This window comes from Staurois parvus, unplaced genomic scaffold (genome assembly GCF_062004578.1).
Source record: "Staurois parvus isolate SC_StPar_1 unplaced genomic scaffold, SC_StPar_1.0 ptg001234l, whole genome shotgun sequence".
In the NCBI taxonomy this organism is placed as follows: domain Eukaryota; kingdom Metazoa; phylum Chordata; class Amphibia; order Anura; family Ranidae; genus Staurois; species Staurois parvus.
Genome location: NW_028319030.1, coordinates 199,496 through 267,313, shown reverse-complemented (window position 1 = coordinate 267,313; position 67,818 = coordinate 199,496). Strand labels below are relative to the sequence as shown.

Genomic DNA, 67,818 nt, shown 5'->3' with positions numbered 1-67,818 from the left:
TAGGAGGGAGGGGATAGTGGTACAGGAGGAAGTGGCTGTGGGGGATGGAGTGGTAGGAGGACTGGAGGAGATCGGCAGTTAGGTGAGGGTGGGGTAGGCTTCCCTGAAGAGATGGGTTTTCAGGGTGCGCCTAAAGGTGAGGAGGGTAGGTGACAGTCTGATGGATTGGGATAGTGAGTTCCAGAGGAAGGGGGAAGTCCTGGAGAAGTCCTGCAGGCGGGCGTGGGAGGAGGAGACCAGGGAGCTAGAAAGTAGGAGGTCTTGTGAGCAGCGAAGATTACGGGTAGGGTAGTATTTGGGTATCAGGTCGGTGAGGTAGTTTGGGGCAGCGTTATGGATGGCTTTGTATGTCAGTGTTAGTAGTTTGAATTTTATGCGTTGGGCAATCGGGAGCCAGTGGAGGGAATGACAGAGGGGGGTGGCAGAAGCGGAGCGGTTGGTAAGGTGGATGAGTCTGGCCGCTGAGTTCAGGATAGACTGAAGCGGGGATAGACTGCGATGAGGTCGGCCAGTGACGAGGGAGTTGCAGTAGTCCAGACGGGAGATAATAAGGGAGTGAACGAGTTGTTTAGTAGTGTCTGACTAGTTGACCTTTGCGCTCCTTTTACCGATTTATATAATCTTGGTCCTTCTTTTTACACAATTGAAAACTTTTTGGTGGAGGGAAGCAAGTTTTTTTTTCCAGCAGGTACTTGTCTTCATTCACCTAGGCTAGGGTGGTGGTGTTCACCCCCTCCTTCTACCAGCAGCCTCCTGAGATCACATTGTATCACACATCCCAGGCAGCTTCTGGAGAGTCTCATCCAGTTGGTGCATCTCATACATGCACAGTCAGGGGTTGGTAGTGGCTGATCAGATAGTTACAGCCAGCTCCTGAATCCAGAATGGCAACACAAGAACAAAGACAGCAGTGAAGACTTTTGGGCAGATTTACTACAACTGGAGAGTGCAACATCTGGTGCTGCGGTGCATAGTAACCAATCAGCTTCTAACTTCAGCTTGTTCAATTAAGCTTTGGCAATAAAACCTGGAATCTGATAGTTTTCTGTGCAAAGCTGCGCCAGATTTTGCACTCTCCGGTTTAAATAAATAACCACCTTTGAACTGAAGAAAGCTTGTGCTTGATTTTTTGGGCTGGAAAATTGTTTTTTAAAAGTCAGCATTAAAATTCATCTTTATAGTGGACCTAGCATTAAAATAATCATGCTTATTGCAGCATGCCGACTAACGTGTCTACATAACCCTTCCAGGTATTTATTAACTTTCACAGAAATCACAGTACCCACCCCTGATCATGGCTTCATCTGCTTTTCTCTCCAGAAGGAGAGCACCAACATTCCCCAGGCATCATTCAGGGTCACCTTCTGGATTCAGATGGGTAAATTCTGGTGCCTGTGCAGTTCTTGGTCTACCACCTTCATAACCTATTAAAGTGGACATTAAATTAGAATGCATGCTAAGTCTGTCAGTGTAACACTTCCAGGAGTTTTATATGTTTGCGTTATTTATCCGTGTTGTTACAAACATGCAGTGTCACAGAAGGGGGTTGTCATACTTGTGCATACAAGAGCCAGGCACAGGCTCTCACTGTATTAAGAAGTCTTCATGTATCCCCTCATTCCCCCTCCTTCAGGAATGCGATCAGCGTGTGATATATATATATATTGGTTACATCTTCTTTCTGTAAATATTTTTACTGCACCCTTTCGACCTTTTGGTAATAAATTTTACTTTCTACACGTGTTGAACTATTTCTATAGCTCCTGAATGTAACTTACGAATCCCTGCCGCTGAAGAGTGCTACTATGAGTATTTAACCCTCTGTGTAACCGGTTTGTAGAGATAGCGGGATACTGACGGTTAACCAATCATCCAAGTGTATTGCTGAGTTTCCTCTCTTTCTCTGTATAAAAAGGAGGTGGTGTCAGTGTGAAGGGTTAATTTCGTAATTAACCTGACCCAGTAACAATTGCATTCAAGCTGCCGGTACGTCGATTGTGGTCCAATTAGCTGGAAAATCGGTGTGCAGGGTGCAGCTGGGTGTGGCATTGTTACATACATGACATCGCGGTTTTAGATCGGCTAGTCCTTTGGTCACGAGTTTGGTGAGAAGGGCTGGGTCTGACGCCGCGCCCGTCACAGGGGTCTTCTTCTAAAGTGCTGCATATATGCATACTGGCATTTGGGCTCAAAGTATGCTCCCATCATGGAGAGCAAGCCATTACTAACAGCTCCTGATCTTGTATGAACATCTGGGTGCAAGGAGACTCTGCTACCGATCACATGATCACTGTGATAGTCTGTGATTGGCTGTCACAGTGACCAATCAAAAAACATCTGTTGGTTATTAGAGAAGGCATAATTCATTCAAAATGCTCTTGGTAGAATGTTTTCTACCAACATCCCTTACTGAACACTGAGAAACTACCAAAGGCCTAACCACAGAACTCAGGTTTTTTAAGGTACCAATCATATCATATAAATATGTCTACTGCAATTAAAATTGCATAATAACTATATTGTATTCCTAAAAATTATAAAAAACGTACAGAATCATTAAAATAGCAGTTAGTGCCAGTCATAGTTTCAACAAAGATTGGATACCACACACCTTTCCCAGAGTATCCCCTATAGAGAGCTGATAGTTTACATTATTATTTTTGCTTTGTCATGTTAAAGAGGTAAGTATCTTAACCTGGTATAGATGAATCAGAGTGACTTGCGAGCCACAGCTGTGATAATTACTAGAGGATTGCAAACATGAAACACATAACTACAACTGTGTTGGAAATATCTACAAATATATGTTGCGCTCCTAAATACTTCTCAATAAATAATAATTAAATTATTACCATTAAATTAATTCAAATTATGATACAAATAACTAATAAAAGTGTATAAATACCAAAAAAATATTTAAATAGATAGTTTCAACTAGAGATGAGCGAATTATTCAAAAATTTGGTTCGGCTGATTCGCCGAATTCGCCGATTAAATTCGCTTCGTGCCGAATATATTCGCTGCGAATTTAACTTATAAAAAGGGTTTCTAGGCTTCAGAGAGCCTTTATATTAGTGCAGAACACTGTACCTTTAATTTAAATGCCCTTGGAGTCTGCTGGGGAAGAGAAATAATACTGTCAGTCAGTATGACATGCAGATGAGTGCCGTCGATCTTAGAATCACCGCACACTTCACTCATTTGGGCAGTCACGGGGCCAAAACCAGAGTGTGGAGCCACAGTGTGGCGGTGGAGGCAGCAGCAATGGGAGGCCATACAGCACCCTATGACAAAATTGAACCCACCAGCAGTGTGAGGAGACCTGAAAGTGGCACATGGCAGAGTGTGGCGATGGAGACAGCAGCAATGGGAGGCCGTACAGGGACCCATGACACACTCTGGACCTGGCAGCAGCATGAGGAGGCGGTACAGGGGACCATGACAGATTACGGGCCTGACCGCAGCATGAGGAGTCGGTACGGGGGCCCATGGCAGATTACGGGCCTGGCAGCAGCATGAGGAGGCGGTACAGGGGCCCATGGCAGAGTGGCGGAGCGTAAGCAGCTAAAATTGAAGGCCATACAGAGGCCTATGTTAAAAAGTCCCCCCAGCAGCAGCGTGGGGAGGCGACTATCAAGAGTCCAATGGCAGAGTGGCGGAGCAGAAGCAGCTTCAATTGAAGGCCATACACAGGCCTAGGTTTAAAAGTCCCTCACAGTTAATTCCAATAACGAACTCTACTCCTCCGTGCAATCTAGTTACGAGACCCTGGGCAGGTCTGGGTCCAATTTGTGGTAGAGACTGGTTTTGTTCAGCCATGCTGGGACACGAAGGAAGCTCTCTGGCCTGCCCTGATGCTTGAATTCGTTGTATGAGGGGAGTTATTGGAGTGTTACTTACTGACTGGAGGAGGATCAAGGTCGGTGGAGGCAGTGGAGGAGATTAATATCTGGCAGAGATATATATATAAAAAGCTCTGTGACCCACAAGGGTCGAATGTGGAAGGCCTTATTGCTGAGTCCCCAAGGTGATCTCCTGATACGAAAGCACACCACCCCTGGCGAAAGACGATATAAGGCAAATTCGTGTAACTGTAAGGAGACGTACTCCCCCTGGTGGTAGGAGACGGCATGATTGATGCAAAGGTGTTCCTGAGGTCCCTTCGCTGATGATCTTTGGGCTGTGACCGGGAGTAGGTCATTATACTCCAATGCGCTTTTTCCTGCGCTATCTGGTTAGTGCGTTTTGCAGCTATTCTCCTATCACGGAAGTCACGAATTTGATTGATACACGGATGTACTTCTAATGACTCTAACATCCCTATCACTATATGCACTTTGTTTTGGTCGGATGAATCATTAATACTTACCCGTCCATTGTTTGCATTAATTTGTGCGTTTAAGTTGGTGCATGTTATACCTTTAATGTATTTCTTCTAATCCGGATGTGCATACGCTAATTTCTTCTTACTACATGCTCAAGCGCTGCATTTTTGGTTTTTATTTGTCTATGAGGAGGTTATACGAGGTTTACCTTCATGCTAGCAGCTTGAATCTTTCAGACCAAGCGCTCGTCTTTTATCCCATTTTACTATCAAGAGTCCAATGGCTGAGTGGCGATCCGGGAAGTCAGCGTTGTGATTGCAGATGCAATGCAGAAATTTTATGAGGTAATGCCGTGGGTGCGAAGAAGATCATATACCGTTGTACTTCCATCCATAAGACGGAACAACCTGTGAACCGGGAGCTTTATTGCCCTGACCCGCTGAGCAGCTTCTGGGATACCCAAGAGATTGGCTTCTGTGGGGAATATGGTTGAAAACTGAAACTTAAAGGCATGTTGACAGAAGGGCACCAGTGTCAGTGCTCCGGAGGGAATATAGCTTCAAAGCTGACACTTAAAGGTATATTGACAGTCAGAGACCACAGGAAGTGGAGCTTGCGTCTTAAATCGACTGAATGTGGCAGACGTGAAACGTCTACGGGCCGTATATGAAACGGGTTGTTCCTCTTTCTGGAATAAGTGTTGGAAATGCCCACTCTTTTTGGTGTGGCGTTTTGTCTATTTAATTCAGATAACGGACTCTACTCCTCCGTGCAATCTACTTACGAGACCCTGGGCAGGTCTGGGTCCAATTTGTGGTAGAGACTGGTTTTGTTCAGCCATGCTTGAGCGAGTAATAACAGGTCTGTGCTGCCCTTTGGTGTCTGGCTTAATGCGCACAACACTGAATGTCCCAGCATTTGTCAACGATTTGCCGTTAAGTGATGCAAACCCGCTGAACCACGTTCATGAGGAGCCGGTACAGGGGGCCATGAATCAGTATGGACCTGGCAGCAGTGTGAGGAGACCCGAAAGTGGTACATGGCGCAGGGTGGCGGTGGAGGCAGCAGTATTCGGAACACATACACAGGACTAGTTTAAAAAGCGGAAGCCGTCAGCAGCGTGAGCAGATGACAGAGGCACATGGCGCAGGGTGGCGGTGGAGGCAGCAGTATTCGGAAGCCATACACAGGCCTAGGTTAAAAAGCGGAAGCCGTCAGCAGCGTGAGCAGACGACAAAGACGCACATGGCAGAGGATGGATCTGGCAGCAGTATGAGAAGGCGGTACAGGGGCCCGTGGCACAGTGTGGTGATGGGGGCTACAGCAACTGGATGCCAGAAAGTGGCCGATAGGGCTATATACTGCATGGAATTATAAAGTTGTAAAGACAGCGGCCTATAAGGCTATACACAGCATGAATATCATGACTTATTCTGAGAGTGGTTTGGAAGGCTATATACAAAAAGTAATTCATGAGCTGTCCGGACAGCGGACAATAAGTACATATATACAAATCAATTCATCAGCTGTCCAGCCAGCGGCCTCAAAGGCGACACATATAGAAAGCAATTCCTGAGCTGTTCAGACAGCGGCCTCTAAGGCGACAGATATACAAAGCAATTCCCGAGGTGTTCAGGGAGCGGCCTGAACGGCTAGGTTATTACTAAATATATTTTTGTGGCCAAACATCGGCCTATAAATAGATGTCTACACAGTGACAAAAAATTATGTCGCCAGACAGCGGCCCCTAAGGCGACAGATATACAAAGCAATTCCCGAGGTGTTCAGTGAGCGGCTTGAACGGCTAGGTTATTACTAAATATATCTTTCTGGCCAAACATCGGCCTATAAATAGATGTCTACACAGTGACAAAAAAGTAGGTCGCCTTACAGCGGCGTATCCTACAAATTGACATTATAAGAAATGGTTTAGACCCAAAAAAAAAAAAAAAACTTTGATGCGATGCTATACCTTAGTAGATTGTGGAAAGTCGACAAGTCAAGCGTAACTGTGTACATTACAGAAAATCTTAACAAGACAACCAAACATGTGGCCAAACCGTGACCGATACAACAAGTTAACAATGTAAGAAACAAGAGGGGGCCAAACCGTGGCCAATAAATAAACAGTCCACCTCATTGATGAGATGGACAACACGTGTTAAATAAATATTTAAAAAAATTGCTATTCCATCGGTCTGGAACTGGTCGACTATAAATAATTAAAAAGTTTAAATTCATGTGACAGTCGTCCAGCGACGTATAAATAATTTAAAAACACCAATTCATGAGGGGCCCGACCAGCAGAGTATAAGTCATTAAAAAGGTTCAATTCATGTGACGGTCGTCCAGCGAAGTATAAATAATTTAAAAACCCCAATTCATGAGGGGCCCGACCTGCAGAGTATAAGTCATTAAAAATGTGCAAAACATGAGTCGGCCGACCAGCAGCCTCTCAATAAAATATATATACAAATGTACGGATCAGGTGGAGGTCTTCCATTTGTCCCTAATAACATGTTTGGGGCATGATTCATGGCGGATTTAGTCAGTTGTGTCAGGAACTGGTGGTTTGAAATCCAGACTAATCCATGCCTGATTCATTTTCACAAAGGTGAGTCTCTCCACACTTTGGGTGGACAGTCGTGTCCTCCGCGGAGTTACAATACCTCCTGCCGCACTAAACACGCGCTCCGATGCCACGCTACTGGCCGGGCATGACAGCCTTTCAAGGGCAAATTCAGCTAGTTGGGGCCAAAGGTCAAGTTTCGTTGCCCAGTAGTCAAGGGGATTGTCTACCTCGGTTGGCAGGGTGCTGTCCAAGTAGGCCCAAGCCTGTTGTTTGAGGTCCTGCTCCAGGTCCACCTGATGCTGCTGCTGCTGCGGCTGGTTAGTAGTTTCCTCACTGCGCTGGTGAAGAAAGCTACTCATCATCGACTGAGGCAGCCGCTGCTGGTGGAGCTGCCACTGCTCCTACCACCCCACCCCTCCCCTGCTGCCATGGCAGCGGAACACGAGCGCACAGGGCCCACAGTGTCTGAGGATGGACGTTGGCGCAGAAAGGCAGAGACCAACTGACTACATAGGTGGTTTTTATAGTACTTTATTTTGGCCTCCCTCTCAGCAGGTGTGAAAAAGGCCACCATTTTTGAACGGTAGCGAGGGTCCAACAAGGTGGACAGCCAAAAGTCATCCCTCTGTCTGATGGTTATTATTCGGCTGTCGCTACGCAAGCAAGCGAGCATGCTATGGGCCATTTGTGCCAAGGAATGCGAGGGACTCCCTGCCTCCATCTCCACAGCATACTGCCACGGTGCGTCTGGGTCCTCTGTCTCCTCCTCCTCCTCTACCAGATGCTCCTGCTCCTCCACTCCTGTCTGCTGAGTGGAAAAACCACCCATTTCACTCAATAATTCCTGAGCACCAATGTCCTCCTCTACCTCCTCCTCTTCTTCCTGTCCTGCCCCCACAGGGGTCATGTGGCGTTGAGATCTGTGCGCCACGTCTACCGCACCCTGACCAGCCATTGTTAACAGCATTTGTTCCAGGACGTGCAACAGAGGAATGATGTCGTTCATCCCATAGTCCTGCCGACTCACGAATAGCGTGGCCTCCTCAAAGGGCCTGAGCAAGCGGCAGGTGTCACGCATGAGCTGCCAATGGCTGACATCTAAGTTACACAGGGGAGTACCTTTATCCGCTTGTAACATCAGGAAATCGGTGATGGCCTTTCGCTGTTCGTAAAGGCGGTCTAACATATGTAGGGTTGAATTCCACCTTGTTGCAACGTCGCAGATCAGGCGATGCTGTGGAATTCCGTTCTGCCGCTGCAGCTCAAGGAGGGTGTGCTTTGCGGTGTAGGAATGGCTGAAATGCATGCAAAGTTTACGTGACATTTTAAGGATGTCTTGCAGTGGGATGGTGGATTTTAGGAACCGCTTGACAACCAGATTGAACACGTGAGCCATGCATGGCGCATGGCACAACCTTCCTTGACGCAGAGCAGACACCATGTTCTTTCTGTTGTCGGTCAACATGGTTCCGATTTTCAGTTTGCGCGGAGACAGCCATCTGTTGATTTCTCTGTTCATTACACGCAGAAGTTCCTCCCCTGTGTGACTACGTTCGCCAAGGCATACCAGGTGCAGCACAGCGTGACACCGTTGCGCCCTGCACATGTGATATGCCGGTCGGGTAATGGGACTTGGCACGGGGGTGGCGGCTGAGGACACGGCGGAAGAAGAGGTGGTAGAGGCGGACATCTTTGCTGGACCAAGGACGTGCAAACGTGGAGGCAAAAGCGGCGTGACCTGTCCAAGTTGCTGGTGCGGCTGTGCCGGCACCACGTTCACCCAGTGGGCCGTAAATGACATGTACTGTCCCTGACCGTAGTTACAGCTCCACACGTCGGCGCTGCCGTGCACTTTGGCAGAGACCGACATGCTCAAAGACTGGCCCACCATCTCTTCTACATGTGAATGCAGGGCTGGCACTGCCTTTTTGGCGAAGAAATGCCGGCTTGGCACTCTCCACCGCGGCTCGGCACAAGCCATCATTTCTCGGAAAGGTGCTGAGTCCACCACTTGGAAAGGGAGGGACTGCAGCACCAGCAACTTGGACAGGAGGACGTTCAGCTTCTGCACCGTCGGGTGCGTGCTCGCAAACTGTTGTCTCTTGGAAACGGATTGCAAGAAAGACTGCTGACGGAATCCGTGAAGAGGAGTAGCAGGAGAAGGAGCATCTGAACGAGCGGAAGATGCCAACGAGCGACAACTCCCCTCAGCAGAGGTGTTGGAGCCTTCACTGGCTGATAGAGGGCGATTGACGTCGGGTGACGGAGCAAGTAACGGAGCGGGTGATGGAGCGGGGGCTGGGGCAGGCAGAACCGCCGTATCTTTATCACGGTTTTCCCAGGCCACCGAATGGCGACGCTGCATATGCTGACGCAACGCTGTAGTCCCAACATTGGCCCCCTGGCCACGCTTGAGTTTCTGGCCACATAGTCGACATACGGTTACGTTTACTTCCTCGGACGTCTTGACGAAAAATTGCCACACCGCCGAGTAGGAAACTTTGCCCCCGCTACTCCTCACTGGCTGACTGCTACTTCCTCCGTGCACACCGGCACCACTACTGGCCGTGGTGGTAGGCTGCAGTGGAGCTGGTGCTCTACTCCGTGGCCGTTTGGCTCCACTGACACTGCTGCGACCCTGCTGCCTCCTGGGCAACCCACCGACTGTTTTGCTCGCTGGCAAGCTGGCACCCTCTTCTCCTGATGATGCGGAAGCAATAGCCTGATGACGACGAGGCTGCCAAGTGCGATCAGCCTCATCATCATCAATTAGGGTCTCCGCGTCACTACTAGCCCCCTCGGCTGCGTGTGGGTCAGGAGACAGACCTGTGTCTAGACCGGATACCGAGCCACTCTCCTCGCCAGTACTTCTTCGCCTGGCTGCTGAAGAGGCGGATGTCTCCCCCCGTTCCTGACCGCCCTCTGTTAGCTCTTCCTCACTGTACAGTGGGGCTGAGCCCACAGCATGCGATACTTCGCTTGGTGAGGGAACACCAAAGGACAGGGGCAGGTCGAGGACACATAATTTCAGTGGGCTTGCTCCCGGGCCATGCCAACTAACGGTTGTGTCTGACGTACCCACCGACCGTTGGCTGTAGGTGTCAGAGGTGACCTGGGAAGAGGAAGACGACCGAGTCAACCAATCGATGACGGCAGGGTTGTCGGTGGAGACACGACCGCTGGATGACACCGGGAGCACTGGCCTCTGGCTGCGACTAGTGCTGCCTCGACCCCTTCCTCTGCTGCCACGTCTGCTCGCTCCTGAAACATTGCCTCCTCTGCCACTCCTCTGCGTGTTGTCTGACATACTATTTAATTCAATAAGCACCCCAAAAATAAAACCGGATTTAACTCTTTGAACGTACAATAGTGGTTGTGAAGCAGAAAGTCAGTTTATTGTACACAATCGGTCAATTGCAGCTTGCCGTTGGCTGGAAACTGTACGTTTGTGTCACTGGAATGCACTAATCACCCAAAAAATATTACCGCCAGCCGGCGTGTAAATGGATTTAACTCTTTGAACGTACAATAGTGGTTGTGAAGCAGAAAGTCAGTTTATTTTGCACAATCGGCAAACTGCAGCACCAACTGTGCACGACAGCCACCAAAAAAAAAAAGGGTGTATGTCACTTTAAATTTTCGATTCTTTGATAGCTGTGGCCCTAAGTAACGATTCTGTGTCCCTGAGTAACAATTCTGTGGCCCTAAAGTCTCTGTGTCCCTAACTCTGTCCCTTAATACACACAGGTCTGTCTCTCTTGAATGACCGGAGGCTAATGGAGAATTCTAAGATGGCCGCGATTTATAGCTCCACCATTACACAGTGCTGGCTGGCTGCTGATTGGCTAATGCGATCACATGTCATGATTCATGACTCATGAATGCATTATGGGTCAGCGCGCCTTGTCTGCGTGCCTTCCCAGAGATCCCCGCCCCATCTTCTCTGTCCATTTTCTCCGTCGCCACACATGTCGCCGCCATTTTTGGGAAAATTCGATTCGTGCATCCGAAGTTTGCTAATCTTCGGATTCGTTGCGAATCGAATTTTTCCAAATCTTCGGAACGAATTCCACTTTGTCATGTTCGATTCGCTCATCTCTAGTTTCAACTAATCAATCTCCTCCAAATAAATATCAAAATAATTCCACATAAAATACTCCTCTAAAAAAATATTTTACCAAGTGCTCATAAATCATCTATTAGTGACATGATGTACTTACTAATATCCTCAATTTCATTAATATTCATAATACTCTCATTTAATATAATAAAAATAATAAACCAACTAATAACACTCAACTAAAATGCATTTAAATGATCCCCCATAAATAAAGATAACCAAATGCTCATAATTAGTAGTGATTAGTATGAATCCAAATATCATCAAAATAATAGTCCCATTGAATAAACAATTGTTTATATATAGTGACTTGGTGCTTGTTGTTCTTCAATTTGTGACTTTTGTGAATCCTTTAAATAGTGAAGATGTGCGCTCACCTCCTTTGATGCCTGCAATTAGGCTATACACACTTTCCGTTCACTTTCCCTGGAATCTGCTGGACATATACTTTTGCTGGTAAAATAGGGAGATCCTTTCTTTAGGAGTAATGGATGTATCCTCTGGTGGCTGATTATCCCCTCAGGGATTACACACTCCTTTTGTTATCTCAGACCTCCTAATTATCCTCTCCTTGTGTTGCTCCGCATGCAGGAAGAAATAGAGGACATAGTGCTTTACCTTTTAAAACTTTTTATTCCCACCATCCAAGTATTAAACTCACATTACACAGGTTTAAATAACACAATATCCCATTGGAAATCCTCTGCTGGCCTCTGAGTCATACACCTACCTTCTATCGTGTTGTGCGGCTCCTCTCCGAGTGATGACGTAGCCCCTCCCCTACGCGTTACGCCTCCAATCACGTGGCTTCATCAGGGGGTTGTGATAGCAAACCACGTGATTGGAGGCATAACGCGTAGGGGAGGGGCTACGTCATCACTCGGAGAGGCGGCAGGTGTATGACTCAGAGGCCAGCAGAGGATTTCCAATGGGATAATGCGTTATTTAAACCTGTCTAATGTGAGTTTAATACTTGGATGGTGGGAATAAAAAATTTTAAAAGGTAAAGCACTATGTCCTCTATTTCTTCCTGCATGCGGAGTAACACAAGGAGAGGAAATTAGGAGGTCTGAGATAACATAAGGAGTGTGTAATCCCTGAGGGGATAATCAGCCACCAGAGGATACATCCATTACTCCTAAAGGAAGGATCTCCCTATTTTACCAGCAAAAGTATTTGTCCAGCAGGTTCCAGGGAAAGTGAACGGAAAGCGTGTATAGCCTAATTGCAGGCATCAAAGGAGGGGAGCGCACATCTTCACTATTTGAAGGATTCACAAAAGTCACAAATTGAAGAACAACAAGCACCAAGTCACTATATACAAACAATTGTTTATTCAATGGGACTATTATTTTGATGATATTTGGATTCATACTAATCACTACTAATTATTTATGAGCATTTGGTTATCTTTATATATAGGGGATCATTTAAATGCGTTTTAGTTGAGGGTTATTAGTTGGTTTACTATTTTTATTATATTAAATGGGGGTATTATGAATATAAATGAAATTGAGAGTATTAGTAAGTACATCATGTCACTAATAGATGATTTATGAGCACTTGGTAAAATATTTTTTTTAGAGGAGTATTTCATGTGGAATTATTTTGATATTTATTTGGAGGAGATTGATTCGTTGAAACTATCTATTTAAATATTTTTTTGGTATTTATACACTTTTATTAGTTATTTGTATCATAATTTGAATTAATTTAATGGTAATAATTTAATTATTATTTATTGAGAAGTATTTAGGAGCGCAACATATATTTGTAAGTATCTTAACCTGTCTCCACCAGCCGTATGCATATATGCAGCATCAGGCCGGGGTGGGGTTTAATGCCATGTGGCTGCATATATGCATCCATGGGGAACAGCTTATCTTTGCTGAGCACATGCTCACTGCACACTCCCAGCACAGTAACTAAGATGTCACGGGCAGCTTCCGATGTATACTTGCGATTAGGAGCTTACGATTATGTGACCATTGCGACAGCCAATTACCGCAGTCATTGTGAATAGATGCCCACCTCCTCCTACTACCCTCATTTAGGTTCTCGTATAGTGCAGTGGGCGATGGTGGTAAGGGGTTAGTTGAATAGCAAAAGTTAACAATGTAGAAAATTAGCTTACAGCAAGATGGCATCTCAAGCGACAATTACGGTCCTATCATCGTGTTACCTTAGAGCAGGGATCTCTAAAGTTTCTAATCAAAGGACCAGTTTACTGTCCTTCAGATTTTATAGGGGCTGCACTGTGGCCAGTGGGAGTAGAAAATCTCCCAGCATCAGTGGGAGTAAGCAATGCCCCATCATTGGTTTAAGTGGAAGTAATTGTGCCCCTTTGTTGGTATCAGTGGGAATAATAGTGCCCCATTGTGGAGGTCAGTGAGAGGAATAGCACCGAATCATTGTGGTCTGTGGCAGGAATAGTGGCCCAGCACTGGTGTTAGTGGGAGTAATGGTGCCCCATCATTGGTGTCAGTTGTAGATGGAATAGTGCCCCAAGAGCCAGACAGAGGCAAACAAAGGGCCACATCGGTCCCTAGGGCCACAGTTTGGAGACCACTGCCATAGAGGATGAGAAAGACCAGGGGAGAGTGAGGGTGGGAGCCTTCATGAAGCATGCAGACTCCTTGTTAGGCCATGTGTGCCAATAAAGATGTCTGTCCAGCATATACCTTTGTTACTGAAATAACTAAAATTAAATGGGAAGCAGCTTGCATCAGATATCCTCATATAAGATATATATACATTGTATAAAAATGCATCACTATTTTTTAAATCAGTGGTCTCCAAACTGTGGCCCGGGGTCCAGATGTGGCCCCTCGCTTGCTTTTATCTGGCCCTTGGGTTATAATTACCCCCACTCTCTGGGTGGTATATGGTGGTGCATATTCCTGCCATTGACACTGACAGTGGGGTACTAGTCCTCCCACTGACACAAACAATGGGACACTATTATTCATTGATACCAATGATAAGGCACTATTTCTCCAACTGACATCAATGATGGGGCATTATTCCTCCCATTTAATGTTCTCCACGGTTTCTCCAAACCCTTTCACGTCTGTCACATGTGCTCAGGGTGAACCTGCTCTCATCTGTGAAAAGCACAGGGCGCCAGTGGTGGACCTGCCAATTCTGGGGTTCAATGGCAAATGCCAATCCAGCTCTATGGTGCCGGGCAGTGAGCACAGGGCCCATTAGAGGACGTCGGGCCCTCAGGCCACCCTCATGAAGTCTGTTTCTGATTGTTTGCTCAGAGACATTTACACCAGTGGCCTGCTGGAGGTCATTTTGTAGGGCTTTGGCAGTACTCACCTTGTTCTTCCTTACACAAAGAAGCAGATACCGCTGATGGGTTAAGGACCTTCTACGGCCCTGTCCAGCTCTCCGAGAGTAACTGCCTGTCTCCCAGAATCTCCTCCATGCTCTTGAGACTGTTTTGGGAGACACAACAAACCTTCTGGCAATGGTACGTATTGATGTGCCGTCCTGGAGGAGTTGGACTGCCTGTGCAACCTCTGTAGGGTCCAGGTATGGCCTCATGCTACCAGTAGTGACACTGACCCTAGACTAATGCAAAACTAGTGAAAAACAGTCAGAAAAGATGAGTAGGGAAAAAAATGTCAGTGGCCTCAACCTGTAAATCCTTTCCTGTTTGGGGGGCCGTCTCATTGTTGCCCATCTAGTGCACCTGTTGTTAATTTCATTAACACCAAAGCAGCTGAAACTCATGTGACTTACCTGACCAGATCAATATCCCAGGAGTTTCACTGACTTGATGCTAGACTTGGATTACAAAGTCTTCCTTTAATTTTTTTGAGCCGTGTAAATAAAGCAGAAAAATGGATCACACCCATGTGGGATTGGCTATTGTAAGGGAAAATGGAGCAGTCATTTTAGGTATAATAAAATACATTGTTAATATGAAATACATTGGTAATCAAGCAGATGGCCTGACATCCTGTATTTCCGCTGTTCTGTATGAGAAAACCAGTTCCACACCTGTTGACCTCCCTTTCATTTGCAAGATTGTTGTCACAGCCTTTGGAAACCTGTCAAACTCGATGGACATTGGAAGTAACATTAACATGTGGACAAATAATTGCATCTCCAGGAGTTTTCTCCAAAAACACAGAAGGCTTTTGACAGAAAGATCAGATAGCTAGGTGCCACCCACTGTAGAGCGTATAAATTGTATTAGAAGGCCTTAGTTGGGTAGAGCATTGCTTTTGAATCCAACACCATGTATTGTTCTGCTCTCCCTGCATGGAGGTCTAGCTACATGCTTGTATAATAAACATCTACTTTTCAGTCTGGCTTCAGAAGTCAAAATGTTACTGAAACCCATGAGTTTTGGGTTTCTCCGTCAGCTATCTATGCTTTCTAAATAAAAGGCAACAACAGAAGCTGATTAGAGGGACTCTAAGAGGACTTAACACCAAGAAAGATCTCTGCAGAAGAAGTTTTTCACCCGATCTTCTGCAATTGCTGTAGAGTAAGCCTGGGTCCTAGCATTGCCTATGGAGATTGAGAACCTACTCTAACCTGAGTTAAGTAACCTTTTCATCGTATTACTATTGTATACAGAACATGGATTCACTAGGAGGTAGGTAGCATTTGTGCTTGTTATAGGTATACAGTATCGGTCAGTCTTGTGTTGTATTCCTAGAATTGTTTCTATGTACAGCACTTTCATTTAGTAAAAGCACATAATACACTACGGAGGTCTAAACTTCCTTGCTTATAACGCAAAGTAACCTTTATAAAACAGCAAGAAAAATACGCCTCATCACTGAAAATAATCTTTGATAGCCGGTTATCATCATTTTCATTAGCACCATGTTGGATCTCACTGCCCTCTGCTGGTAGGAGGTGTGCACAGAGATTATGCAGGAGAAAAAAGACATTTTTGAGTTACTGTATCTGCAGTCAACATATTTGTCAATCTACTCCAATAACGTTTGATTTTATTACTATTCAAAGTATTTTTGTGCTCACCCTACATATTTACTTCTGTTACAGTTTATCAGTATGGATTCTTAGGTGTAGGACAAAATCTGTTGCATTCTGACTACAAAGAAACGCACTCTGCTTGTATTTTAGTAGGCAGCACGCACAGTACACATTATGTAACTATCACAGTTATATTCTATTGCCTCGTTCAAAGAAAGCACGTGACTCACTGTAAACCGCTGGATTAGTTTCATTTTCTGGAAAGGAGTGAGGATCCAACCCGTCTCTGGGCACCTTCAGGAGCGTTACAGGCAGGTAATGGGCATTTGGTGGGATCAAAATACAGATACTATGGGGGGAAGGAATGTTTTCTAAGATCACCCTATAGACTTTTAGAATAGACTTTTAGATAGAGTAACTATGAACAGCACTAGACAAGAAAACCACATCCTGGTTTACACACCTCATATGAACATCGACTTTCCTGACTGACAAACCAGCAATTATTTTTTAACATCAGGCCAAGTTTTCAGGCAAATAAAAAAAGCTGGAATATTAATCTCATTTTCATTAAAACAAACAAGGGCACAAGTGGCAGTTGCCCATTGGGAGAATTACCCCCACCTCTTGTTCTGGTGACAACTGTAAAAGTTTGGATAACCCATTATTTTCTGTTTTGGTGACAATGGTCCCCAAGACAATTAGTGGAAAGAAAAGAAAGAAAAGGAAAAAAAGAAAAGGAAGAAAGAAATGAAAATAAAGAAAATAAAGATGTTTTGGGGGCTTCGCTGACATCACCAGGTCTTCTTATGGGATCTTGGGAAGTTAAGAATACCAAATCTTCTTAAAAAAACTTGAACAATTTATTCCCTTGCTCAGGAGACAGTAATCTTCCCTGGATATTCAACTATATCTTTCCAAAGTCACTGTGATCTGACAGCAATCATTGAGATTTAGAAAAACATTTTACTATTGGCTGGATTATGTATATTCTCAAGGACACAAAAACCTAAATGTTGGGTGACTAAAATATTGACTTCTGACCTCAGCAGTTGATTTAGTATCTGCTCCCCCTCCTTCCATCTCTGTCCTTATAATTTTCCTCCAAATCTACTCCCCATCTCACTATCTCAGTTCCCCTCCCCCCTTTTGTATCTCTTACTTTCCCCCTTGACCAGGATATATATTTAAAAAATGTATCTGATTGTCCATTCTGAGCATTAAACAGACACTTCTTTATTTGGAAAGCAGTTGCAGGTTATCTATGTTGTTGTGTATGTAAGTTTATATAATCGATGTATCATATCTGGACATTGTTAGAATACCTAAATGTCAATTGCAAATCGCCTTTTTATGCAATGTGAAGGTAATCCAGAAAAATAAAAATTTATAAAAAAAAGCACTTTAGACAAGTGATGGTCAATGTACAAGGTGTCGGGTCAACAGCTGTGGCCTTGGACATCATCAGAAGGCTGCCTATATGTTCAGTATATACAGAATAATGCTGCAAAGGGCTGTCAGAGGACTCCTAAATTTTAGAGTTAGGACCAAAGGTATACTCGGGGTGCCGTGATGTGGCTCTGTGGCTTACGTATGTATTTGCAAATGTGTGCTAATGAAATCCCTGTTTTTAAACGCAAGTTTTTAGACGGGTTTATTTGTTTTTTGATAGTTGGCTGACTGGCTGGCAGTTTGAACTGGCTTTCTTATCCCCCTCTTTTGATAAGTTATACCTATCCATGTTCCTTGCTGACATTAGCCGTTATTAGACTGGGAAAGGCTGGCAAGTTGAACAGGGTAGCCTGTTTTGTACTTCATTGCAATGCCCGACCGTGTTCACTGCTTAATAAGCCAGTCATAGACTTGGGCTGGTGACCATTTCTTTTGTTTTTTTAAAGGGCTGTCAGAACCTACAGGCGATGGACAGGGAATACATACAATTGAAACACCCTAAAGGGCCTACAAAACCCTTTTTTCATTTGTTTATTTAATATATTCCAGAGTCCTCATGGGCTCAAAATTATATAGACCAAAACCAAAAAATATCAAACCACTGGTGAGTAAGAGCTGCTGATACGATTTCCCATGAAGCAAATCTATTGAGTTATAAATATGGGCTCAGTACAGTGTTTAAAGGCCTCCATTTCAGAATGAGGAGCCATGCATTTTGCTGGATTTTTAATGCAGTCAAGCATTTTTTAAAACAATCAGTACATGAAAAGCAACAAAGCAACAGCAAGTGAGAGTATATGCTTGGTGTATCATTGACCATAAAGGCCATTGGTAAAGGTTGTTCTAGTTGGGGGCTAAGAATATGCATGGATCATACATACTGGGGGAGGGAGGTGGTACAACTGGGGGAATCAATGGTGGAGAAGGATCTGGGAGTTCTGGCAGATTACGAGCTTAATAATGGCAGCAATGCCAAGCAGCGGGTTCTAAAGCGAGGAAAATCCTCTCTTGTATTAGGAGAGGTATAGACTCCAGAGAGAGAGATATCATCCCCCCCCCCCCCAGGAACAAATCATTACTAACACCACATCTGGAATATGCAGTTCAGTTTGGGGAACCAATTCACAAAAAGAACATTGGGGAACTGGAGAAAGTACAGAGAAGGGCAACCAAACTGATACAAGGCATGGAGGAGATCAGCTATGAGGAAAGATTACAGGAACTGAATTTATTCTCTACTGAGAAGAGGAGATTAAGGGGGGGGGATATGATCTCCATGTATAATACATAAGGGGGGGGGATATGATCTCCATGTATAATACATAAGGGGGGGGGGATATGATCTCCATGTATAATACATAAGGGGGGGGGATATGATCTCCATGTATAATACATAAGGGGGGGATATGATCTCCATGTATAATACATAAGGGGGATATGCTCTCCATGTATAATACATAAGGGGGGATATGATCTCCATGTATAATACATAAGGAGGGATATGATCTCCATGTATAATACATAAGGGGGGGTATGATCTCCATGTATAATACATAAGGGGGGGTATGATCTCCATGTATAATACATAAGGGGGGATATGATCACCATGTATAATACATAAGGGGGAATATGATCTCCATGTATAATACATAAGGGGGGATATGATCTTCATGTATAATACATAAGGGGGGATATGATCACCATGTATAATACATAAGGGGGGATATGATCTCCATGTATAATACATAAGGGGGGATATGATCTCCATGTATAATACATAAGGGGGGATATGATCTCCATGTATAATACATAAGGGGGGATATGATCTCCATGTATAATACATAAGGGGGGATATGATCTCCATGTATAATATATAAGGGGGATGTGATCTCCATGTATAATACATAAAGGGGGATATGATCTCCATGTATAATACATAAGGGGGGATATGATCTTCATGTATAATACATAAGGGGGATATGATCTCCATGTATAATACATAAGGGGGATATGATCACCATGTATAATACATAAGGGGGGATATGATCTCCATGTATAACACATAAGGGGGATGTGATCTCCATGTATAATACATAAGGGGGGATATGATCTCCATGTATAATACATAAGGGGGGGGATATGATCTCCATGTATAATACATAAGGGGGATATGATCTCCATGTATAATACATAAGGGGGATATGATCTCCATATATAATACATAAGAGGGGATATGATCTCCATGTATAATACATAAGGGGGGATATGATCTCCATGTATAATACATAAGGGGGGATATGATCTCCATGTATAATCCATAAGGGGGATATGATCTCCATGTACAATACATAAAGGGGGATATGATCTCCATGTATAATACATAAGGGGGGGGGGATATGATCTCCATGTATAATACATAAGGGGGATATGATCTCCACATATAATACATAAGGGGGATATGATCTCCATGTATAATACATAAGGGGGGATATGATCTCCATGTATAATACATAAGGGGGATATGATCTCCATGTATAATACATAAGGGGGATATGATCTCCATGTATAATACATAAGGGGGGGTATGATCTCCATGTATAACACATAAGGGGGATGTGATCTCCATGTATAATACATAAGGGGGGATATGATCTCCATGTATAATACATAAGGGGGATATGATCTCCACATATAATACATAAGGGGGATATGATCTCCATGTATAATACATAAGGGGGGATATGATCTCCATGTATAATACATAAGGGGGATATGATCTCCATGTATAATACATAAGGGGGGATATGATCTCCACGTATAATACATAAGGGGGGATATGATCTCCACATATAATACATAAGGGGGATATGATCTCCATGTATAATACATAAGGGGGATGTGATCTCCATGTATAATACATAAGGGGGGATATGATCTCCATGTATAATACATAAGGGGGATATGATCTCCACATATAATACATAAGGGGGATATGATCTCCATGTATAATACATAAGGGGGGATATGATCTCCATGTATAATACATAAGGGGGATATGATCTCCATGTATAATACATAAGGGGGGATATGATCTCCACGTATAATACATAAGGGGGGATATGATCTCCACATATAATACATAAGGGGGATATGATCTCCATGTATAATACATAAGGGGGGATATGATCTCCATGTATAATACATAAGGGGGGGATATGATTTCCATGTATAATACATAAGGGGGGATATGATCTCCATGTATAACACATAAGGGGGATGTGATCTCCATGTATAATACATAAGGGGGGATATGATCTCCATGTATAATACATAAGGGGGGGGGATGTGATCTCCATGTATAATACATAAGGGGGGATATGATCTCCATGTATAATACATAAGGGGGGGGATATGATCTCCATGTATAATACATAAGGGGGATATGATCTCCATATATAATACATAAGGGGGATATGATCTCCATATATAATACATAAGAGGGGATATGATCTCCATGTATAATACATAAGGGGGGATATGATCTCCATGTATAATACATAAGGGGGGATATGATCTCCATGTATAATACATAAGGGGGGGATATGATTTCCATGTATAATACATAAGGGGGGATATGATCTCCATGTATAACACATAAGGGGGATATGATTTCCATGTATAATACATAAGGGGGGGGTATGATCTCCATGTAGAATACATAAGGGGGGGTATGATCTCCATGTATAATACATAAGGGGGATATGATCTCCATGTATAATACATAAGGGGGATATGATCTCCATGTATAATACATAAGGGGGATATGATCACCATGTATAATACATAAGGGGGATATGATCTCCATGTATAATACATAAGGGGGGATATGATATCCATGTATAATACATAAGGGGGGATATGATCTCCATGTATAATACATAAGGGGGATATGATCTCCATATATAATACATAAGGGGGATATGATCTCCATGTATAATACATAAGGGGGGGGGGATATGATCACCATGTATAATACATAAGGGGGATATAATCTCCATGTTTGGTTGCCCCTCTGTGTACTTTCTCCAGTTCCCCAATGTTCTTTTTGTGAATTGGTGCCCAAAACTGAACTGCATATTCCAGAAGAGGTCTTACTAGTGATTTGTACCCGGGGGGGTGATACCTCTCTCTCTGGTGTCTTTACCTCTTTTAATACAATCTATATGCTTTATGCAAAAGGATATGCTATGTACCAATTCTCCCCCCCCCCATTGTGTTAGGGGGCTTTGTATTCTGTGTTTTTTGTTACTATAGTGTGGTATTTTATATGATTGCATGGTTTCTCACTGTGCCTTAAAAATTTGCAATCTTTGCCGTACATTTTATCCGGACATTTTTTCTATATGTACCAAAAGAAATGCTTTTGACTTTATAGTGTGAGTTAAGTATATTTTAAAATATATTTTTTAAGTAAAATATTTGAAAATATTAAAAATAATTTGGTATTTACATTGAATTCTGCATGTGCATCTAGCAGTGGTTTGACATTTTTTATTTTTGGTCTATTATTATTATTATTATTATACAGTATTTATAAAGCGCCAACAGTTCACTCAAAGCTGTACATTACAAAGGGAGACAGAACATGCGACAGTCCCATAACAATACAATGTGATACACGAGGGGTTCGAGCGCCCTGCTCTTTCGAGCTTACAATCTCGGAGGGAGGGGATGGTGGTACAGGAGGAGATAGCTGTGGGGGATGGAGTGGTAGAAAGAGTGAAGGAGGTCGGCAAATTAGCAGGGGATGGGGTAGGTTTCCCTGAAGAGATGGGTTTTCAGGGTGCGCCTAAAGGAGAGGAGAGTAGGTGATAGTCTGATAGATTGGGGCAGGGAGTTCCAGAGGATGGGAGACACCCTGGAGAAATCCTGGAGGCGGGCATGGGAGGAGGAGACCAGGGAACTAGAGAGAAGGTGGTCTTGTGAGGAGCGGAGTGTGTGTGCTGGGTGGTATTTGGAAATTAGGTCAGTGATGTAATTTGGGGCAGTGTAATTGGGGGAGTGGATAAGCTGTTTAGTGGTTTCTGGGGTTAGGAACGTGCGGATTTTGGTGATGTTGCGGAGGTGGAGTCTGCATGAATTTGTTAGTGATTGGACTTGGGGCTGGAAGGATAGGTTGGAGTCCAGAATGACACCAAGTACTCTAGCCTGCAGGGCGGGCCTGATAGTGGCATTGTTGGACGTGATGGAAAAGTCAATGGGGGGTGGTGTATGACTTGGGGGGAAGACTAGGAGCTCAGTTTTGGAGAGGTTCAGTTTAAGAAAGTGGAGCGACATCCAATCTGATATGTCGTTCAGCAGGTTTGTGATTCGGGCCTAGACTAAGGGGGTGAGGCGAGGGGTTGAGAGATAGATTTGTGTGTCGTCGGCATAGAGTTGATAGTTGAAGCTGTGAGAGTGTATGAGTTGGCCAAGGGAGAAGATGTAGATGGAGAAGAGAAGGGACCAGAGGACGAAGCCTTGAGGGACCCCAACAGAGAGGGGGAGGTGGTAGCGTTGTAGGTAACGCTGAAAGAGCATTGTGATAGGTAGGATGAGAGTGAGGAGAGAGCAGAATCTCTGAGGCCGAGGCAGTGTAGTTTTTTGAGGAGGAGGGGGTGGTCAACTGTGTCGAAGGCCGCAGAGAGGTCAAGGAGTAGGAGCACTGAATAGTGGTCATTAGCTTTGGCGGTTAGCAGGTCGTTGGAGAGTTTAAGTAAGGCAGTTTCGGTGGAGTGTAGGGGATGGAAGCCGGACTGTAGGGGATCGAGGAGGTTGTTGTCTTTGAGGTGAGAGCATAGGCGGGTGTATACTAGGCGCTCGATGAGTTTGGATGTAAATGGGAGCAGGGAGATGGGTCTGAGGTTGTTCGGGTCATTGGGGTCCAGGGAGGGCTTTTATGTAATGTGGGGTGGAAGTGGAGGTCAGAGCAGTGGTGGGGCCATGGGAGAGGGGTGATTAGGGGAAGCTGAGTGAGGGGGAATGGGGTTGGAGGGAGTTTGAGCAGTGACGAAGTCCCTGCGGGTTATGTCGAAGATGAGGGGGTAGCTGTGTGAGAGGGGACGGGTTGAGAGGGCGTGTGAGTTGCGGCAATGTCCTTGCGAATTGTGTCAGTCTTGTTTTTGAAGTGATTGGCAATCTCAAGGGCGGTGAGTGAAGTGCTGGGTGGAGGTGGGGGTGGCGAGAGTAGAGAGTTGAAGGTGGAAAAGAGTCAGCGAGGATTGGAGGAGAGGGCCTTGATGAGGGTCAGGAAGTAGGCTTGTTTGGCAGCATGGAGGGAGGAGGTGCAGGTGTGGAAGGCAGATTTGTAGCGGGTAAAGGTTTGCTTGGATTTGGTTTTGCGCCATAGTCGCTCCAGGGCACGACTGTGTCGTTTGAGGGTTTTGGTGTGATCAGTCTGCCAGGGCTGGAGCGGTCGGGGTCTGATGTTGCGTGTGGTTAGAGGCTCTAGTGAGTCAAGAGCTGTTGACAGCGCGTTGTTGTAGGTGGTCATAGCCAAGTCTGGGCAGGACAGGGGGAGGATGCTGTTGTGTAGTTGATCAGCTGCAGAGTGGAGGGGGGCAGGGTTAAGGTTGTGGAGGTTACGGCTGGTAGTAGTGTGACATTTGGAGGGGTAGGCGTTGGAGGACGAGGAGATAGAGAAAGTAATCAGGTTGTGGTCAGAGAGAGGGAAGGGGGTGTTAGTGAGGTTGTGGGGAGCGCAGCGGTTGGAGAAGACAAGATCAAGGATATTACCGTTGGAGTGGGTGGTGGATTGTATGCACTGTGCAAGTGCAAAGGAGGAGGTTAAGTGGAGGAGATGGGATGTGGTCGGCTTGTCGAGGGTGACAGGGATGTTGACATCCCCAAGGATGATGGTGGGTAGCTCAGAGGAGAGGAAGAACGGTAGCCAGGAGGAAAAGTCATCCAGGAAGCGGGATATGGATCCAGGAGGCCGGTATAACACAGCAATCTTCAGGGGGGTTGGGGAGAATGGTCGGACGCCGTGGGCCTCGAAGGAGGAGAAGGATAGAGAGGGGGGGTTTGGGAGGACTCTGCGGTGACAGGAGCAAACCAACCCCACCACCTTTACGACCATTGGGCCTGTTTGAGTGGGTCCAGGTGAGACCTCCGTAGGAGAGTGCAGCAGGGGAGGTAGAGTCAGTGGCCTGGATCCAGGTTTCCGTAATCGCTAGGAGGTTGAGGGAGCGGGAAACAAAGAGGTTGTGGATGGCGGTAAGCTTGTTGCACACCGATCGGGCGTAAATTACACTCATATCCCTTATAGGGACTACAATTTTGAACAACAAGATCATATAGACCTTTATGATCCTACAACAAAATATACTTACTAACTTACCCAACAAAGGCTAAGAAACCCAGACCTTCTGGTACCTGTAGCCTTTCTTCAAAAAAACCCTACTACCCAAAATCTAGGGGGGTGAAAAAAGAAGAGAAATCAGGAGAGTAACCACACCAAGAGATCAACAAACCGCAGCTACAGGCCTGATGTTCCTCCATGCCTATATGCAGGCCCTTCGCCTCAGCCTGTCTTTCTCAAGACCCTGAATTTTCCCAACCTCACCAAGGATGTCACACACCACCACCTGAACAGGAAGGACCTTTTGCCGAATGGAAACCTGACACCGTGCATTCCATGTGTAGTAACGGGTCACTAGACAAACTAGAAAAAGAGTGTTCAAATCAAAACCAGTATTATTTTCCAATGCCCCATATACCCACTCTGCATAAGACATGCAGTGCAGGAAGGGGATGTCTAGAGCCCTCCCCACCTCTTTATACACCTCTATGTTGAAGGGACACTGAAGCAAGAAGTGGTCCATAGATTCCACCTCGCCCCCACACTCCGTCCTCGGACAACCACGGTTATCCAGAGAACGGTACTTCAAGTTTCCCCTCACATAGAGACTGCCGTGGAACGCAAGCCAGGCCTGGTCCCTAAACTTCAAGGGAATCCTTTCCATATTTATCAAACGTAGCCCCTCCCGCAAAATATGGCCTGGGCAATCCTTCAAGGCCAATGGTGCATGAAACGCAGAGGCCATGACCCTCTCTCTCAGGAGTCTCCCAGGGAGCGATCTGACCTCTTCCACAGTCACACACCACTGCCTCAGTATCTTCAAGCACGGAGTGACATAAGCCGGGAGCTTACCATGCCTGACTCTCAAGCTTCTCACTGGCCCGCCTCTCTCCCAACAGTTCAGAAAAGGCTTAAACCAGACTTGGAAAAGGCCTACCCATGCAGGCGGTCTCTCTTTTAACATGTTACCAAGATTATGTTTAATAAACATCAGAGAGAAGAAAACAACTGGGTTGACCATACCTAGGCCACCCTCCCGCCTGGATCGATAAGTCACATCCCGCTTCACAAGGTTCAGTCTGTTCCCCCATAATAGCTGGAAGAAGCAGCTGTAAACCCTCGTGTAGAGAGACTCTGGCAAGAGACAAACGAAACTGACGTATAAGAAAACAGGGACCAAGTAAGTCTTGATTAGGTCAACCCTTTCCCTTAGGGACAGCCGCCACCCCCTCCAGCATCTCACTTTAACATCGGCATCTGCCAACCTGGACTCCCAATTTGTTTTGCTGTAGTCGTCAGGACCAAATTCGATGCCTAGCACTTTTACCTTCTGTCGGGGCTCAGGGAAGGCATCCGGAAGCTCGAAGCCTTCACCTTCCCTGCCCATCCAGAAAACTTCACACTTGTCATGATTAATCTTGGAGCCTGATGCCTCCGCATACTGCTCCATCACCGAGACCACCTCCTGCGCCTCACCGGTCCCAGAGATGAATACAGATACATCATCGGCATAAGCCACGACCCTCAAAGGTGGTTCACCAGTAGTGCCCACCGGCACCCCGCCCAACACCCCGCCATCTAGCCTTCTAATGAAGGGGTCGATGGCAAAGGCATAGAGCAGAGGGCTCAGAAGACACCCCTGGCGCACCCCCGAGCCGACCTCAAAGGGCCGCCCAATCCAACCATTGATCAACATGAAGCTCTCAGCCCCTCTGTACAAAGCCTGAAGCCATCCAATGAACCTCCCCTCCAGGCTATACCTGTCAAGGAGATGCCAGAGGTACTTGTGGTCGACCCAATCAAAAGCCTTAGGTTGATCCAACGCCAGCAAGTACTTCCCACAGCCATCAGCCCTGCACTGCTCCAGAGCCTCCCGGAGAGCTAACACCACTGAAAAAGTACTCCTGCCCTGGACCGAGCAGTGCTGCTGCTGCGAAAGTAGACCGTCTGCCACTGACGACAAGCGCCAGAAAAGGATCTTGGCCAGGATCTTTCTATCGACATTGAGCAGGCTAATGGGGCGCCAATTCTCAATCATCATAGGGTCCTTACCTTTTGACAGCAAGATCACAGCTGACTTCCTCATGGAGGGAGGGAGCGAACCCTCATCCAGACAGCAGTTAAACACCTCCGCTAGGTGAGGTGCCAAGCTAGATTTGAAAGTCTTAAAAAACTCCGCTGTCAACCCATCTGGCCCTGGTGTCTTTTTAATGGCCAGACTGTCTATCGCTTTGGCAACCTCTTCAGCTGTGATCTCACTTGTCAAACTTGTGGACGGGTGTTATTCTCTAAACCTGGTGTAGAGTCCAGGAAGCTTGACATCCCTGCCCGGTCAAGGTGCTTCTCTTTCAAAAGACCCTCAAAAAAAGCCCTTGAGACCTGGATATCGTCAGGGATCAGGGATCCTGTACTATCCCTCAGGCCGCTGATCGTCTTAATTGCTATGCTCCGCTTACAATTCTGGTAAGGGTCGGGTGAATGGTACTTCCCGTAGTCCCTCTCCAGAACCAAAGAGGCATGCCGATCATACTGATACTTCTCCAAGAGAAGCTTAACCTCTGAGATTGCCCCAGAATCTCCACCCTCTGAGACAAGGCGGTCAAGCTTTCTCCGTAACTGCTGATAGGCAATGTATTTCTCAAGTTGTTTCTTCTTACCTAGGGCCTTGAAAAACCTGCCAATCTGCACTTTGGTAAGCTCCCACCATTCTGACTTACTGCCGCAAAAATCCAGGATGGTCTCCTGTGCTTGAAGAAACTCCTCAAAGGATCGTCGGACCTCTTCGTCCTCCAGCAGAGCCAAATTCATCCTCCAGACACCCCTTCCCCTCAGCGGCGTATATAAGGCATTCAAAATCACAGTTAACAAAAGGTGGTCGGAAAACTCCACCGCCTGACACTCAGGTGCCGAGAAAGCGGAGTCCCCCTTTAAAAAAAAAACCTATCTATTCTACTCTCACTTCTACCTCGCCTAAAAGTGAATCCCGTGCTGTCTGGGCTGTGCTTAATTAAGGCATCCTCCAGACCTGCTTCCCTAACTATTGCATTTAAAAAAACGCTGTCATACTCCAGCCTGTCATTGGAGCCCTTCCTGTCCTTGAGCCTAGTGACAGTATTAAAGTCTCCTCCAAAAACAACTTGCCGGGACATAAAAAGGAAAGGCTTAATCCTTGTAAAGAGGCATTTCCTACCCCACGTAGACTGGGGACCATAGATGTTAATGAGCCTTAGCTCCTGCCCCTTCACAAGGACGTCCAAGACCATACACCTTCCAATCTCTACCTCAATGACCCGCCGACACGTTATCATGCCGGAAAAAAGTACCGCAACTCCGCTGTAAGGCTCAGCTGCAAGAGACCAAAAGGAAGGACCACACCTCCACTCCCTTTTTGCTAGATGGACATCAGCTAGGCTGGTAAGCCTGGTCTCTTGCAAAAATAAACTGTCAGCTCCAATACTGCTGAGCAAAAATAAGGCCGTACTTCTTGCACTTACAGACTTTATGCTGGCAACATTAATGGTTGCCACATTTATCGGAGCGGGAACTGCCATTAAGGTAGTTGAGATGAGCGTTTCTTAACTTTGGTTTTCTCAGCTTTAGATGGGGGTCTAGTCCTTTTAAGGGACCCTCCAGCCTCTTCCTCCTCCATGGGGGAAAGAGACTCTCCAGTGTCTCCCTCTTCCCCTGAAAGAACCCCAAACTTATTCTCAAGAGATATAACCTCGACCTCCAGTGAGGAAACTGAAGAAGAAGGGGACAGCACTGCCCTATTTCTACCTCCCTTCCCCACCAAAGACCACACACCCTCCTTATTCTCCTTAGATGTTCCATCCTTCCCAGGGACTAAGCTCTCCTGCCCAGCCTTCACCTGACCCTTAGATGCCGCCGAGCCCCCTGTCCGACCTCTGCGACGCTGCGGGAGCAAAACTGGCGGGGGGACCACAAATAGTTTACACACCCCTGCCCCCTTAGCCGCCTCACCCAACTTGGAACTAACAGGGGGGGGCACACGAGGAGGGGCAGACAACACCTGGGAGGACACAGAGACAGGGGAAGACACCACAACAGGGGGGGGGGGTTACAGGCACACTAGGGGTTACACATGGTGCACCTGGCACCAGGGCATCCGGAGCAGTTGCCCCATCAGGAGCTGGGCCTGCACCCGCCTCCTCTGCATCCATCCTGGCCAACTCCTCAGCAATATCAGATAAATTATGTAATGCTTCAGGGCATTGGTTGTAGGATTGCCCCAATACCTGACAGAGGTTACACCGAATTTGATTACAATCACGGGCTACGTGACCAATACCCTGGCATAATGAGCACTTCAGGACCTCACAACTTGAGGCGAAGTGCCCCTTGTTGCCACACCGGTGGCAGACTTTCGGCTGCCCGGCATAAAAGACTATTAGTCTGTCCTTCCCAAGGAAAGCCGAAGATGGGAGATGCTTCACCATGTTATTCTCCACCTGCAGCCTTACGGTCGCCGACCATCCCCCAGTCCAGATCCCACGATCGTCCAAGATTTTCCTAAGGGGTGCTAACACTTCCCCAAACCGATTTAGCCATACAATAATATCCGCCGAGGGGATCGACTCATTCCTGACCAGGATTGTAACATTTTTGACAAGGGGCTGCCTAGAAATAACTTTTGGTGTCAGGCCCTCCCACCTGGGGGTCCCCTTCCACTCATTTTCATATTTTTGCCAGAACAAGTCTAGGCACTCCGGCTTCACAAATGATACATCATATTTAGAGATGAGCGAAGTATTCAAAAATTCGATTCGGCTGATTCGGCGAATTTCAGGAAGAAATTTGATTCGATGCGAATTTATTCGCTACGAAGATACCTTATAAAAAGGGTTTCTAGGCTTCAGAGAGCCTTTAAATTAGTGCAGAACACTGTACCTTTAATTTAAATGCCCTTGGAGATGAGGAAGGAGAAGGAGAAGGAGAAGGATGAGAAGAAGGAGAAGGATGAGAAGAAGGAGAAGGAGAAGGATGAGAAGAAGGAGAAGGAGAAGGATGAGAAGAAGGAGAAGGAGAAGGAGAAGGATGAGAAGATGGAGAAGTAGAAGGATGAGAAGATGGAGAAGGAGAAGGATGAGAAGAAGGAGAAGGAGAAGGATGAGAAGAAGGAGAAGGATGAGAAGAAGGAGAAGGATGAGAAGAAGGAGAAGGATGAGAAGAAGGAGAAGGATGAGAAGAAGGAGAAGGATGAGAAGAAGGAGAAGGATGAGAAGAAGGAGAAGGATGAGAAGAAGGATGAGAAGAAGGATGAGAAGAAGGAGAAGGATGAGAAGAAGGAGAAGGAGAAGGATGAGAAGAAGGAGAAGGAGAAGGATGAGAAGAAGGAGAAGGAGAAGGATGAGAAGAAGGAGAAGGAGAAGGATGAGAAGAAGGAGAAGGAGAAGGATGAGAAGAAGGAGAAGGAGAAGGATGAGAAGAAGGAGAAGGAGAAGGATGAGAAGAAGGAGAAGGAGAAGGATGAGAAGAAGGAGAAGGAGAAGGATGAGAAGAAGGAGAAGGATGAGAAGAAGGAGAAGGATGAGAAGAAGGATGAGAAGAAGGATGAGAAGAAGGAGAAGGATGAGAAGAAGGATGAGAAGAAGGAGAAGGATGAGAAGAAGGATGAGAAGAAGGAGAAGGATGAGAAGAAGGAGAAGGAGAAGGATGAGAAGAAGGAGAAGGAGAAGGATGAGAAGAAGGAGAAGGAGAAGGATGAGAAGAAGGAGAAGGAGAAGGATGAGAAGAAGGAGAAGGAGAAGGATGAGAAGAAGGAGAAGGATGAGAAGAAGGATGAGAAGAAGGATGAGAAGAAGGAGAAGGATGAGAAGAAGGAGAAGGATGAGAAGTAGGAGAAGGATGAGAAGAAGGAGAAGAATGAGAAGAAGGATGAGAAGAAGGAGAAGGATGAGAAGAAGGATGAGAAGAAGGAGAAGGATGAGAAGAAGGAGAAGGATGAGAAGAAGGATGAGAAGAAGGAGAAGGATGAGAAGAAAGATGAGAAGAAGGAGAAGGATGAGAAGAAGGATGAGAAGAAGGAGAAGGATGTGAAGAAGGAGAAGGAGAAGGATGAGAAGAAGGAGAAGGATGAGAAGAAGGAGAAGGAGAAGGATGAGAAGATGGAGAAGGATGAGAAGAAGGAGGAGGATGAGAAGAAGGAGAAGGAGAAGGATGAGAAGAAGGAGAAGGAGAAGGATGAGAAGAAGGAGAAGGAGAAGGAGAAGGATGAGAAGAAGGAGAAGGATGAGAAGAAGGAGAAGGATGAGAAGAAGGAGAAGGAGAAGGATGAGAAGAAGGAGAAGGATGAGAAGAAGGAGAAGGAGAAGGATGAGAAGAAGGATGAGAAGAAGGATGAGAAGAAGGATGAGAAGAAGGAGAAGGATGAGAAGAAGGATGAGAAGAAGGAGAAGGATGAGAAGAAGGAGAAGGAGAAGGATGAGAAGAAGGAGAAGGATGAGAAGAAGGAGAAGGATGAGAAGAAGGATGAGAAGAAGGATGAGAAGAAGGAGAAGGATGAGAAGAAGGAGAAGGATGAGAAGAAGGACAGTTCTGTGACAGTTTCTGTCTATTTCTGACAGTTCTGTGACATTCACTCCATACAGCGGTTTCAACCGCTGTATGGAGTGAATGTCACAGAACTGTCAGAAATAGCCTATTTCTGACAGTTCTGGGACACTCACTCCATACAGCGGTTGAAACATTGTATCTATTTGTTTCCATAAATGACATTCTGCAGATACACTTAGAGGAGCTCTGCAGATACACTTTTTGCCGGCTTGGAATTATTCTTATTTTCATCCTACTTCTTCTTCTTCTTCTTCTTCATCCTCATCCTCTTCTTCTTCTTCTGAGGATGAGGATGAAGAAGTAGGATGAAAATAAGAATAATTCCAAGCCGGCAAAAAGTGTATCTGCAGAGCTCCTCTAAGTGTATCTGCAGAATAGAGGAGCTCTGCAGATACACTTTTTGCCGGCTTGGAATTATTCTTATTTTCATCCTACTTCTTCTTCTTCTTCTTTTTCTTCATCCTCATCCTCAGAAGAAGAAGAAGAGGATGAGGATGAGGATGAAGAGGAAGAAGAAGAAGAAGTAGGATGAAAATAAGATTAATTCCAAGCCGGCAAAAAGTGTATCTGCAGAGCTCCTCTATTCTGCAGATACACTTAGAGGAGCTCTGCAGATACACTTTTTGCCGGCTTGGAATTATTCTTATTTTCATCCTACTTCTTCTTCTTCTTCTTCATCCTCATCCTCTTCTTCTTCTTCTGAGGATCAGGATGAGGATGAAGAAGAAGTAGGATGAAAATAAGAATTCCAAACCGGCAAAAAGTGTATCTGCAGAGTTCCTCTATTTCTGACAGTTCTCCGACAGCTCCTTCACATGTACAGCGGTTGAAACATCTGTATCCTAAATGGAAACTAATAGATACAATGTTTCAACCGCTGTACATGTGAAGGAACTGTCAGAGAAATGTCAGAAATAGCGGAGCACTCTGCAGGGACACTTTTGCCGGCTGATCGGGAAAAATTCGAATCGCGCACCCGAAGTAGGCAAATTTTCGGATTCGACGCGAATCGAATTTTTCCTGAAATTCGTATCGAATTCCGGTTCGCCTGGTTCGATTTGCTCATCTCTAATCATATTCCCCGGTCCCCACCGGGGCTATAAAGCAAATATGTCTACTGCTTTGAAGCCCATATCCAGAATTCTGTCAACAACATCTCTTCTATTTGGGGTGGTGCTTCCTCCGTCCCATTTTAGCTGGACAACGTTCCTTCTTTTTATAGTTGGTGGTGATCTCCCTGCCTGACCCTCCGGTGGTCTTGCTACCCCCTGTCTATTTTTTAAAGCCGCTGAATAGCTCAGGGCTCCCTTGGCAACCGGGGCTGAGACTGGGCCTGCAGCTGGGGCTGAGACTGGGCATGCAGCTGGGGCTGAGACGGGGCATGCAGCTGGGGCTGAGACGGGGCATGCAGCTGGGGCTGAGACGGGGCATGCAGCTGGGGCTGAGACGGGGCATGCAGCTGGGGCTGAGACGGGCATGCAGCTGGGGCTGAGACGGGGCCTGCAGCTGGGGCTGAGACGGGGCCTGCAGCTGGGGCTGAGACGGGGCCTGCAGCTGGGGCTGAGACTGGGGCTGAGACGGGGCCTGGAGCTGGGACTGAGACTGGGGCTGAGACTGGGCCTGCAGCTGGGGATGGGGCTATACTGGCCGCAGCAGACACTGCACCAACCAAATTGGCCTCACATGAAGCTCCCATATTATCAATATTTGCATTTGCTGCAGATTTGTCACACACAACCACACAAGTGTCCGACACATCACTTACAGTCCCCGCAGCCGGAGAGGCTTTCAACTGCGGCTTCACCACCTTCCCCTCCTGCGATTTGCAACTGTTTTCCATCTTGCTGGGAAGTTTTTCCTGCTTTACAAAAAACAATTTCTCAGTCTTTTTTGGCTTCAGTGGCCTAGGGCACTTGTTTGCCTCATCACCAGTGTCATCAGTTGAAAATGCGAACTGCCGTCCACGCAGGGGGGGACTCTAATGCAGTCACAAATTCCATGGCACCAACCTCCTCCTCCTGCTCCACCTGGGATCCCCAATCTAGCCGCTGTTGCTGAGGGGGGATGGGTTCCGACTCACCCTCCGGTATTAAACATTCTCCAGCATGCTGAGAAGCAACTGTGCTGCCTTCTCCAACCTCACCTGGGGGGTCTGACAGGTCCCCAGATGACACCGCCTCTCCGATCTGGCCCCTCGAGACCGCTAGGGATCTGTCACGGGCCTGCCTGAAACGCTCCTCATTCATGTATTTCTCCCGCATGAACCCGCTGGATGCTTTCAGGGTCTCCACTAGATCACATTGCTGGCGCACTGCCTGCTCCATACGCTCCAGCTCAGGCTTCATAGCTTGCCGCTTTGTGCTCCACACACGATCATAAGATGACTTGAACTTCCTGAGGTCATTTTTCATTCTGACCAGCTTGTCTTCCTCCTTCCCGATCCTTGCCACATGGGCGGCCACAAGGCCCCGATAATCCGCATACGATTTCCCTCCTTTAGGGCCTTTTCCCAGGTCCTCAATAGCTGGCATGTCAGGACCGGTACTAGGAGCCCCAGGGGTCCCTCCTCCTGGATCATGGCCAGGCTCGGCCATCCTCTCCTGGGTAGTGCCAGAAATTTAGTCCCTGGCTCAGACTGAGGCCTAGCAGGACCTCACACAGCATACACCATACACTGTCTGTGCAGCACCACGCCCACTTCCTCCTAACGACACTCAGCTGTAGGTAGCTGGAAATTTTTTATTAAAAGGTCTTGCCACCAGCAACAAAAAACATTTTCTTACAAAAATATAAAGTTGATATATACAAATAAATAAATACAAAATACCATACGACTGGTCTAAACAAAGATCAACTGAATACAGTAATAATTCACAAAGCATAATCAAAATTATAACACACCGATATACGCCTTTATGGCAAAAAATAGGAAAGCATAATATAAAAATGTCAGGGCCTTTATGGCCTATATCACAGCACTGGCCTGTATGGGAGTCTTCCGCTATGCAGATAAGTTTTCACACAAAGGTCCTTTTGGCCAATAAGGTAGGGGCGGTGCCATTATGGCCCATATCACTCATGACGAGGCATTTGGCCTGTCTGAGATTCGGGGAGGAAAAATCTTAACAGCAGCTTATTCAGTCTATCAGGCTTTGACAAAAGCCCTTTCGGCCTGTCAGACAAAAAAGAGGCTTTTATGCCTCATCCACCTATACACATACTTAGGCCCTTTTGGCCATATCATAATCATAAATATATTTAACACACAAAACAAAAAATGCAGAACAAAGGCTGAGAAACGCAGGTCTTCAAATGTACGTAGCCTCTCTTCAAAAATTCTTCATCCAAAATCTAAGGGAGTGGAACACTCAGAGAAAAAAAAAAAAAAGAACAGCATCCTCACCCAGAGATCAACAGACAGCGGCTACAGACCTGATATTCCTCCACGCCTCTATCCAGGCCCTTCGCCACAGTCTGTCTTTCTCAAGACCCCGAATTTTCCCAACCTCACCAAGAATGTCATATACCACCACCGAGACAGGAAGGATTTTCTGCCGAATGGAAACCTGACACCGTGCATTCCAAGTGAAATATCGGACCACTAGACAAACTAGAAAAAGAGTGTCAAAGTCAAAATCCACATGTCTTTCAAATGCCCCATATACCCACTCTGCATAAGACATGCAGTGCAGGAAGGGGATGTTTAGAGCCCTCCCCACCTCTTTGTATACCTCTATATTGAAAGGGCACTGAAGCAAGAAGTGGTCCATAGTCTCCACTTCACCCCCACACTCCGTCCTAGGACAACCACGGTTGTCCAGAGAACGGCACTTCAAGTTCCCTCTCACATATAGCCTGCCATGGAATGCGAGCCAGGCCTGGTCCCTGAACTTCAAGGGAATCCTTTCCATATTTATCAATCTTAAGCCCTCCCGCGAAATATGGCCTGGGCAATCCTTCAAGGCCAGCGGTGCATGAAAAGCAGTGGCCACGACCCTCTCCCTGAGGAATTTCCCAGGAACAGATCTGACCTCCTCCGCCGTCACACACCACCGCCTAAGTATTTCCAAACTAAGGGCAACATAAGCCGGGAGCTTACCGTGCTTGACTCTCAGGCTTCTCACTGGCCCGCCACTCTCCCAACAGCTCAGAAAGGGTTTAAACCAAGCCCGAAATAAACCCACCCATGCAGGTGGCTTCTCTTTCAGCATATTACCAAAATTATGTTTTACAAACATAACAGAGAAGAAAACAATTGGGTTTACCATCCCTAGGCCACCCTCCCGCCTGCACCGGTAGGTCACATTCCGCTTCACTAGGTTCAGTCTGTTTCCCCATAATAGCTGGAAGAAACAGCTGTAGACCCTCGTATAGAGAGACTCTGGCAAGAGACAAATGTAACTGACGTACAAAAAGACTGGAATCAGGTAGGTCTTGATTAGATTGACCCTTTCCCTTAGGGAGAGTCGCCACCCCTTCCAGCATCTCACTTTAACCTCGGCATCAGACAACCTGGATTCCCAATTCGATTTACCATAATCATCAGGGCCAAATGTGATGCCTAACACTTTGATCTTTGGCTGGGGCTCCGGGAAGGTATCCGGAAGCGAGAAGTTCTCACCTTCCCTACCCATCCAGAAAACTTCACTTTTCTCACGATTGATCTTGGAGCCTGATGCCTCCGCATACTGTTCCATCTCTGAGACCACCTCCTGCGCCTCTTCAGTCCCAGAGATGAAAACAGACACGTCATCGGCATAGGCCACGACTCTCAAAGGCGGCTCACCAGTAGCACCCACCGGCACCCCACCCAAAGCCCCGCCATCTAGCCTCCTGATGAAGGGGTCAATGGCAAAGGCATAGAGCAAGGGACTCAGCGGACACCCCTGGCGCACCCCAGAGCCAACCTCAAAGGGTCACCCAACCCAACCATTGATCAACATGAAGCTCTCCGCCCCTCTGTACAATGTTTTCAACCAGCCAATAAACCTCCCTTCCAGGCCATACTGGTCAAGGAGATGCCAGAGGTACTTATGATCTACCCAATCAAAGGCCTTGGCCTGATCCAGCGCCAGCAAATACTTCCCACTGCCATCAGCCCTGCATCGCTCCAGAACCTCCCGGACAGCTAACACCGCTGTAAACATACTTCTGCCCTGAACCGAGCAGTGCTGACGCTGTGAAAGTAACCCGTCTGCCACTGACGACAAGCGCCAGAAAAGGATCTTGGCCAGAATCTTCCTATCGACATTGAGAAGGCTGATGGGGCGCCAATTCTCAATCATCGAAGGGTCCTTACCCTTTGACAGCAAGATCACAGCCGATTTCCTCATGGAGGGAGGGAGCGAACCCTCATCCAGACAGCTATTAAAGACCTCCGCAAGGCGAGGTGCCAAGCTGGACTTAAAAATCTTAAAGAATTCTGCTGTCAAGCCATCTGGCCCAGGCGTCTTCCTGATGGCCAGACTATCTATGGCTTTGACTACCTCTTCAACTGTGATCTCACCTGTCAAACTTGTGGGTGGAATGTTGTTTTCCAGACCTGGCGTAGACTCCAAAAAGCTCGACATCCTTGCCTGGTCGAGGTGCTTCTCCCCCAAGAGATCTTCAAAGAATGCCCTTGAGACCTCCAAGATCCCTGACCTGGATTTCGTCAGAGATCCCGTACTATCTCTCAGACCGGTGACCGTTTTAATCGCTATACCTTGCTTGCAGTTCTGGTAAGGGTCAGGCGAATGGTATTTCCCATAGTCCCTCTCCAAAACCAAAGAGGTATGCCGATCATACTGATACTTCTTCAAGAGAAGCTTAACCTCTGAGATTGCCCCAGAATCTCCACCCTCAGAGACAAGGCGATCAAACTTCCTCCGCAGCTGTTGGTAGGCAACATACTTATCAAATTGTTTTTTCTTACCTAGGGCCTTGAAAAACCTGCCAATCCGCACTTTGATAAGCTCCCACCACTCCGACTTACTGCTGCAGAAATCCAGGATGGTCTCCTGAGCTTGAAAAAAATCCTCAAAGGATCGTCTCACCTCCTCATCGTCCAGCAGAGTTGAATTCAATCTCCAGACACCCCCTCCCCTTAGGTGGCGTATCTGAAATATTCAAAGACACAGTCAGCAAAAGGTGGTCGGAAAACTCCACCGCCTGACACACAGGTGCCGAGAAGGCGGAGTCCCCCTTTAAAAAAAACCTATCTATTCTACTCTCACTTCTACCTCGCCTAAAAGTGAATCCCGTGCTGTCCGGGCTGCGCTTAATTAAGGCATCCTCCAGACCTGCTTCCCTAACTATCGCATTTAAAAAAACGCTGTCATACTCCAGCCTGTCATTGGAGCCCTTCCTGTCCTTAAGCCTAGTGACAGTATTAAAGTCTCCTCCAAAGACAACTTGCCGGGACGTAAAAAGGAAAGGCTTAATCCTTGTAAAGAGGCATTTCCTACCCCACGTAGACTGGGGACCGTAGATATTAATGTGCCTTAGCTCTTGCCCCTTCACAAGGACGTCCAAGACCATACACCTTCCAATCTCTACCTCAATGACCCGCCGACACGTTACCATGCCGGAAAAAAGTACCGCAACTCCGCTGTAAGGCTCGGCCGCAAGAGACCAGAAGGAAGGACCACACCTCCACTCCCTTTTTGCTAGATGGACATCAGCTAGGCTGGTAAGCCTGGTCTCTTGCAAAAATAAACTGTCAGCTCCAATACTGCTGAGCAAAAATAAGGCCACACTTCTAGCACCTACAGACTTTATGCTGGCAACATTGATGGTTGCCACATTTATCGGAGTGGGAACTGCCATCAAGGTAATTGAGATGGTCGTTTCTTAGCCTTTGTCTTCCTCTGCTTTGCAGAGGACCTGAGTTTCTTTTGGGTTCCCTTTCCAACCCCATCATCCATAGGGGAGAGGGTACCTCCAGAATCCCCTTCCTCCCCGGAGAGGACCTCAAACTTGTTGCCAGATATAATCTCTACTTCCAAAGAGGAAACAGACGATGCAGGGGACAACCCTACCCTGCTCCCTCCCTTCCCAACCACAGACCACCGCTCCCCCTTGGTCACTTTACTTAACCCACCTTCCTTAGGGACAGATATCAATCCTGCCTCTTTCCCAACCACCTCAGACGCCACCACATCACCACCAGATTTTCGGCGGCGCCGTGGGAGAAGTACGGGGGGAGGCATCACTGAAGGCGCTCCAGATGCCTTCTTGGCTCCAACGCCTCGGTTTTTCCTAACAGGGGGGATAGGAACACTGGGGGAAGGGGTAGACAACACTGGGAAAGATATTTGGGGGGACACAGAGACAGTGGGAGACTCTCCAGAGGGAGAGGGTACAGACACATTAGGTGTCACAACAGGCACCGACAGCACCAAAGAACCCTCGGTGTCAGATCTATCCGAGGAAGGGGGCGGGGGGGTGGCTCCTCACCCCTCTCCTCAGCATCCATCCGGTCCAGCTCCTCCATGAGCCCGGATAAATTGTGGAGTGCCTCTGGGCACTTACTGTATGAGTGCCCCAGCTGTTGGCAAAGATTACACCTTATTAAATGACACTCTCTGGCTGTATGCCCCATCCCCTGACACAGACAACATTTCAGGATTTCACATGTCGCTGCAAAGTGCCCCTTGTTTCCACACCGGTGGCAGACTTTAGGCTGGCCAGCGTAAAAAATGGTCAGCCTGTCTCTCCCTAGGAATGCTGAAGTGGGCACATGCTTGATCTTATTATCCTCCGTATGTAGTCTGACTGTTGCTGCCCACCCACCTGTCCATATCCCCCCACCTGTCCATGTCCCCCCACCTGTCCATATCCCCCCACCTGTCCATATCCCCCCACCTGTCCATATCCCCCTATCATCTGTAATCTTCCTTATGGGGGCCAAGACATCCCCATATTTCCCCAACCAGATAGTAATGTCAGCTGCCGGGATGGTTTCATTCCTCACCAAGATGGTTATATTCTTGGTTAGCGACTGACGCGACACCACTTTAGGTACTAGCCCCTCCCACCTTGGGGTCCCTTTACACTGGTTCTCAAACTTTATCCAGAATGTTTCTAGACCTTCCGGACTCTGAAAAGAAATGTCATATTCGCCAGACCCCAATGGGGCTATGAAGGCAAATATGTCATGAGCCCTAAAGCCCATCTCAATGATGCGATCCACCACTTCCCTTCTGATTGGGGGCGGGGCTTTTCCTTCCCATCGTATCTGCACAACGTTCCTTCTTTGTGCCGCAGGCCCCCCCATGGTTACTACAGGCGGATGCACCGCAGCCTGCCCCCTTCTTAGGGCAGCAGAATAATCCAGTACAGGGGGGGGAGAGGAGGCAGACACCCCCTTCACAACACTTGACATAGAAGGAGCATTACCCGTGGGAGCAATACTCTGCACATAAGATGACACATTACCCGTGGGAGCAATACTCTGCACAGCAGCCGATACATTACCCGTGGGAGCAATACTCTGCACAGCAGCTGACACCTCCCCCACTGGAGCAATACTCTGCACAGCAGCTGACACCACCCCCACTGGAGCAATACTCTGCACAGCAGCTGACACCACCCCCACTGGAGCAATACTCTGCACAGCAGCTGACACCACCCCCACTGGAGCAATACTCTGCACAGCAGCTGACACCACCCCCACTGGAGCAATACTCTGCACAGCAGCTGACACCTCCCCCACTGGAGCAATACTCTGCACAGCAGCTGATACATTACCCGTGGGAGCAATACTCTGCACAGCTGCTGACACCTCCCCCACTGGAGCAATGTTCTGCACAGCAACCTGCTCCCCTGCAGCATTACTCACCCTCCCGCTCTGCTCCTTTGGCAGCAGCTCACTGGGGATTTGTTCCAGCCGCACATACACAGCCTTCTCCCTCCCCCGCTGCTTCACCGGCTTCTGCCGACTACACCCCTCATCACCAGACTCCTCAGACGTGAAGGCAAAGTGCCGGCCATGAAGCGGAGACTCCAACTCCGTTATGAAGCGTAGCCCTACCACACCATCACCGGGAGTCTCCTGTGACCCCCACTCCAGTTGCGGCTGCTGCTGGGCAGGGATAGTTCCTGGCGTCTGCTCCGCTCCGGCCTCCAGAACCACCTCCACCACCATTGGTGCGCTCCCTCCGGTTGGGGAAAGCCCATCCGACGACACTGGCGCTCTGGTTGGCTCTGATAGGTCCCCAGATGAGACTTCCTCCATAGGTCGACTTCTCACCGCTGCCATCGATCGTTCCCTGGCTTGTCTGAAGCGCTCCTCATTGGAGAATTTCTCCCTCAGGACCCCGCTGGCTTGCTTCAGGGATGACACGAGGTTGGCCTGCCGACGGACAGCCTGCTCCATGGCGTCCATCTCGGGCCTCATCAGCTGCCTCTTGGTGCTCCACACCCGCTCATACCCGGATCTTTTCTTTTTCAGATCCAGCCGCATCTTATTCAGCTTCTCCTCTTCCTTCTTGATTCTGGCCACATGAGCAGTCACTCGCCCACGATATGTAGCGTAGCTTTCCCCCTCTTTGGGGGCACTTCCCAGGTCCTCCACTTCCATGGGACCGGTACTAGGCTCACCCGGGGGGGGGGTCCCCCGCCCGGATCACGGCCGGGCTCGGCCATCCAGCCTTGGGCCTAGCAGTAAAATAAAGGCCCAGGCTTCAAGTTTGGCCTAAATTGCCTGCAGAGACACAAACTCTGCTCCTCCAGCAGTCTGTGCAGCAGCCACACCTACTTCCTCCTAACGAGGCCCAGCTGTAGGTAGCTGGAGGGATCCTAGAAGGGTGTGTCGATTGCTAGGCTGCTCCTCAACCCTAGTTAGGGCATCAGATTGTATGTAAGATTTGTATCTGCCAGTGTGTGGTCGGCCAGCTGGATTGGAGTGGAGTCTGCCTCCGATGATGGCCAAGAGGTAGTGCGGGCTGTGAAAGTATATCACGGCTGGTCTTATATACGGTTTTATATATTCAAAGTTAAGTCCCCCTTATTCCCTCTAATCTCAAGTCATGGCCGCACGTGCGTGCCTCGGTTAGCTAGACACTTTGCATGACAACGACTCCACAGAACTATATTAGAACTTGTATAGAATTCTCCATGTGGAGTAACATTGGAGCTCAGTTGTTTCTCAGCAACCGGTTTTGGTCTGGTGGTCTTTCTGTATATCTCTGGTTACAGATCACTGTCATAACAGCCCATTTATAAAACAATATTTATAAACCCATTCCTGCCTCCTGAGAACCAAGGGCCACACAACAAGTACCAAAGGGGTTGTCATGATGCCCTCAGGCCACAGGTTGGACACCAGTGCTTTAGTCAATCTGCAATTAAACACAATTTAATTTGTCCAGACTGCCACAGATAGTTACAAATGTTTCCTAAGCATCCTACGGACGCAGCTGATCACGTGATGTGGTAAAAGGCCAATCACAGCGGCCTTTTACCACGTGATCAGCGGTGTCCAATGACACGCTGATCACAGGGAAATGCAAGTGTCGGTTCTCGGCTGCACTTTCCTCACGCTGTCAGATCGTGAGGAAAGTACTGCCGAGAACCGGCAGTTGTCAGAGCGGGGATGATGATGATCAGTGCCCTGATGATCGGTGCCCAGCAGTGACACCCGCAAGTTCCGCCCAGCAGTGCGCCCACTAGCTCCGCCCACCCGTGCCCAGCAGTGCACCCACCTGTGCCCAGCAGTGCCCCCACCTGTGCCCAGTAGTGCACCCACCTGTGCCACTCTGCAGTGCCACCTACCTGTGCCCAGAAGTGCCACCTACATGTGCCCAGCAGTGCCACCCACCTGTGCCCACCCACCTGTGCCCACCAGTGCCACCCACCTGTGCCCACCAGTGCCACCCACCTGTGCCCACCCACCAGTGCCACCCACCAGTGCAGCCCAGCAGTGCTGCCAGTCAGTGCCACCAGTCAGTGCCCAGGGGTTGTGCCAGTCAGTGCCGCCAGTCAGTGCCCAGCAGTGATGCCAGTCAGTGCCGTCTATCAGTACCCATAATCAGTGTCACCTATCAGTGCCGCCTATCAGTGCTGCATATCAGTGCCGCCTATCCGTGACCCCTAATTAGTGCTGTCTATCAGTGCCGCCTATCCGTGCCACCTCATTAGTACTGCCTATCAGTGCCCTTTAGTGCTGCCTATCAGTGCCCATCAGTGCCGTCTATCAGTGCCCATCAGTGCTGCCTCATCAACGCACATCAGTGAAGGAGAAAAAATACCTGTTTGAAAAATTTTATAAAAGAAACAAATAAACTTTTTTTTTTTCAAATTTTTTGCACTTTTTTTATTTATAGCGCAAAAAGTAAAGCGCCCAGTGGCGATTAAATACCACCAAAAGAAAGCTCTATTTGTGAGAAAAAAATGATTAAAATTTCATATGGGTACAATGTTGCATGACCGCGCAATTGTCAATCAAAGTGCGGCAGCGCTGAAAGCTGAAAATTGGCCTGGTAAGGAAGGGGGTATAAGTGCCCGGTAGGCAAGTGGTTAATATTCCTTTTATGAAATACTCTACCATGTAGAGGGGGTGTCCAAGCTTTCTAAGCAAGGAGTCAGATTACTGATCTTCAGACTTTAGGCAGCCAGACTGTGGCCAGTGGAATGAGAAAATTCCTCACGATTAGTTATCAGTGGGAGTAAACAAATTAGCAACTGGGATCAGTAGGAGGAGAAATAGTGCCCCATTGTTGGTGTCAGTTGGAGGAATAGTGCCCCATCATTGGTGTCAGTTGGAGGAATAGTGCCCTATCATTGGTGTCAGTTGGAGGAATAGTGCCCTATCATTGGTTTCAATAGAAGGAATAGTGTCCCATCATTGGTGTCAATTGAAGGAATAGTGTCCCATCATTGGTGTCAATTGAAGGAATAGTGCCCCATCCAGGGGCGGATGGACAACTCATGGGGCCCCCGGGCAATATAGGATCATGGGGCCCCTGTGTCCTTGCCCAAACTCAAAAAAGCCTATGAAAAAGGTACCAGGGGCATCTCATGGGGCCCCCTACTGACCCCGGGCTCTCGGGCAGTGCCCGAGTTTCCAAATGGTCAGTCCGCCCCTGGCCCCATCATTGGTGTCAATGGAATGAATAGTGCCCCATCATTGGTGTCAATGGAAAAAATAGTGTCCCATCATTGGTGTCAATGGAAGGAATAGTGTCCCATCATTGGTGTCAATGGAAGGAATAGTGCCCCATCATTGGTGTCAATGGAAGGAATAGTGATATATTGTTGGTATCAGTGGGAGGAATAGTGCCCCATCATTTGTGTCAATAGAAGGAATAGTGTCCCATCATTGGTGTCAATAAAAGGAATAGTGCCCCATCATTGGTGTCAATGGAAGGAATAGTGCCCCATCATTGGTGTCAATGGAAGGAATAGTGCCCCATCATTGGTGTCAATGGAAGGAATAGTGCCCCATCATTTGTGTCAATAGAAGGAATAGTGTCCCATCATTGGTGTCAATAGAAGGAATAGTGTCCCATCATTGGTGTCAATAGAAGGAATAGTGTCCCATGATTGGTATCAGTGGGAGGAATAGTGTCCCATCATTGGTATCAGTGGGAGGAATAGTGCCCCATCATTGGTGTCAATGGAAGGAATAGTGCCCCATCATTGGTGTCAATGGAAGGAATAGTGTCCCACCATTGGTGTCAATAGAAGGAATAGTGATCCGTTTTTGGTATCAGTGTAAGAAATAGTGCCCCATGTGGCAGGCGCAGCACCCTTTGGTGCCTAGTGTGCTGTGGCATTAGAAAAATGATGCAATTGCTGTTTCTTTGTTTGATTAGACTGACTTTACTCTGTAATTCCTCCAATGCCGCTCTATGGATGCAGTAGGTTTAAAGAGCACACCGAATACTTTAGTTAACTTCTTTAATAACTTCAATCTTCTTCATATAACTGCTTACAATGGCTTTTTTCTTTCATATTACAATGGTTTAATTCGTATTACATTGGGTTGATTCAATAGCTTATCTCGATAGGTTCAATAGATTTGATAAATTTGTTCTGTATATTTCGATAGATTGATAAATTCACTTGGATTTATAAATTTGTTAGATTACTCTACAGTGACTTGATTCGTAAGTTCGGTGGAACTACAAGTAAACACATACAACAGTTTTTAGACACAGATCTACCTGCACTGTTAAACAACAGAGGAACACACAAGTGCATTAAATACCTATTTGGCCTTCTGTACTTCCATGGAGCTTCTCTGATTGGAACTTTGTCTGTTTCCTCCTCTGTCTGGTGAGCATGTGTCTCTAGAAAATCCTAGCAGGGAGTTTTACACAGGAATAAATGAAACTGGCTGGGATTGGTTAAGGCTCTGTACAGTGTGAGGATGGCTGTGATTGGCTCACCTTATACTAACTCTTAAAGGCATATTTTCCTTTTCTGCTTCTGCTAACACAATGAATATATAAATGTCATATAACAATCAAAGACATAAATCACAGCAATGATTCTGCTTTGGCTTTAACATATGCACATATATACTGTACTGAGGTTATTGGCAGGTTTGGTATACACATATATGTGAACCATATTAACAACCTAGGACTGGTCTTAGCTGGCCAGCTACACCCCATCATTGGTGTTAGTGGGAGGAATTGTGTTTTGTATCAATGAGAATCTTCCCCAGGGGCCGGATAATAGCAAGAAAAGAGTTGCATTTGGCCTATGGGCTACAGTTTGGAGACAACTAATATAGAGGGAAGAGAGATCCAGAATGCTATTGCATCTTCTTAAAAAGACTACTTGATTCAACAGATAATCCCTTCTTGTAGATCAATACATTTTTTGTGGTTGGAACTGAGAACTGTTATTCCAGAGTTAGGAATGGATTACCATCTTCCCAAATTGCTGGAATTGGGACGTATACTTTAAAAGCAAAGCCATGATGTCCTCCACAGACTTCCCATGAATGATTTTATTGACAGATATTTCTTTCTCACATCGGTTCTATCCCACAGGCTGCAGAATGAGCGACAACATCAGAAATTTCCGTCTTCGTGATGTTGAAGGAAATGAAGGTTATAATCGGATCATCTTGCAGCTCTTCGGGTTACCGGGAAATGGGAAATCCTCCTTCATCAACTCCTGCAAATATGTCAACGATGGCGGAGAGTTTGTTGCCCACGCTGAGGCTGGAAACAACCAAGGAGGAGGAATAACCACTAGAAGAATCCCTTATGAGCTCACTGAGTCAATATTGATGGTGGATAATCGGGGGATGCCAACACTGGACAGGTTCCAGACAGGAGAGATTTTTGCTCAACTTGGTAAAATTTTATGAACCTTTAAAATGACCTCAGTGATATTTTTTATTAAAAATCAAAGCAATGTGCAGTAACCATACATCCTGAACTTAGAACCCGAGAGAGGGACAGACTGGTGTGAAGATGATATATGGGGGCGTACAGCATGCCATGGGGGAAGGGAGCATGACAACAGTGGGGGAAACCCACTAAAACTGGAGCACGCAGAATCTGGTGCAGTTGTGCATAGGAGCCAATCAGCTTCTAACTTCAGCTTGTTCGATTAAGCTCTGGCAATAAACCCTGGAAGCTGATTGGTTTCTATGAAGAGCTGCACCAGATTTTGCACCCTCCAGTTTTAGTAAATAACCTCCACTGTGTTGTATATAGGCAATGGCATAATGAGGGACAGTTATGTGTAGAGACTGTATACACTGCACACATATTATATGCCACAGCCCTAGTACCCCCAATATATTCTGTAATTACTGTGCCACAAATGACAGTCTCACAGACACACATACATATAAGGACAAAGGACCATTTTAAAACATGGAAACTCTTCCATTGCATATGCTTTTCATCACACAAAGTATGCACAGGGAGCTAACACTTTATCTGAGCCTACCTTTATGAATGATTTCATTAGAACAGTTTGGAACTACATAGTAACCAGAAACTGATGAGATAATGAACTAATTGACCAGAAGATTATAATGTACAGCACAGCTTCTAGAGTGCCAGAGGTAAAGCTATGTAATGTACAACATAGAATATAGAGTGTAGTGGCCAGAAGTATGTAATTTACAACATAACATATAGTGCAGTGGTTAGCAGTATGTAATGTACCACATATCACAGAGAGTGCAGTGGTAAGGGGTGTGTAATGTACAGCACAGCATACAGCATGCAAAGAATTATTATTATTATTATACAGGATTTATATAGCGCCAACAGTTTGCTCAGCGCTTTACAATATAATGGGAGACAATACAGCAACAATACAGTTCAATACAACTGAAGCTTACAATCTAGGAGGGAGGGGCTAGTGGTACAAAAGGTAGTAATTGTGGGGGATGGACTGGTTGGAAGAGTAGAAGATTCCAGTATTAGCTGAGGGCAGGATAGGCTTCCCTGAAGAGATTTTCAGAGATTGCCTAAAAGTGAGCAGAGTAGGCGATAGTCTGATAAATTGGGGTAGAGAGTTCCAGAGAATGGGGAAAGCTCTGTACATAGAGTGCAGAGGGTAACATGGAGGTTAGCTATTGTTCTTAGGAGGTCATAAAATGCCATCACATTGGAGGTCAGTGGGATAATAAATGCCTTAGTGTCAGTGGTCAGAAGAAGGATTTTACAGTATTAGTGGCAGGAAAAATTCCTCCTAATAGATGACAGTCCATAGAAGGAAGAATACCCCAGCATTGGTGTCAGTGGTAAGAAAAACATTATGCACCATTGATCAGAGATGAGAATATTCTCCATCATTGGTTTCAGAGGAAGGAAGACTTTTCCCCATAGTGGGTGTCATTAGAAGGGTGGAACAATGCAGGCAGCATTAGTCAGGAGGTCTCTCCACCTCACAGCACCAGCACCTGACTCTGGAATATGGAATAGAAATATCACCAGCATATCGGGTGTCAAGAGAACCACAGAGCACACAGAGACAGATTGCACGAAACCCAATGTGTGGGCTTTTATTGGGGAGGTTTTTGGGGCACAGACAACAGTTCCTTTAGTCCACAGATCCACACCAGACACAGTAACACAATAAAGTTATTTTGAAGGCAATATGGAACAACAGGGGTAGGGTAATCCACAGGGTTCAGTAAGGCAAGGGCGGGGTGGCTTTGGGGGACTTTGGGTTCCTGGGGAGAATTGGGCTCAGTCTTTTGGGCAGCACGGGGTTAGTCCACTTACTGGATGCGGGAAGCCGGACACAGAGGGCTACAGTCCACACCAGCAACACAGGGTTAATCCACACAGGCAGCTCCAGGCAGGGAAGGGTTAAGTCAGTTCGGCTCACGGGCAACAAAGAGTTAAATCCAGGCAGGGAAAATGTCCAGCCCGCAGGCTCACAGGGAACAAGAAGTAAGTCCAGCCAGGGAAGGGGTTCCAGGCAGCAGAGAGTTCTCCCCACACAGGAGAGGATCCAGCAGCAGACGGACAGTCCAGTCAGCCAGGGAGATGAGGAGGAGGACGGGGGATGGTCGTATGAGAGAAGCTGGCACTCAGCACAGTCTTCCCTCACACACACAGCCAGGAGAACAGAAGGGTTTTTTTTCTTGCTCACCCTTAAGTATATAGCTGGGCGCCTTGTTGGTAACCTGAGACTTCCTGTCGGGTTACCATGGCAATGGGCCCTGTCTCCCAGGTCTCTGGACCAGCCCAGGGAGCCTGGGAAGATGTGCATGAGGGGGAAGGGAGGAGGGGGCTTGTTTGTGGATTCCTTCAGCAGGGGGCCAGACTGCAAGTGAGGGGGGTGAGGGGCTGCTGAGGGCTGCCTGTGTCAGGGACATGGAGGTCTAGAAGTCCCAGCATGGACGGGACAGAAGAGTAAGGGGCTGCTGAGTGGTGTGGGGGTGGCAGGCAGCAAGCCTGGAGGATGTGGGGGAAGAGCAAGCTCTGTGACAACCCCTCCATTCTACAAGTGCTGCCAGGGAAACCTCTTGCTGACGGGACAGCCCATCTGCATTGTGGTGCTGACTTCCCCTTCGGTATTGGATAGTGAAATTGTAGGGTTGTAAGGCCAGGCCCCATCGTAAGAGGCGGCCATTATCCCCAGAGACCCGATTCAGCCAGGTGAGGGGGTTATGGTCTGTGAGGATGGTGAACTCCCGGCCATACAAATAGGGTTGAAGTTTCTTCAACGCCCACACTATGGCCAGGCAGTCCTTTTCTATAGTGGCATAGGCAACCTCCCGGTCTAATAGTTTCCTGCTAAGGAAGGCCACAGGGTGCTCCTTCCCCTCCTCATTTACCTGGCTGAGGACGGCCCCCAGCCCATAGGTAGAGGCGTCCGTCTGTATGAGGAACCTTCGCTGGTAGTTGGGCGTTGCTAGGATGGGGTCATGGGAAAGGGCCTCCTTCAGCCGATCAAATGCAGTCTGGCAGGCCGGGGTCCAGGTTACCATCCGAGGCATGGCCTTCTTGGTGAGATCTGTGAAGGGCTTCGCAATCGTGCTGAATTGAGGAACAAATTTGCGGTAATAGTTAGCAGTGCCCAGAAATGCCATAATCTGTTTCTTAGTCTGGGGGGTGGGCCATTCCCTAATGGCTTCTATTTTAGCTGGTTCGGGGAACAGTTTACCCTCTCCCACCCGGTGTCCTAAATATTGCACCTCCGCCATCCCCATCTGGTACTTGTCTGGTCGAATGGTGAGGTTGGCCCCTGCAATTTGGTCCAGGACAAAACCCACATGCTGGAGGTGGTCTTCCCATGTTTCTCTAAAGATGGCGATGTCATCCAGGTAGGCGCAGGCAAAGTCATGACAGCCCCACAGCAGCTGGTCCACCGTGCGCTGGAAGGTGGCAGGAGCATTCTTCATGCCAAAAGGCATGTTGAGAACCTCGAACAGACCGAAGGGGGTGATGAAGGCAGAGCGCTCCTGACCCTCTGCAGATAAGGGGATTTGCCAGTAGCCCTTGCTCAAGTCCAGAGTAGTGACATAGCGGGCTCCAGCCATCCGGTCCAGCAGGTCATCAATACGGGGTATCAGGTAGGCGTCACTAACCGTGTGGTCATTGAGGCATCGGTAGTCAACACAAAATCGGATGCTACCATCTTTCTTGGGGACAAGAACAACAGGAGAGGCCCAGAGGCTCTGGGAGGGCTGAATAATTCCCAGATCCAGCATTTCGATCAGTTCCTGTCTCATAGTGTTCATAACGGCTTCAGGGACACAATATGGGGCTTGTTGGATGGGCTGGGTTCCCAGGGTCTCCACATGGTGAGTGGTGATAGTGGTCTTTCCAGGCTGGGCCGAAAAAGTGGAACTGCGCTGGCCCAGGACAGCATTCATGGCCCTCTGTTGCCCCGGGTTCAGCTGCAGACTCAGGGGCACCTGGTGCACATCAGTTGGATGACGCGCTGCTTCCAGGAGGTCCAGTACGGCCTCTTCCTCCTCCTCCTCCTCAGAGGGTATTGAACAGACGGCCATAACAAGGGGGTTTCGGTCATGGTACTCCTTGATCATATTGACATGCACCATTTTCTGCCATCTCCCCCGATCATCTAGTCCGAGAATATAGTTTGTGTCATTCACTTTCCTAATGACATGGAAGGGTCCCTCCCATGTGGTTTACAATTTGTTCTGGGGATTTGGGACAATCATGAGGACCTGTTTGATTTCAGTAAACTCCCGGGTGCGTGTCTTGCGGTCATACCATGTCTTTTGCCGGACCTGGGCTGCTTGGAGATGGTCAGCTGCTAGGCTGGCTAGTTGTCCCATCTTTTCACACAGTTCCAAGACATAGTGCACCACAGGGACCCCGGTATTTGGTAGTTGACCCTCCCAGTATTCCTTCAGTAGGGTCAGGGGGCTGTGGATTTTCCACCCATACAGCAGTTCAAAGGGGGAAAATCCAGATTCCTGGGGCACCTCTCAGTAGGCAAGGAAGAGGTGGGGCAGGTATCGTTCCCAGTTTGGCTCTAGGTCTACAAAGGCCCGTAGCATGACCTTCAGGGTCCCGTTAAAGCATTCACACAGTTCATTGGTCTGGGGGTGATAGGGGGTTGTCCGGATGGCCCACACTCCACAGGTCTGCCAGAGGGACTGAACAAGGCCTGACATGAACTGAGTCCCCTGATCTTACAGGATTTCAGCAGGGAAGCTCACTCGGGTGAAAATGGTAACCATGGCTTCTGCAACTTTGGGAGCTGTGATGCTGGACAGGGTGACTGCTTCGGGATAACAAGTAGCATAGTCCACGATGGTCAGGATGTACCACTTTCCAGATTTGCTGGGGCGAGCTAAGGGACCTAGAATGTCAATAGCTACTCGTTGGAACGGCTCCTCAATAATGGTTAGGGGCTGTAGGGGGGCGCGCAGGCCACCCGTTCTTCCATGTCGCTGACAGGTATCGCAGGTACGGCAGTAGCGAGCTACCGATTGGGACATCCCAGGCCAATAGAAGGCCTGGGCCAACCTCTTTTTGGTCCGTAGCTTTCCCTGATGCCCAGCCATGGGAATATCATGAGCAAGGTGTAGCAGTTGGGTCCAGAATTGTTGGGGAACTTTCAGCTGTTTAGCCACGGTCTGAGGCCCCCCTTCGGCATCGGTCTCCACCACTCGGTACAGCAACCCATTTTCCTGCACTATCCTTTCGCCGGTCCCCGGACCAGTCAGCCCTGCTCAGGCCCAGAAGCTTGTGTCGGGGATCGCCGCAGCGCTGGGCTCGGCCCAGGCGCAGCGCACCGCCCTGTGCAGGGACGCGGGCACTGGGACCTGGCCAACCGCGGCAATCAAGTTCGCGCATGCACGGTAGAGACCGCGGGCGTGCTCTTGGCACCAATGACAGCGCAGGGCGGGATATTTAAATGGCCCTGAGCTGTCATTCAGTGCCTTCTGGTCTCCTTGTATCCTGTATCTTGTGAACCTGTGAATAAGTGAGTTGCTGACCTGGATTGTGCCCTGACCTTGCTGATTTCTCCTGTCCTGACCCTTGCTTGCCTGACCTCTCTCCTGGATGCCCCCTATTGGACCTGACCTGCTGTTGTTGACCTGGCGTGTGACCCGACTACTCTCTGCCCGCTGCTTTGTACCGCACCGTCCCCATAGTTACCGACCCGGCCTGCCTGACCTCGCACTCGCTCAGCCATCTATCCATCCATCCCGTCGGGATCTCCCAGCCTTCTCACATTAGGCTCTTCCTCTGCGGGAGCCCCTGGCGGATACCCCTACCAGTGGTGAGTGTGCCCAGTAACTGCGACCTGCTCTCAGAGCACTACAAGTCCATCCCCACCATCAGGGGCCCTGGTGAACAAGTGCACTGGGACTTAGATTCCGCACGCTGGAATCACCTCACCGGTGGGTTGCTAGAGGTACCGCTGGGTGGTCCCTTACAGCTTGTCAGAGTAGGGTCGGTGGCTAAGTCCCCTTGAAACTTGTCCCAGTCCCACGTCACCCCAGTATTATCAGCAGTCAAAGTTGAGTCACTCACCGTGGGAAGCAGAGGTCTGTCCACATGCTGGAGTGACTCCTTCCTCTCACCGGTTTCCCAGCAGACCTAACTTCATGTGACGGCTCCCACAAAGTGACATCATTCCCAAGAACCACATCTGCAGTTAGTCCTCCCATTACACCCACGTTGCAGCGTTTAGGCCCCAAGCCATAGTCCAGATTGACAGTAGCAAGAGGGATGAAGCATTTGGTGCCCCCTGCTAGCTGGATCACTATCCCAGGGCCAGGCTGTACAGCGTCAGGGTGCACCACTCGGGGGTCCACAATGGTGAGGAAGGCCCCTGAGTTTCGGAAGCCTACCGCCTTTTGTCCATCCGCAGTGACCTCTTGCAAGTGCTTTCCTTGGAGGCTCTGGGTAGGGGCCACCACCGGCTGTAGGCCAAAGACTGCTGGAGGGGTGTCCTTGTCTGCAGGAGCAAGATCCCAGTCTGAAGGGGGTGGTGGCAAGTCCTCGGGAGCCTGGTACAGATCCACAGAATTTACTGGCCGGGGCAAGCTAGGCCTGAGAGTCTGTTTTTTGGCGGGGCAGCTGGCCTGGTAGTGATAAAAATAATACACCTTGTATGGAGGTGTGCCTTTAATAATTCATATGGTGAAAAAATAAATCACCAGCCTGTGTCTTTAGGAAGCCAGGTTCCAAGATGGACGGCCCGTCTGCTCAGAGGGAAGCAGTGGAGTAGAATGCCTGTCAGTGCAGGGACCACGTGTACCCGACGTCCCAGCGTCCTGGATGACGTCACCATGATGTGGAGAGACGGAGGGGGGAACTCTTGCTTGTCCCAACTGGCCTCTTCCTTCTAAAGCTGCGGCTCCAGCAAGAGTTCCCCCCTTCCGTCTCTCCACATCGTGGTGACGTCATCCAGGACGCTGGGACGTTGGGTACACGTGGTCCCTGCACTGACAGGCATTCTACTCCACTGCTTCCCTCTGAGCAGACGGGCCGTCCATCTTGGAACCTGGCTTCCTAAAGCCACAGGCTGGTGATTTATTTTTTTACCATATGAATTATTAAAGGCACACCTCCATACAAGGTGTATTATTTTTATCACAAAACTACAAAGCGCCTGGCTCCTGCTTATACCTCCCACAAACCAATGTGTTTTTACCATGGCAGCAGTGAGTTTTTTCTCCACCAATCATAGTTGACATATACCATTCACTTATTTCCTTTGGGACACATCTGTGCGCTTTTATCCAGACCGTTCTTCCTGGTAGTGACCAATCTGTCCACAGCCAAAGCACCACCTATCTAAGGCAGGTCTGGGGCCCCGTTGTTGGTTGGCTGAACGAGGTGGGAGTAGGGGCTGTAGTGCTGGTACTATTTGTGGAGCCATTCGGCGATGGGGAGGCGTGTAGGGCACCGGTGTAGGATGGGGCATCCTGGCCGCTTGGGGTGCCTCGACAGCAGGCTTCTTCCATTGCGGGTTAATGAGGAGAGCCTCATCCGCCAAGGCTGTAGCTTCTTCTAGGGTGGCATGTTTCCGCTCACGCGCCCACTGTCGGAGCTCGGGGGGGGGGCACTTGAAAAGGAATTGTTCCTTCAGGATGGCCTGGATGATCTGCTCAGGGGAGGTTGCCTTCTCCCCTTCCAGCCACCGGCGGCAGTCTACCGACAACTTGTGCACAAACATTTGAAGGAGGCCTCTGGGAGACGGAGTGTAGTCCGGAACTGGGCCCGATATGACTCTGAGGAGACCGCGTATTAGTCCAGTATGGCCCTTTTTATCTCCTCATAGTTCCGTCTCTTGAGGGGGTCCATCATTTGGTAGGCTTCATCAGCCCCTCCGTCAAGCAGCCCTACCACATGGCGAGTCCAGTCTGTGGGTGGGACCTGCAGTAGTTCGCACTGACATTCAAAGTCCTGGAAGAACCCATCCACATCTCTGATGTGCTCTTGGTAGGGCTTAAAGTCCTTCCTGGATATTCTCTGGGCCTCCCGTGCCACAGGGACAGCCACAGGAGCAGCTGCTTGATTCTTTGCAGCTTCCCACGCTGTTTGTCTCTTTTGAGCCTTTTCCATGGCCGCCAGCTTTCTATCTAGGGTGGCATCCTTCCCCAGAATGGCCATCTCTTCCTCGTACCAGATGACCCAAGGGCTCTTTCCATTTGTGCTTTGAAGCTCTGGTCCATCTCCTCTCGGGACCGCTTGGCCCTTGTCTGTGCCTACCTCTTCCCATTGCTGTTGGCTGGCTTTCTCCAGCATCCGGACCAGCTGATCTTTGTTAAGTCCCTTGTAGTTGAGGCCCAAAGTTCTGGCCTTTTCTTGTAAGCTGATTGCCATCCAGTGTCGATATTCCGGGGCCACCGCTTCCATTGTAAGCAGACTCTCTCATCTGCCATCTCGAGTGCTCTCGTCCCGCCGCTGCCAACCAGTTGTCAAGAGAACCACAGAGCACACAGAGACAGATTGCACAGAACCCAATGTGTGGGCTTTTACTGGGGAGGTTTGTGGGGCACAGACAACAGTTCCTTTAGTCCACAGATCCACACCAGATACAGTAACACAATACAGTTATCTGGAAGGCAATATGGAGCAACAGGGGTATGGTAATCCACAGGGTTCAGTCTTTTGGCAGCACGGGGTTAGTCCACTTACTGGATGCGGGGAGCCGGACACAGAGGGCTACAGTCCACACCGGCAACACAGGGTTAATCCACACAGGCAGCTCCAGGCAGGGATGGGTTAAGTCCATCCGGCTCACGGGCAACAAAGAGTTAAATCCAGGCAGGAGAAATGTCCGGCCCGCAGGCTCACAGAGAACAACAGGTAAGTCCAGCCAGGGAAGATGTCCAGTCTCGCAGGCTCACAGGGAACAAGAGGTAAGTCCAGGCAGCAGAGAGTTCACCCCACACCGGAGAGGGATCCAGCAGCAGACGGACAGTCCAGTCAGCCATGGAGATGAGGAGGAGGACGGGGGATGGTCATAAGAGAAGCTGGCACTCAGCACAGTCTTCTCTCACACACACAGCCAGGAGAACAGAAGGGGTTTTTTTTTTCTGCTCACCCTTAAGTATATAGCTGGGCGCCCTGTTGGTAACCGGAGACTTCCTGTCGGGTTACCATGGCAATGGGCCCTGTCTCCCAGGTCTCCGGACCAGCCCAGGGAGCCCGGGAAGATGTGCATGAGGGGGAAGGGAGGAGGGGGCCTGTTTGTGGATTCCTTCAGCAGGGGGCCAGACTGCAAGCAAGGGGGTGAGGGGCTGCTGAGGGTTGCCTGTGTAAGGGACACGGAGGACTTGAAGTCCCAGCATGGACGGGACAGAAGAGTGAGGGGTTGCTGAGGGGTGGGGGTGGGGTGTCAGACAGCAAGCCTAGAGGATGGGGGGGAAGGGCCAGCTCTGTGACATCGGGTTTTTCCAATATGGGCTCAAAGCTTATAATGTTTAATTACATAGTTACAAGAAAAGCAAACTTTTGGAGTCTCACAGGACCCCTTCATCAAGAATGGGATGTGTCACATGTCTGATGAAGGGGTCCTGCGAGACTCCAAAAGTTTGCTTTTCTTGTAACTATGTAATTACATGTTAATAGCTTCCGACCCACATTGGAGAAACCCGGTGTGCTGGTGATGTTTCTGTTCCTTGATGTATCACGGTTCCAGCCGCTGGTCCCTGCAGCCCCCACTATACATACAGTCGTTGTACAATGCAGGAACGTGTGCGATGGGATTGTGTAACTATGACTCCGGAATATGACACATAACTGCAGGACATTTGCAGGATATCCAATAACTCAGAGCAACTATCCATCTCCCAGACATCATTCTCCTTGTCTGAAAGGTGACATCTGACAGAGGAGACTGACAACGTAAACTCATTACAGTTTCTTTAAACTTTCAATACATTTTTCTACATTTTTTAGGAAATTTGCTGCCGCTAAACCAGGAGGTGGAATGGGTTGAGGACTATAATAAAAATGTGGACAGAGTAATGGCTGAATCCTATAATGAGGACAGTTTCCATGATCTAATTGTCCCGGTTCTTATACACAGGTAAGAACTAAAAACATACTATGGGGTGTTTGTGACAGAGATAAAGTGTTACTGAACCCACAACAGTTCAGTCAGTCTGTATATGCAGCAAAGCATGCTGGTTATACTCATTGTGAGACCTGATATAGTGAATGCGGGGTCCGGGGAGAGCGGATATAGTGAATGCGGGGTCCAGGGAGAACGGATATAGTGAATGCGGGGTCTGGGGAGAGCGGATATAGTGAATGCAGGATCCAGGAAGAGCGGATATAGTGAATGCAGGGTCCAGGGAGAGCGGATATAGTGAATGCGGGGTCCGGGGGGGGCGGATATAGTGAATGCGGGGTCCGGGGAGAGTGGATATAGTGAATGCAGGGTCCGGGGAGAGCGGATATCGTGAATGTGGGGCCCGGGAGCAAGGATATAGTGAATGCAGGGTCCGGGGAGAGCGGATATAGTGAATGCAGGGTCAGGGAAGAGCGGATATAGTGAATGCGGGGTCCGGGGAGAGCGGATATAATGAATGCAAAGTCCGGGGAGAGCGGATATAGTGAATGCAGGGTTCCTGGGAGAGCGGATATAGTGAATGCAGGGTCCAGAGGAGAGCAGATATAGTGAATGCGGGGTCCGGGGAGAGTGGATATAGTGAATGCGGGGTCTGGGAAGTGCTGATATAGTGAATGCGGGGTCTGGGGAGAGCGGATACAGTGAATGCAGGGTCCAGGGAGAGCAGATATAGTGAATGCAGGGTTTGGGGAGAGCGGATATAGTGAATGCGGGGTCCGAGGAGAGCGGATATAGTGAATGCAGGGTCTGGGAAGTGCTGATATAGTGAATGCGGGGTCTGGGGAGAGCGGATACAGTGAATGCGGGGTCCGGGGAGAGCAGATATAGTGAATACAGGGTTCGGGGAGAGCGGATATAGTGAATGCAGGGTCCGGGGAGAGCGGATATAGTGAATGCAGGGTCCGGGGAGAGCGGATATAGTGAATGCGGGGTCCGGGGAGAGCGGATATAGTGAATGCGGGGTCCGGGGAGAGCGGATATAGTGAATGCGGGGTCCGGGGAGAGCGGATATAGTGAATACGGGGTCCGGGGAGAGCGGATATAGTGAATGCGGGGTCCGGGGAGAGCGGATATAGTGAATACGGGGTCCAGGTAGAGCGGATATAGTGAATGCGGGGTCCGGGGAGAGCGGATATAGTGAATGCAGGGTCCAGGTAGAGCGGATATAGTGAATGCGGGGTCCGGGGAGAGCGGATATAGTGAATGCGGGGTCCGGGGAGAGTGGATATAGTGAATGCGGGGTCCGGGGAGAGTGGATATAGTGAATGCGGGGTTCGGGGAGAGCGGATATAGTGAATGCAGGGTCCGGGGAGAGCAGATATAGTGAATGCAGGGTCCGTGGAGAGCAGATATAGTGAATGCGGGGTCCGGGGAGAGCGGATATAGTGAATGCAGGGTCCGGGGAGAGGGGATATAGTGAATGCGGGGTCCGGGGAGAGCGGATATAGTGAATACAGAGTTTGGGGTTTAGTACCAGTTTAATTCAGACGTCTAACATGGATTGAGGTCATATTAGAGGCATTTCCTGCAATGAAGTCTCTCAGTCTTTGATGAAAACAACATTAGCAATGAATATAGTTCACATGTAATGGATTTATAACAAATATTTTTTCTCTCAGTGTAAATAATGATATCCAGAATGAAGTTGGGTTGTACAGAGAACTACTGAACACTGCCCGAGAACTAACTGGTTAGTATTTGGGGTATTTTTGTCATGTGGTTGTTTTTCCTCTCCTCTTTGTTCATGTCATGGTATTCTCTCCTCTCTCTATCTCCCAGACATTCCATGTGTGTTTTTGAAGGTATATGGGGTATATGTAACAGAAAAATATCCTCCTGCGCTTATATGGTAAATAATACACTTAACTAGAAAGCAGCCAGCATCTCTCCCATACCAGATAAGGACAATAGTAAAAACACATATAAAAGTGATGCAGCGCTAAAACTAATAATAAAAATACTCCAGAGATATAGGAAGTGATATACATAAAATAATGATTTAGCAAACGGGGTAACAAATGACCCAAATCCACATGGGGATATGAGAGAGGCAGTGACCCCTGGTACCCGAAGGGTACTCAATAAAGACCAGGTGAATATCTGCAGGACAAACCAAACAGATAATAATGGCTTTGTGCAATAAATGAAGTGTCCACAGTTCATACAAATGCTTTTATTTCAAGACGTGCAGGTGAATCACAGCACACTCCAAACATGATCCCAAGTGGGATCCCAAGTTCGTCCTGACGAAGTCACGAGTTACGTGACGCAACGCGTCGACGGCAATAGCGTGGTGACGTACTTCCGGCGTGACGCCATTTTGGAACACCTTTTTGATCATGCTGTACCACAATGATCTGGATACAGGCTGCTGCTATGTGAGTGTATTTACCCCCTTTTTTTGGCTTGTTGTTACTGTGCCATTAAAAGCAGTAATACACTATGAGGATTGTGTTCTTTTTCTATACTTATGAGCATATGAGCTTTGACACCTAAGGAGGGTGTATTTAGTTTGCCCACTGGTCCGACTACTGTGTATGTGATGACTGCCCATACTATCCTATCTGAGGAACCATCGGTTTCAGGGATCCAGAGATCTACATTTGCTTTGTGGCCCTTTGGGGTCGTAGAGTGGAGGTGAGAGGCCACTGTAGCCAGACTGCCTGCGATCATGTTTGGAGTGTGCTGTGATTCACCTGCACGTCTTGAAATAACAGCATTTGTATGAACTGTGGACACTTCATTTATTGCACAAAGCCATTATTATCTGTTTGGTTTGTCCTGCAGATATTCACCTGGTCTTTATTGAGTACCCTTCGGGTACCAGGGGTCACTGCCTCCCTCATATCCCCATGTGGATTTGGGTCATTTGTTACCCCGTTTGCTAAATCATTATTTTATGTATATCACTTCCTTTATCTCTGGAGTATTTTTATTATTAGTTTTAGCGCTGCATCACTTTGATATATGTATATGGGCTATATGAAAACTGCGTGATCGTAATGGGAATTTCTATTTTTTCAGCAAAAATTTCCCAGTGTCTTTGTCAATCTCTACTCACATCACCATAGCTCAGTCCAAAATTTTTATACTTTCGTAAAGTATTTTAGTCTTTTTTATTCTTTACTTTTCTATTATTGTATAATCTATTCTAATGTATTCTTTTTTAATTCATTCTATTCAAAATTTGAATTTCGGAAGGCAATTATATACTTTCTTTTTTATTCTATTCTATTATTTTTCCATTCTATTCTTTTCTATTCTATTCTAATGGATTCTATTCTGTTCCTTTAGTTGCTATTAAATTTTATTCTGTTTTACTCTATTTTTTTCTATTCTTTAATTTTCTATTCTATGTTTTTCTATTCTATTTTCATTGATTCTATTCCTTTATTTTCTGACCTATTTTATTCTACTCTTGTTTTCAAATTCAAATGGAATTTTGGCTGAATTTTGTTTCATTATTTCAGATTTGTGTAAATTTGTTACTATTGGAATTTGGAATTCAGATACACCCAAAAAATGTAAAATGTATTAGTATTGTTATTATTATTATTATTATTATTATTATTATTATACAGGATTTATGTACCATCAACAGTTTGCTCAGCATTTTACAATATAACAGCAGACAATGCAGCCCGAATATGGATTCGGATCAAAAAGAACTGCACATGTCTATCTCCTCTCTGTCTATGTAATGACTACCTTTCCTCTGTCTATCTCCTCTCTCCTCTCTGTCTGTATAATGACCGCCTTTCCTTTGTCTATCTCCTTCCCTCTCTCCTCTCTGTCTGTATAATGACCGCCTTTCCTTTGTCTATCTCCTTCCCTCTCTCCTCTCTGTCTGTATAATGACTTCCTTTCCTCTATCTCCTCCTCTCTCCTCTGTCTATATAATGACTGTGTCATGGAGCTAGCCCCTCACTTTTCTGTCCCGTCTATGCTGGGACTTCTAGTCCTCCGTGTCACTGACACAGGCAGCCCTCAGCAGCCCCTCACCCCCCTTCCCCTGCAGTCTGGCCCCCTGCTCCTCTTTCTATATAATGACTGCCTTTCCTCTGTCTATCCCCTCCTCTCCTCTGTCTGTATAATGACTGCCTTTCCTCTGTCTATCTCCTTCTCTCCTCTTTGTCTGTAGAATGACCGCCTTTCCTCTGTCTATCTCCTACTCCTCTCCTCTGTCTGTATAATGACTGCCTTTCCTCTGTCTATCTCCTCTCTCCTCTGTCTATATAATGACCGCTTTTCCTCTGTCTATCTCCTCTCCTCTGTCTGTATAATGACCGCCTTTCCTCTGTCTATCTCCTCTCTCCTCTTTGTCTGTATAATGACCACCTTTCCTCTGTCTATCTCCTCTCCTCTGTCTGTATAATGACCGCCTTTCCTCTGTCTATCTCCTCCTCCTCTCCTCTGTCTGTATAATGACCGCCTTTCCTCTGTCTATCTCCTCTCTCCTCTTTGTCTGTATAATGACCGCCTTTCCTCTGTCTATCTCCTCTCTCCTCTTTGTCTGTATAATGACCGCCTTTCCTCTGTCTATCTCCTCCTCCTCCTCTCCTCTGTCTGTATAATGACCGCCTTTCCTCTGTCTATCTCCTCTCTCCTCTTTGTCTATATAATGACCGCCTTTCCTCTGTCTATCTCCTACTCCTCTCCTCTGTCTGTATAATGACTGCCTTTCCTCTGTCTATCTCCTTCTCTCCTCTTTGTCTGTATAATGACTGCCTTTCCTCTGTCTATCTCCTCTCTCCTCTGTCTGTATAATGACTGCCTTTCCTCTGTCTATCTCCTTCTCTCCTCTTTGTCTATATAATGACCGCCTTTCCTCTGTCTATCTCCTCTCCTCTGTCTGTATAATGACTGCCTTTCCTCTGTCTATCTCCTACTCCTCTCCTCTGTCTGTATAATGACTGCCTTTCCTCTGTCTATCTCCTTCTCTCCTCTTTGTCTGTATAATGACTGCCTTTCCTCTGTCTATCTCCTCTCTCCTCTGTCTGTATAATGACTGCCTTTCCTCTGTCTATCTCCTCTCTCCTCTGTCTGTATAATGACTGCCTTTCCTCTGTCTATCTCCTTCTCTCCTCTTTGTCTATATAATGACCGCCTTTCCTCTGTCTATCTCCTCTCCTCTGTCTGTATAATGACTGCCTTTCCTCTGTCTATCTCCTACTCCTCTCCTCTGTCTGTATAATGACTGCCTTTCCTCTGTCTATCTCCTTCTCTCCTCTTTGTCTATATAATGACCGCCTTTCCTCTGTCTATCTCCTCTCCTCTGTCTGTATAATGACTGCCTTTCCTCTGTCTATCTCCTACTCCTCTCCTCTGTCTGTATAATGACCGCCTTTCCTCTGTCTATCTCCTCTCTCCTCTTTGTCTATATAATGACTGCCTTTCCTCTGTCTATCTCCTCTCTCCTCTGTCTATATAATGACTGCCTTTCCTCTGTCTATCTCCTTTTCTCCTCTTTGTCTGTATAATGACCGCCTCCTCTCTTTCTATATCATGACTGCCTTTCCTCTGTCTATCTCCTCCTTATTCTCCTTCAGATTTTTCCTCTAGAAAAAGCCTGCAATGGTTCTGCCCCCCTTCTCTTCACCCAGACAATGGCTATCTTTCCTCCATCTCCCCTTTACCTCCTGTCCTTCAGGAACTGACTTGCTCCTTGTACTGAATTCCTTCATGTTGATGTTCCAGGCGTTAACCCATACATTGTCCTGACACACAAGTACAGCGGTGAATTGGAATCCATGAAGTCCATCTTTACAAACATGGGGCTGAAAAACATCTACACCATCGAAAATTACACTGCAAAGGGCGAGCCGATGGTGAGAGAGAAGCATGAAGAGATCATCAAATTCCTCACTGATGTTTTGGAAGACATCAGATTCCGTATGGGACACATGAGAGATCCCAAAGAGGAGAGGAAAAGGCATCTGAATTTTATTATAAAATATATGAAAGAAACAAGCGACATGAAACTAAATTCCGAATATATGAAGAACAAGAGTGAGGGGAGTGGAAAAAGTTATTGTATTCTACTTTGAATAAATTGTGATTGTGCAGCCCTAGCTACTGTATATTACAACCCCTGTGTGCCTTATGTAGTTATCTGTGATGTAAAATATAAATGGTAGGTAAGATTTGGGAAGGTCTACGTCAGTTATTTCTTCTTCTCACTTAGAGGACAGAAGGGACTCACTGAAGGTCCAGGTTAATAAAAAGCCTCCATAGACCATTTCTTCTCTTTCAGCCATCAGTTTTCTGTGTTTCTATGTATTGGTGACATAAAGTGGGCTCTGCATCCAGCGCCAGCTCAACCATAGGGAGGCATAGGCAGCCGCCTTAGGGTGCCAGCATGGTGGGGCGGGGGGGGGCGGTAAAATCCAAATCCCCAGCCTTTTGCTCAGGATTTGTAACCATAGTGCGGACATGTGTGTTCCCCGGCCAGAAGCGTGCGTACTTTTGTGAAGCTGACTGAAGCTGGCTGTCTATGGGAAGGGTTTCAAGTGGCTGCAAAACTGTCGATCACTTCTACAACTGCCACTATGTTCCGCCCCCTGCGCAACCCCCCCACCATATTTACAGGGGTCCCACCTGCTGGCCCACTGCGTTCATGGCGGATGTCGCTGTGAAGGGCGAAAGGAATTTAGTGGACATTTATCCGCTGAGCCTCTCTCCTCTGTACAGAACAGGCAGTGACGTACATAACTTCACTTCCAGAGCTGTCAATGACTGGAATCAATACCTGAGGAAGCAGCTGACAGACCATGATATGTGTTCCATCAGCTGCAGTGGTGTGTAAGGGAGACATCCAGGGTCTAATAGACCCCGGATGTCTCATAAAGAGTACCTGACACCTATATGCTATCACATAGAGGGCTAGTGGTCCCCTATGTGATAGCATTCACAATTATGTAAAATGTTTTTTTAAGTTTTAAGCATTAAAATAGACACATATAAAATTAAAAAATAAAAATATTTCCCCCCCCCTTCCCACATATCAAAATGCATGCATCGGGGTGCCTATATACAAAAATGGCAATTGCTGAACACATATTACATATCACTACGCTTGGTGGAGTGAGATCAATAATTATAGCATCAGAACTCCTGCATAACTTTACATTGATGACCTGTAGCGGCTTTTAAAATGTTGTCTATGAAAAAAAAATCTAGGGTTTCACGGGCACACACACATTTAAGGTTTGACATGTTATGTCTCTATTTACTCAGCACAACTTCATAATTTACATTTTACAAAAAAAAAGTGTAATAAATTGAATTTATACAACCAAAAATGTACTTTGGTGTATTTTTTAATGAAAGTTTGTATTTGAGCCAGTATCGTGTAACATAAAAAATTGGGACTACCAAAATGTTATTCTCTAGGACAGGAGTGTCAAACTCCATTTCATTGAGGGCCGAATCAGCATTATGGTTGCCCTCTAAGGGCCGATTGTATCTGTAAGGGTAGATGTCCCTCTTAGATTGTAAGCTCCCAGGATCAGGGCCCTCCTATATGTATTGTTGCTGTATTGTCTCCTGTTATATTGTAAAGCGCTGAGCAAACTGTTGGCGCCATAAATCCTGTATAATAATAATAATGTCTTGAGCACCCCACCCCCCTCATTACATCAGATATCAAGAATCCCACACCCTCCATAACATCACCGTGCACCCACTTTGGGGGCAGAGCTGGAAAGCAGAAGGTACAGGGTCTGGAGGAGGACCAGAGGAGGAATGGAGTCAGTTACCAAAGTCTGCTGAATGTTGAGACCAGGGGAGGCAGAACTGAGGGGGTGCTGCAGCTGCACTGAGAGGTACAAAATTTGGCAGAGAAGTTATTTTGTCTTCTCTGCTGCCGATTGCTGAGACAAGGAGGGGGCAGAGACAAGGGGGTACCTGAAGGAGAGGTGCAAGGGCCACATGAAATGGCCTGGAGGGCTGGATTTGGCCTGCGGGCCTTATGTTTGACACCTGTCATCTAGGGTGTCTTCTTTTTAGAAAATATATAATGTTCTGAGGGGGTATAAGTAACCTTCAAGCCTAAAATAATTTCAAATATCTGTCTTCCAATCCTAACACTGAGTCCTCTTGCCTACGTGGAAGGGAATCAGGGAATACATACCCTCCTCCCTCATTACACACTGCCCTTGTGGAAGGAAGGGAGTGGTGGGAGGATGGGGGGGAGAGGGAGTTGCAAAATGCACCTTCACTTAAGTATTATTATTTTATTATTATACAGGATTTAGATACCGCCATCAGTTATGCAACGCTTTACAACATGAGGGCAGACAGTACGAATACAATACAAATGAATACAGGAGAATTCAGAGGGCCTGACTCGTTAGAGCTTACAATCTAAGAGGGAGGGTCGAGAGATACAAAAGGTAATAACTGTGGGGGATGGGCTGATGGACAAAATACATGTACAGTTGTTAGGTGGGGGCAGGATAGGCTTCTCTGAAGAGATGAGTTTTCAGGGGTATTCTAAAAGTGGACAGAGATGGAAATATATGAACAAATTGGGGAAGGGAGTTCCAGAGCATGGGAACAGCTCTGGAGGAATCCTGGAGGCGAGCATAGGAGGAGGTGACAAGGGAGCTAGAGAACAGGAGGTCTTGGGAGGAACGAGTTGGTTGGTATTTTGAGAGCAGGTTGGTGATGTAACTCGGGAATGAGTTATGGATGGCTTTATAAGTTGTTGTAAGTATCTTGAATTTTATTTGTTGGGTGAGCAGGAAAAGTGGAGGAATTGGCAAAGAGGGATTGAGGACACTGAGCGGAGGTCAGTGGAGGAACTGGAAAAAAGGGATGGAGGACACTGAGCGGAGGTCAATGGAGGAACTGGAAAAGAGGGATGGAGGACACTGAGCGGAGGTCAGTGGAGGAACTGGAAAAGAGGGATGGAGGACACTGAGCGGAGGTCAATGGAGGAACTGGAAAAGAGGGATGGAGGACACTGAGCGGAGGTCAGTGGAGGAACTGGAAAAAGGGATGGAGGACACTGAGCGGAGGTCAGTGGAGGAACTGGCAAAGAGGGATGGAGGACACTGAGCGGAGGTCAGTGGAGGAACTGGAAAAGAGGGATGGAGGACACTGAGCGGAGGTCAGTGGAGGAACTGGAAAACAGGGATGGAGGACACTGAGCGGAGGTCAGTGGAGGAACTGGAAAAGAGGGATGGAGGACACTGAGCGGAGGTCAGTGGAGGAACTGGAAAAGAGGGATGGAGGACACTGAGCGAAGGTCAATGGAGGGACTGGCAAAGAGGGGCAACATACACTGGACAGTTAGTAAGGTGGATGAGCCTGGCAGCAGCATTCATGATGGACTGAAGAGGGGACAGCCTATGCAAAGGTAAGCCAATGAGAAGGGAGTTGCAGTAGTCATGGTGGGAGATGATCAGGGAAGCAGACATAAAAACCTTGCAGCGGCCATGTCTGCGACTACGAATGACAGAGGAAGTTCAGATATCTCCAAGCTTTTCATTGATGAAACATCTGCCTGCCTACTTCATGCCTTAGGGTGAAGGTTACTCCATTTTTATGAATTGATATCAGAGTCCTAGTGCAGACATAATTCCAAAGCTCCTCGGGAGAGTTCTATATTCACATTCTGATATCTTACTAGAAGATTATTTTGACTTCACCCTCTCCAGCCTGCACTCCATGCCTCTTGATTGGCTCTTCAATGTGACGGGTAGCCAAACTGGGATAACGTCTGAAAGGAATGGAGCCGCACACCCACTATCAGCCAGGTAAAGCTTCATGTAAAAAATGGCTTCAGAGAGTCTCCTCCCATGCCACACCTCTGTGAGGGGCGTGGCATGGGAGGAGACTCTCTAAAGCCGTTTTTTACATGAAGTTTCATCCTGTTGATCAATGGATAGCGGCTCTCTTTAGATCTGTGAACTGGACAAGCTGAGCTTGGAGCATCGGCACCCAGTCACATGTTAGAAGTCACCAGGAAATATGCGCGCAGTTCTTGGACCCTCACTTTTCACAAACTGGGATAAAGGCTACTTTATATTAGTTACATGTCCCCGTTTACATAGCATAACTGAAAAAAAAAATTGCAGCTTACGTTTTTTAGATGCTCTGATCTAGACCCTATGGCAAGGAAAATCCGACATAGTTCTCTTTGTTTACTGTAAGAGGGGCTGGATATGCGTTTGCCATAATGAACCCAGTCTGCAATGTGCAGGGAGATAGTAATTTTTAATTTTGATATAGATGTGAAATAGATTTGTACTCTGTCTGTCCTAAATAAAGGTTTTCACTATTGTTGGGCTAGAGCAGGGTCTCCAAACTATGTCCCTCCAGCTGTTGAAGTACTACAAGTCCCATCATGCTTCAGCCATCTTGTTGGTGGCTGTCAGAGTCTTGCAAGGCCTCATGGGACATGCAGTTCCTCAATACCTGGAGGGTCATAGTTTGGAGACCCCTGGTCTAGATGTTCGAGTCAAACATTAGTTCGGCATTGGCTGTTCACGTGTTGGGTGAACACACAAATGGTAAGGGTATTCTTTGGGCTGTTTGCTCACCACTCCCCACAATACACTGCCCCCTGACAGTGCATTGTAATTGGCCAAAGCAAGGCATCTGACCACAGGTCAGGTTACATAATGACATAGTTAGTCTGGCTGAAAAAAGACAAAAGTCCATCCAGTTCAACCAAAAAAAAAACCTTATAATCCTACACCCACAGTTGATCCAAAGGAGGTGAAATGATTTGGCCAATCACAGCACATGATGATGAAGGGGGCATGGCCTTGTGACATCATCACAGTATTTAGAAACTGCCTACCAGCACAGCTGTCAGACGGCAGGAGCCAGTGTCAAGAGCGCAGACTTTTTTTTGGGTCGGCAGTGGCATTGTGATTGACGTTGGATCTACTTCGGGGTCTACTTTTTATTGTTATTAAAGGACTAGTCAACGACTGTCTCCTGTCATTTGTACACTACACTTTTTTTTGTGAATGAGTAGTGGTACCATGTATCCCATATTCATTCACATGGGGGGAATCTGGGGGCCCCTTTGTTAAAGGGAGCTTCCAGATTCCAAAAACCCCCCATCCACAGACCTTCCCCACAACCACCAGCCATGGGTGTGGGGAAGGGGCCCTTGTCCCCATCAACATGGGGACAAGGTGCTTTGGGGGGAAGCCCCTCTGCTCCAAAGCACCCCCATGTTGAGGGCATGTGGCCTGGTATGGTTCAAGAGGGGGGGACGCACATTTATTCCCCTCCCTTTCCTGACCTGCTGGGCTTCATGCTCGGATAAGGGTCTAGTATGGATTCTAGGGTAGTGGTGTTTTTTGGTTTTGTGCTGCCCTAGGCAAGACTAAAATTGCACCCCCATCTAAATTTGTAATCTCCGTTCCTTCTGCTTTAGGCTCCACATCTTCCTATAAGAGCTCCATATCAGACGTTGGTCAGCAACTGCGGACATGATACAGGAGACAGTCAGAGACTGCAGACGGGATACAGGAGATGGTCAGAGATGACAAACATGATATAGAAGAAACTGTGGACAGGAAGCAGGAGAAGTTTAGAGACAGCAGACAGGATACAGGAGACGGTCAGCGAATGCAGACATACTACAGTAAATGTCCAGAGACTGCAGACAGGATAAAGGAGAAGGTCAGAGACTGAGGACAGGATACAGGAGATGATCAGATTCTGCTGGCATACTACAGGAGACGGCCAGAGACTTGGACAAGATAAAGGAGAAAGACTGAGGACAGAATACAGGAGATGATCAGAGTCTGCTGACATATTACAGGAGATGGTCAGAGACTGAGGACAGGATACAGGAGAAGGTCAGAGACTGCGGACATACTACAGGAGATAGTCAGAGACTGTGGACATAGTACAAGAGACAGTAAGATACTGTGGACCTAGTACAGGAGACAGTCAGAGACTGTGGATATAGTACAGGAGACAGTCAGAGACTGCGGACAGGATAAAGGAGATGGTCAGAGAC

At 47.4% G+C, this 67,818-nt stretch overlaps 1 protein-coding gene across 1 annotated transcript; it reads left to right on the top strand.

The window, feature by feature from the left end:
* The first annotated feature begins 16,185 nt into the window (after window positions 1–16,185).
* Window positions 16,186–63,130, top strand: LOC149437975 (uncharacterized). The gene is made up of 5 exons (XM_089660390.1): window positions 16,186–16,294; window positions 45,329–45,637; window positions 55,655–55,784; window positions 57,449–57,519; window positions 61,527–63,130. The coding sequence occupies exons 2-5, from the start codon at window positions 45,337–45,339 to the stop codon at window positions 61,874–61,876; spliced, it is 852 nt and encodes a 283-aa protein (XP_089516516.1). The 5' UTR covers window positions 16,186–16,294; window positions 45,329–45,336; the 3' UTR covers window positions 61,877–63,130.
* Window positions 63,131–67,818: the final 4,688 nt, after the last annotated feature.

Bases quoted from the DNA above. Each gene is read 5' to 3' on its own strand.
- LOC149437975 (XM_089660390.1), top strand. From the start codon at position 45,337: ATGAGCGACAACATCAGAAATTTCCGTCTTCGTGATGTTGAAGGAAAT. The intron at 45,638-55,654 runs GTAAAATTTTAT...TACATTTTTTAG, and splicing joins AGAGATTTTTGCTCAACTTG to GAAATTTGCTGCCGCTAAAC. The intron at 55,785-57,448 runs GTAAGAACTAAA...TTTTTCTCTCAG, and splicing joins GTCCCGGTTCTTATACACAG to TGTAAATAATGATATCCAGA.